This window comes from Ursus maritimus, unplaced genomic scaffold (genome assembly GCF_017311325.1).
Source record: "Ursus maritimus isolate PB19 unplaced genomic scaffold, ASM1731132v1 scaffold_6, whole genome shotgun sequence".
NCBI lineage: Eukaryota > Metazoa > Chordata > Mammalia > Carnivora > Ursidae > Ursus > Ursus maritimus.
In genome coordinates this window covers 16746105-16818193 of record NW_024426774.1, presented here as the reverse complement: position 1 = coordinate 16818193, position 72089 = coordinate 16746105, and the positions used below count along the sequence as shown (strand labels likewise).

Genomic DNA, 72089 nt, shown 5'->3' with positions numbered 1-72089 from the left:
TGACAGACTTAATGTGTTAGGAAAATGGAGACAAGAATTGAATTTATTTCATGCCATTCTGTTTCGGCTCTGAAGAGAGTCAAAGCTAAGATGTCAGTGTTGGCAGTAAGAAAGAGGAGGCTGGTGAGCCGGCATGTAAAATCAAGGAAAAGGAAGAGAAATTTACAACTCTAAAGGGTTCAATGGAGCTCCATCCCCTGGGCAATTGATGAAGTTTCCACACAAACATGCATTGGCAGATGGGTGGCTCTGAACCCAGCCTTTCCTGAGACTGATCAATAATTTTAGAAACTTCAGCTGATCTGGGAGTAGCGGCCCCTGGGAAGAGTAACTGAATAGAAAGTGTGGATTTCTGAGACATAATTTCAGAACAGATTCAGCAGTTTAAAATGCACAGTTCAAAAGAGTCTCAGAGAAAATGGCCTTTCACTAATGGGAGATTGTGGAAAGCAAGTAAGTAGAGCTGAGGTTTTGAAATATTTACCTTGAGGATAAGACCGGAATAGTCCCTCTGACTACAGGGAGTTTGGGGCTGAACTTTAAAGCTTCCTGGGCAGCTTTAAGCTTGCCCTAAGGCAGAGGCAGTCTCCCCAGTATACCATAAAATATCTCTTTGGTTTTACTAATAAAAAATAATGAGCTTCCAAATTTTCCTTTTCAGTCTCTGTTTAATTGTCTGGAAACACACTGTACTTCAGGGCTCCGCCCACCTGGGGGTAAGGTCTTATTTTAATACAATCATAAAAAATCTGTTTAATTTTCCATTACGCTCATAGAATTTTTCAAGAAATTTTAATTATCTTAACAGACTCCTCAAGTACTGCATTATCTAAAAAACACAATTTTGGTTTATAAACAATCAAAATAAATTTCGACCAGCTATACTCGTTAACTTTTCTTAAAAGAGAACCTTCCGGTTGGGTGTTTGCATCTGTCCAGAAATCTCACCATGCATTTCCCCAGTCCTCACACGTACGTACGGACTGGGAGGATTGATCATCCCCTAACTGTACTCAGCTAGGTGCTGAGAGCTTGGTGGGCAATTAAGTTTGTATTAAGTAAATGAATGAATGAAGCAAGAGCCCATTTAATCTAAGATTTTCAAAGATACGGCTTTCTGGAAGGCTTTGAAATCTGCTAATGCATTCAGGACACCAAGCACTACACCGTCAGGAGAAATCAGGTCTTTGATTTTCATACGGCATCATATCATTGAGAAATTTATGGTGTTTAAGGTCCTAATCAGGCACACGGAGTAGATACTCACAAATTTCGAAATGATTCTGAAAATCAGATGGCATTAGCCTCATGTTGCTGACAGGAACCTTAAGCCCAGAGAGGGCAAGAGGATTCCCCAGGTTCCTCCAGCCAGAAGGTAGCTGAGCCTGCATGGGGGTCCACTTCTCCGCTCCATGACCCTGCAAAGCCTTGTTTTTGTTTTTGTTTTTTGTTTTGTTTTTTCCAGTAGCCAGGGCTCGCTCTCCCTCAATTACCATTTTATGAGGCTTGGAGAAATGTCTTGTAGTTTGTTTCTATATTTTGGATTCTAGGATAAACGTTTTACCACATCAAAGCCCAATTCCCACTGGTGTTATTTCCTGGAGCCTCTTCACGAAACAATGAGCCAGACGTGCTATGCTAGGCCCTTTCTCTCACTTTTGTGTTCTAGCAGCTGGAAGAATCTGTGTGCAGCCTCCTTGTAAACATAAGAAAACCCTGCCCTTTCATTTGGACGGTGCCTCAGAACAAGTGATTTTTTTGCGACAGAGTTTATGATTTTGGTCTGGTGAATGAATAAAATTGAAGACTGAGAGGATTTGGCTGTTCTTACGTCTTCAATGTAAAATGTTTCTAAAGCCAGTGTTCCTGCCTCACAAACGAGCGTCGAAGTGTGCAGCACTGTGATACCAACGCTTAATGTGGCCAGACCTTGAACTTTCTGTCTCCATCTGACTCGCTAACATTTAGCGGCTGGAATACAAAACGGTCTGCCGAGGCTCTGCCTCCCGGGTGTCGGCAAGAGCAAATGCTGAAGGACTTTCAACTCAGTGGGCTTCACACAAACCATACCCCAGAGAGAAAATCTAAGCAGTGCTTCCGGCAGGTGCATGATGTGGTTCAGAAGCAGAAAACATTCGATTCATGAACAGGAGGCACTAACATAGAGGTTGGGGAAGAAAGGAGGGATCAAGCGGAGATGGAAGCCGTCGTCTGCCTGAGTTCCAACGCTTGCACCGCTCCACCCGCCATGTCTTCCCCGAGCTTGGAGGCTCGGAACAGATCAGAGGGAGCGGGCGAGGCAGAGGGTGCAGCGTGGAGCAGACCGATCCCAAGGCGTCCTGGAGAGGGAAGGAGGCACGGCTCCTTCCAAGGGGGGGAGAAGGAGACTTGCCTTTGGTTTTACTAAGAAAGAGCTTTCCCGCACCTTGTGATTAGCTCAAAGGGCAAAAGGCATTAAGTGGGTATTTTCTAATTTCCTTGCAGAACAGAAGAAATTGGTGATGTAGGTGTTGCTGCTGTGAGGCTCCCCCTCCCCCTCCCCCTCCTCCATCTTCAGCATCATCTTTTCCCTTCTTAGAACACACACAAACTTTGTTGTTCTGAAATAGGCTTGGCAGAATTTGTAACAAAGTGTTTATTTTTTGTTTTGTTTTGTTTTGTTTTGTTTTTAACACACTGTGCAAGTAAAACTTAGTTTGTGTGTTGCTCTCTAACAAACCAATGTTGTTAAGTGACTGCTAGCCGCTGGGACTGGGGCTGTTTTCAGGTTTGGGGCGGGGGTGGATTTTCACAGATTTAGGGACAGCCTGGTGGTTTGCGTTTGCTCAGGAGAGGACCTTCTTGGACATCCTTTTTGGGACAAAATCCTTGTATGTGAATACTCTGTGATCAGACACTTTTCATGATCTCCCGGTTTCATCCTCCCATAAGGAAGACTATGGCTGGAATCTAGGAATCTGAATGGCAGGCAGCACAGGACCCGTGGCAATGAAAACGGAACTCCCTAAAGTCAAGAAACCTTCGGCTCTACCAAGCGCTCTGCTTAGCCCTCAGGGAGTAGTTGGGAATACAAAAATGGATTTAGCCTGGTGTTTACTCTTGTTGGTGACCTCATTTTATTTCATTTGTTTATATGGTGAAATTAGTCCCAAAACAGAACTCCTTTAAGAAAAAGTCAGATTGGGCAGGATAAACTGTGAAGCAACGCGAATGTTGTTTTGATCCTTGTTAATACAGAGCTCCCCAAAGGTGGCGTATCAGATGCTTTAAAGCTGCTAGCCGTATTGATCCTTTCAGCTCCTATGGAGGCCGGGACAAGCCTTGAGGCAGCCATAGCCCCTGGGCTTGTCACCTCTGGCTTCAAACAGTCTCATCAAATTACTACAGTGTGCTGTACAAATATTATTATATTCTGAGTATACTGATGTCACGAAGGCCCATGCCACCTTCTAAACTCTAGACATTTGATGTCAACAGACATGCAAAAGAATAAACAAAATAGCGGAAGCCCTTCCTTTCTAGTCCCGTAAGACTGTATTCATACTGCTCACGAGGTGAGTTTTGTCAAAAAGTGTCCTGAAACTTTATCTAGATTATTGTTCCATGTTGGAAGCGATAGTAGCAGCCCTTTGCAACTTAATTTTCCCCATAAAAGATTATCCGCTTGACAATTATTCTTCTTGATCATCTGTATGTAGATGACTCATCCATTTGAATTGCTGCAAGTTATACAGCCGGCTGTGTCTCTCCATTTTATTTCGCTGTGATGGTCATTTAGGCTCGAATTTGTCACTGTAAATGACAACACTGCCATGAATATCTGCATGTATGCAAATATGCTGGAACTACTTCAGGGAAATGGTTCACACGTGGAGGGATATACTCCTCCTGGGGTGTGTTTGGAGATGCGCGTGTGTGGCTTGCTCATGGTGATGTCTGGAGGACACTACTGGCAATTGATTCTAGGGGCCCAAGGATGCTTCACGTTCTATGATAAATATCTGGCATAATAAACAGCCATCCGAAACACCAATATCTCCCCTCTGGAAAAACCGCGTGCTAGGGTGTGTGCTTAAAAGTGAAATTGCTGGATGTGATCGATGTCGTAGATTCAGGCTCAATGGGCATGTGAAACTTCTCCTTGTTTCCCTGACCTATAGCAGAGCTTGGAACGTTAGAAGCTCCCTTCTGTTGCGGTTGCTGATTTGTGGTAGCTTTCCCCATCAGATGTTCAAACGGAGACTTGGAAGGGAAACAGCAGGGTGAAGGTGGGCTGCTCTGCTGACAAACAGGCACAGAAAGAGGCCATTTAGTGATTTATCTTTCCGGCAGCAGATGCTGTCTCACTGTCAAGAGCCAGCATACAGGCAACATTTTTCTCCCTGTGAGCCAGCAGATGTGTTGTGGCCCTGGAGCTGACAGTTGTGGGGACAGCTTCCTGACCCTGGGGTAACAGCTATGTGGTGGTACGTTCCATCCCCGCTCCCAGGATCCTTGCTGTGGCAGGGACATAGCAGCATCCCAGGTGGGCCAGAGAGAGAGCTGCTGCGGAGTCATTCCCAAAGGCCCTGCATGGGGCCCTTCCTTCAGCCTTTCTGAGAATTTTATATGCCCCTACACTCCTGTTCCAGATAGCTTTCTGCTTCAGACATCTAGATTTGTTTTCATTATATTCCACCGAACCATGGCTGAAGCATTAGGTTTTAGGAATTAGATATCTTTGTTTTTACTAGATTCTGCCATATTGCTCTTTCAAAATATTGGATCAATTTACACCACCACATATATGAGTTCCTGTTTCTTCACACCCTCAACATTTGAGATTGTCAGTTGTCAGATTATTACTACTTCTCCTCCTCTTTCTCATTATCTTTATTATTTGTCCGTCTGATAATGGTAAAATAGCAAACTGGTGTCTCTTTTAAGTGCCCTAATTATTCGTAAACTGAACAGTTTTTTCACGTTTATTGTTTGCTTTCCTTTTTAAAATAATGCCTGATGATCTCTCAAATCTATTGTGCTATTGATTTGTTTATACTTTTTAAAAAAATGTTTATTTATTTATTTTAGACAGTGAGCAAGCAGGGGGAGGGGCAGGGGGAGAGGGAGAGAGACACTTAAGCAGATTCCATGCTGGCTCAGAGCCCAATGTGAAGCTCAATTTCATGACCCTGAGATCAGGACCTGAGCCGAAACCAAGAGTCAGATACTTAACTGACTAAGCCACCCAGGTGCCCCATGATTTGTTTATAATTTTCTATGTCAATGTGTAGAAGTTCATAGTATCCCTGCCATTTCCAGTCATTGGCTGGAAGCAGCTCAGGGGAGCATGATCTTGGGAAAACTCAGCAGTCAATTCCACAGCTCAGTAGCGGAGGCCCTGGTCAGCCCTGTGTGGTAAGAGGTTGGTGAGGCCCATTCTTACAGCTACCTCACTCCTCCCTGCACTGTTCAGATCGGCTTCTTCATACAGGTTTGAGGAACAGCTCCTCTGTGTGTCCCCTGTCCTTCTTTCCTGGGGGGGGGGGTTGGGGGAATGAGAAGAACAGGGTTAATGGGATAAACTAGAGGCCCCCTTGCTGCAGATGATCCCAAACTGTAACTGATGCTCTAGTCTCCATTCTGAAACTCCTTGGCCGTCAGCTACCCGACTCATCAGGTCTTGGTGGCTCACCTCGTGGTGTGATCCCAACCTTCACTTCTGAAGGTCCAAAGTTTTGATAGTCCTTCTCTTTTCGGTTGTGGAGTACTGCACATAGCCAAATACACTTAATTGTAGGCAGGAAATACCAGGAAGTGTCCTAGGTTTTGCAGGTGTTTCTCCTTGCCCCCACATTGTGTAAAAGGAGCCTTATCTCATCCTGATAATCAAGGCCAATTACTCCTGCTAATATTGTGACCCCTTTAGTGCCTGCTTTTCCCTGGGCGCAGAGTCCAAAGTTCCCTGGTAGCTGGTATAACTTATAGTTCAGTAGGATTCTTAGCTGTGTACCGTAGCAAGAATGTCTACCTTTGTGGACCAGGATCTCTAACCCAGAAGAGCCTAGAGTTATAGGAACAGAAATCATAAGGTCCCCCAGTGAATCATTGGGAGCGATGGTAAGTGGCGCCACCCATACCTCTACCCCTTGGTTTCTGAGCACATGTATCCTTCCTTTTGGGGGCAGACCACCATACAGAGAGACATTTAATAAATGCATTGCACTGTGAAGAGTCATACTTGCTTCTTTCAGACTATTCACTCAGAGCTGGCATTTTATTTCACCTTTAGGAGGTCATTCTTGTATTCTATAAAAGGCCAGAAGCCTCCCGATGGCATAGTATATAATATAACCAATGAATCTCATAGTCATGGGCCACTCCAGCACCTTCTTCCCATCCATCACTCAACACCAGTCTCCTGATCTGATAAGATGTGTAGAGAAGTTCATGCCAATGGATCAGGCATTCTGTTAGCCCTCAGATAGTGGTGTTGGCTATGACTGTTGCTGTCTGGGCAGGAGAGGAATGCCCATATTCACAACTTATTTATTATCCCTGTGAAGTTGAACAGATGATCTTTTCAGGATAGAGGAAACTCAATGTCATCAGCTTGTCAAAGAGTAGCCAGTTCCTGTCCTCGAGGAATGGTGCCATATTGGATATGCAAGTGTTGGTCTCTGTTACTGATAAATTAGGAATTCAGAGTTATCAATAGATCTGCCTTGGTAAGTGGGATTCTGTGCTGTTGGGCCCGTTTATAGCCTCTGGCTCTGTTACCATGACCACTCCACTGATGTCCTCATTATACCAGTTGTGGATGGCTGATGACAAAGGATGGCTAAAGATAACTGGCTCAGTCACATTGTCTACTTGGTTGTTCAGACAAGTGCCTCTCCTGTGCTTTATGTTCTCCTATGGGAGTTAACAAAATAATTACATTTTGTGCCCACTTCTGTACGACCTCCACAGGCCTCGACCTGGAAGATGTCTCCAGTATTCCAGTTCTTTTCCTCCAAGGCCCTTCACTGTCACTTTGGGTCATTTCTCCTCCCACAAAAAAAAGACAAGTAGATTAACTGTTCATAGTTTAGCCCATTTTGGAAATTATCACTCTTGACCATCTTTTAGGACCACCCCTGAAGATGGATCTGCAGTCATTGCTCATTTTCAGTTTGTACCCACATACCGACCTGAACTATTCATAAACCAAGACTAGTTCCTTCCTTCCTCCTTCAGCTGGTTGCGTAGAAACCCCATCTGGTCATTGGTACAAGTTGATGGAGGGACACTGGTGTAACTCTTCAGGTGACGCAAGGTCTGGACTTGATGTTCATGGATGTGACTTGTACCCCCTGGCCCTGCTCAGATTCATTCCCAGATGCACATTTTCATTATATAATAGCTGCTGCTAGGCCTACCAGCGGTGGTGGGCCTGGTGGAACCTAGCTCATAATGGGAAATTCCGAGGGCACTGTCACTTCATGTCCCATGTTTAAGTGCTCCATCAGTAAGATGTCAAAGGTATTTATTTCTTAAGGGACTTATCATTCTCTTGTAGTTCACACTGCCCCAGAATCCCAGGGGTCTACATTGTGATTCTGCACTAGAGCTTGCCATAAGGTCCCCGCTGCATCCTTTCCCACTGCTGACACTTCCAACACCACAGTGTTTGCTGGATTGTGTGGTCCAGGTGGCAGCTATGGTTTGGACCCACTGCAGCGTCTTTTCCTACACCATGAAACCCAACAGTCTTTCATGTTTCCTGATAATTATTCTTAGGAGTGAATGTGTTGCCTGTAGATCCACAGGCAATGTGTTTCCTTCTTCATGATGCAAGCTGCACCAAATTTCGTTTTACTTTGAAAGGCATACCCTAGTACTCTCCTGACACTAGAATCTCCCACATGCCATGGAGGTATCCAGCCCCTGAATCTTTGCAGGGTTTATTTTCCCTTCTCTGGGTTGCACATACCTTACCGAGGCCTGTAGAAGACTAGCCACTTCTTTCTCACCTTGCCAGCTCCACATGATGTTGTTGGTGTCGTGAAACACTGCAGCATTCTTTGAGATGTCCAAGTGGCCCAGATCTTTTAGGATTCCTGACAGAGGACGAGAGACTTAACATAGTCCTGAGACATAATCATGAGTAAATATTGTTGTCTGTCCTATGTGAATGCGAACGATATCTGATCTTGTTTTCTAATTTGAATGGAAAAGAACCTGTTTGCCAAACCAATGGCACATCCCATGTACCTGAGACGTTGTTAATCGGTTATAGCAACAATAGCACATTGAGTGCTGCAGCTGTAGCGGGGCTTAGTGTTTGATTAAGTCTGGCATAGAATACAGTCGTCCTCCAGGATCCTGGAGTCATCCTCCAGGTCCATTCAGTTTCTGAAGGAGTCAAATTGTTAAAGATATGAGAGGGACCACCACACGACTCTTAGGTATTTAGAGATTGGACTCATCTCTACCATCCCCTGAAGAATATATTATTTAAAAAAATAATTTATTGATGTGAAATTCACAAAACACAAAATGTATTGTTTATAAATGAGCAAGTAAGTGGCATTTGGTACAATATTTTACTGAATGTTAGTTACAGCGTTATGCAACCATTACCCTTATGTAGTTCCAAAACATTTCCATCACTCCAAAGTAAAAACCCCTACATATCAAGAGTTTTTCCCTGTATCCGCCTCCTCCAGCTTGTGTCAAGCAATAATCTGTGTTCTTTCTCCATGGTTTTATCTATAATGAATATTTAATACAATGAGAATCAATAAGTATGTGACCTTACATGTTGAAGTTTCATCCATTCTGCTGTATGTGTTAGTACTTCATTTCTTTTTATGGCTGAATAATATTCCATTATGTATATATAACAAAATTTCTTTATCCGTTCCTTCATTGGTGAACCTTGGGATTGTTTTCACCTTTTAGCTTCACTATTGGGAATAGTACTACTATGAAGACACATGTATGTATTTTTGTATGTGTTTGAGCACCTGTTTTCAATTATTTTGGGTATGCACCTAGGAGTAGAATTGTAGGGGTCATATGGTAATTCTATCTTCAACTTTTTGAGGAACCAACAAATGTTTTTCAGCAGTAGTCAAGCCATTTTGCATTGGACCAGCATGTACAAGGGTTTCATTTTCTCTACTTCCTCCAATTGCCAATACTTATTTTCCGTTTTTCTGATTCCAGTGATCCTAGTGGGTATAAAATGGTATCCCATTATGGTTTTGCTTTACATTTTCATAATGACTAGAAATGTTGAGTATCTTTTCATGTGTTTACCGAGACTTTGTGTATCTTCTTTGGAGAAGTGTTAATTCTAGTCCTCAGCCCATTTTTTAATTTTATTGTCTCTGTTGTTGAGTTGTCAGAGTGTTTTATATATCCTGGATACTAGACCTTTAAGAGCTATATGATTTGCCAATATTTTCTCCCATTCTAAAAGATGTCTTTTCACTTTCTGGATGTTTTTTGATGCTCAAACAAAAATTTTTTTTTTTTTAATTTTAATGAGGTCTGACTTATCTATTTATTTTTTTGTGCATGTCTTTAGTGTCATATCTAACCAGGTCATTATTATTTTTGTGTTAGCTTCAGCACTCACCAAATGACTTTCACATAACTGGCCTGTCCTGCGTTTTTACAAACTTATTTTAAAACTGGGTTTTGTTCTGTCCTAATATGGCATGGGCTCAATCTAGTGATCATTGTGACTTTTGAGTGTCCTTTAAATAGCTTTCTTCATTCTTTAATATTAAAAGTGATATGAGTACTTTCAAAGGGATAAGTGTAAGTTTCCAAGGTGTCCAGTTTACTGAGAAGTTTAATATCTTGGGGCTAGAAATGTATTTAAGGTCTCACATCTCAGCTTCTACCAATGCAGGATTCCCTTTGATTCTGTTCCTCTTGGGCGACTGTCACACTTGAATTCTTCCAGTAACAAGGAGACTAGTGCTTCAGAAGGGTTTAGTTATGTCATTGAACAGCATTAATTATTACAAAAAATTTTTTTTTGAAAAGATATAAACTCAGGGGCATCTGGGTGGTACGGTTGGTTAAGCGTCTGACTCTTGATTTCTGCTCAGGTCATGACCTCAGGGTCATGAGATCACGCTGAGCACAGAGCCTGCTTAAGACTTTCTCTCCCTCTCCCTCTCCCTCTGCCCCTCCCCCCTCAAATAAATATATAAATAAATCCTTTTTAAAAAACGATATAAACTCTAACGTATTTCGACTTTATTCCATTTGACCTACTTTTGTTATCTAAAGCTACACAATATGAAGCTATTTTTTTTCCTTTTTTTATGGTAGTGCCTCAGATGTGTACAACTGTACAGTCTTTCCTATGTATTCAAGCTAAGCAATTACCGTACGAATAGCTCTTCCTCATTTCTAATTTGGATTCTCGATATTTCATCCTCCAGATCATCCTCTTCTAACAAAACTTCATTTTGTCAATGTTCTTCAAGTGTAGGAGTCAGAATAAAACAAAATGCTCAACTATGATCAAAGGCAAGAAACGTAATTATTTGTACATCATGATTTTATTAATGAAACTCTGGTCGCTAACTTCCTTATTAGTAAGCCTCACGTAGATCAAGCCCATTTTATGTACTGTCATTTATTTTTGCCCTAGTGACAATAGCAACCCTTATGGAGAGCTCTGTGTCTCCGCATGTGAATTAAAGTGCTATTCCCTCATTCTGAAGTATATTATCAGGGCTTCCAGGACCACACAGGAAGGCTCAGAATACCTTACAAGGAAAATGTACCATTTTAACATCAGACTGCATGAAACATATTGTATCTTGGCCATGAAATGGATCCTATTTGTGTGTCAGTTTCTGATTTATTCTTTTAGAATATATTGGCTTATCCCTGCTCTGCATCTAAGAGAATACTGGAATCATACTGCAGTTGGGGTGTGTGTGTGTGTGTGTGTGTGTGTGTGTGTGTGTGTGTGTGTGAGAGAGAGAGAGAGACAGAGACAGAGACTGGCTTATTTTACTTAGCATAATGTTCTTAAAGTTCATTCAATGTCTCTACTCGTAATCTTATATCTTCCTCTATCCAGACTTTCTTTGTAGTAGTATGGTTTGTGTGTGTGTGTGTGTGTGTGTGTGTGAGAGAGAGAGAGAGAGAGAGAGAGAGAGAGAGAGAGAGAGAATGCATTAATATGTGGAGAAGAATTTTTACATGTAGTCACCAACACCAATAAAATGAGATTACATGGAGTTTCATCCAGATATTCGTCAAAAAATTTTTTTGGTTCCTATCTAATTATATTTCTTTTAAAAACTAAGTGATTATGTTTTTGCCCATTTTTAAAAATATGGCAAAATATAAAACATAAAATTTATCATCTTAACCATTTCTTTAAAAGATTTTATTTATTTATTTGACAGAGAGAGAGAGCACAAGCAGGGGGAGTGGGAGAGGGAGAAGCAGGCTCCCTGCTCAGCAGGGAGCCCAATGTGGGACTTGATCCCAGGACCCTGAGATCATGACCTGAGCTGAAGGCAGATGCTTAACCGACTGAGCCACCCAGGCGCTCTGTCTTAACCATTTTTAAGTGTGTGGTTCAGTGGTATTAAATACGTGCATAGTGTGTTACCATTGCCACCATCCATCTCTAGAATTCTCTTCATCTTGTAAAGCTGCAATTCTGTTCCCATTAAACAATAGACTCCCTCCTCCTTTCTCCCCAGACCCTGAGAAACATCATTCTGCATTTTGTCTCCATGATATTACTGCTCTAATTACCTCATATAAGTGGAATCATACTGTAGTTGTCGTGTGTGTGTGTGTGCGCGCGCGCACGTGTATGAGAGAGAGAAAGAGGGAGAGAGAGAGAGAGACTGGCTTATTTCACTTAGCATAATGTTCTTAAAGTTCATCCACGTTGTAGCATATGTCAGAGTTCCCTTCCTTTTTAAGGCTAAATAATATTCCCTTATATGTATATGCTACATTTTGCTTATCTATTCATCTGTCAATAAAACTTTGGTTGTTTTCCTGTTGTAGCTATTACAAATAATGCTGCTATAAATATGGGTGTAGAAATCCTATTTTCAATTTTTTGGAGTATATGTTTGGAAATGGAATTGCTGGATCATATGTTAATTATATATTTAATGTTGACGAACTGTCATACTGTATTTTCCATAGCGACTGCACAATTTTGCATTCCCATCAACAGCATACAAGGGTCTTAATTTCTCTCCACATTTTCACTGCCACTTGTTTTTTTCTGTATTATTATTTTTTAATAGTAGACATCCTAATGGGGGTGAGGTGGTATCTCATTATAACTTTGATTTGCATTTGCCTAATGATTAGTGATGTAAGTGTTTTTTAAGCTTATTTTGGATGAGGCTTGAGGCTTAACAGGTATGATTTTTATCAAAAACATAGCTGGTAGTGTTAGAATGTGAATTCATATGTAGTAACGTAAAAGTTGGCAGTCACTGCAATGATCCATTGGTCAGCTTTGGTGGATTAATATTCCAGTAATTCTCAGTTGCAGGAACAATTGCTTCTGGTTTCTGTCCTTATCTACAAAAGACTTGAAGGGACTTACTCCAATCTCTGGTGAGAATATTCAGAATGAATCAGCATTTGAGTAATGTATATCATTGTCAGTATAAAATAATAAAGACTAGACAGAAAATCAGCTTAGGGCAGTGTAAAGCTAATTTTCTGTGTGGGTGTGATAAGAAGCAGAGGGAGTTCTTCCTGTGTGATATATCCAGGTGATAATGTGCCCCATTAGGACAATTTGTTTTATATTTCTTAAAATAGATATGACTGAGAAAATGACAGATGGAGGTCAGGAAAAAATTCATGAAGTCCTTCACCTTATATTCATAAATCAATGACTTGGTCCCAGAGAGGTGGCTAAAAATATATTTCTCTTTCAGATGAAGGAGATTAGGTTGTGAAAAGAAGAATGTGTTGACTGAAATGACTGAGAACATCACCTCTGTCATTCACACCGTACTATAGCATTATGCAGAACACAAGGAACGTGAATTTTTTTCTTTCACTTGTACCTTTCCAGTAACACACAAATCTCTCCCCTCTCTCCCACCGTCTCCCCCTCTTTCCCTGTCTCTCCCTCTCTTCCCCCGCCCCCCCTTCCCCTGCCCCCCCCCCACCCGCCAGTCTCTCTGTCTCTCTCTGTCTCTCACACACACAGGTACAGATTTCCATTTTATAGATGAAACCACATGAGTTTATAGTCAGAAAAATAATTGGGTTCAGCTAAATGTTTGGTCCCTGGCAGGGAAATAGTTAAGGAAGAAATAATTTAATGAAATTGCACCAAAAATTTCCATGGGGGAAGAATTAGAAAAAAATACCCAGAAGAGATTATGTTGAAACAATACTAATGCCTGAAAAAATAAGACTTTAGATGTTTTTCACTCTTAGAAGGCAATACCAGCATCAACTCCCAAAAGAGATCAGTATGTGAAATGACAATCTTGGGTTGAGAATGAAATCTTTAAAGTTCAATGTGAAATACTGATTTTTTAAAAAAATAATTCCTTTTTGAAATATCTGTAATCTTTTAAACTTATAATCAGGTACAACCTAAACTATAATGAAGGTACTTAACATGTCAGGAAACAAGGAGAAAGAGTCAAATGGCAAGGTAGCATTATGAATTTCTAGTGAGATTTGCACTCTTGCTTCTGTTTTTTATTGCATTCCATAAGCGTCACAGAAAAAAAAATCCCTTAAAGAAATACATTCTACAGCTTATCACTCATGTCGGAGATAACTCGTTTAATGCTTTTGTTGGCCATGATACTGAAAATAAGTCTTGATTGAAGCAAGCACAGTCATATATTGAAGTACACAAATAGACGCATTTACTTGGTTTATTCTACCACCTTGCTGCAAGAATGCAAATGAGCTTTTCCAAGCCCAGTTTCAAGCTGTCAAGTGACAAAGGGGGGGAGGGATGAGGGGCAAGGAAAAAAAAAATCAATTGAGTTAACCTAGCACAGAAGTCTACAGATTAATTATGTTTTAAAAAACTGAAAACAATGTGTTTTTTGTTGGCAACTTGAAAGATTGGTGCCTGAAATACTCCTTAATATTATGTAAACAAATGGAGCTTAATCAATTGCAGCGACAGCAGTCACCATACCTGTAAAGGGTATAGAGTAAGGTGTTACTTTCCTTTCAAATAAATGAACAGGGCAGAGAAGACAGGAGTTCTCTTGCAGCTGCAGATAGAATTTATATATTGCTTACAGGATGGTGACAGATTGGCACTGTGACTTCAAATGCCAAGTAGGTATCAGTGTGCTTACTCTTTCTGTTGGGACTCCAGAATCTGACGGATTTGAGGGCAGTTAAGCAGACAGTCTCATTTTATCCCTAGCATTTCATAGTAGAGACATGACTTCTGAGGCTTATAAAGGTGTGGAACCTCCGGATGACTGTTTTTGGTTCACTTGGGTGGACTAAGCCCACTTTAGTAGGATTGTTATTCAGCCATCAATTCCGTAAATCAAAAGCATACATTACTTTGGTTCTTGACCCAACCCTAACTTAAATATTGGGAAATTTACTTATTGATTAACTACTTGATGTTGATTGAGAATCCAAGGATGGTTAGCTCTGTGGGCTAGAATAGCAGAGAGGTCAAGTTGAGCTCTGACTCTACAGCACTTTGGGAAGGGAAAACTGACTCCAGGCAAAGTAGCAAAGGCTGTCCTTTAGAAAATAGCGGGACCCTGAAAATAACAGATGCCTTTGAGGTTTACCTAGAGCATTCAAGCATTCAAGGCTTTTTAGTAATTAAAAAGTACTTGACTATGAATGGTAGAAAGATCCAGAGGACAGTAAAATGATTTGGTATGGTTTCGAATGGCAGATGTTCACCAATTGGCAGCAAGAAGTTAAGGCAACTAGAGGAGATGGGGATAAAAGGAGACAAGTTAATTTGTTTGAAATGCAAGGAAGATAACTTTAGTCTTCACAATTTTAAATGAGATCAGGGATGTTGCAGAGATAAGATACAGGTTTTGTGGAGAAGCACTAAAGATAACTTTCCGAGATTATTTTTACTTTTATGAAATGAAAAATTAGAGAATTTGGCAATGCACTGAAAGTAGAGGATACTTTGAAGACATTTTCCTGCTTTCAGTTGGAAGTTAAATGAGTGTGGTTAGATTACAGCTGAATATAGAACATTGGCTAAAATCTGCAACAGGAAATAGCAAAGAGCAAATTATTAATTAGGACTCTTGTTTTTACCCAGTGTTTTCAGTAGTTTTCCATTTATTTCATTAAAAATATATCCATTACCTTAAACCCCCTACTGATAAGGAATAAGCAAAATTATATATTTTGTTGCATTAACTCATAATTACCTAGCACGTCATGCTGTATAATCTCAGGCTTCACTGTATTAGTAAATATGTTTTATAATTGTGCAGCCCACACAGCCTCATTTGAATGGTTTGAATGTGTTTTCCCTCCTGCATTTATTATATTGACGTTGGTTAATAGCCATTTTGCATTTGTTGAATAGGGTCTTAATGCAGATTTTTTTTTTATTCTTTTCTGTTAGATTCATCTTCTCGTCCCTATCCTATAAGGAATAAACATATCACAAAGAAAATTCAATGCAAAGTATGTGCCCATTAAATTCTGTTGATGAATACACAAAATGCCTGAGTAACTAAACGGTATACAGATATGAAAAATCCCTGTATAGTCTTATAATGCATGCACACGCACACACACACATATATGTATGCACACACGTATACAGACAGACAGACAGACAGACATTTAGATGTGAAGGTTGACATCCTAAAAATAAATTTTCTTTCTCACAGTAAGCCAAGTTACAGTACTTTGTTAAGCAAAAGCATTAAATTATTCTCATTTTATGCATTGCCATCTGGCATACTTGTACTTTTTTTGTGAATCACAGAAAAAGCAATTCAAAACCAGACATTAAATACACTCATAAGTAATTATCGACATATTAAGTAGTTTCTGAAGACAGGTTTGAACACATACATTCCAACAGGATTTTCTTAGGTTGATAGCCATAAGCGTTTTCATTGAGAAAAAATATTTTATAATATTATTGTAAAATAATTTGGCAAACTGTTTCTATGTGCATCTGCTTGAGTCTTCTTAAAACATGCCACATTACAAAAGTAATTCTGTTCTATGATTCACGCTTATCCCCTTTTCTGTGACATTTTTCCACGTTTTATTAATGGGGAAGGAATCCTCATAATGAAAAAAGTGTCTTCGTCCTGAAAACACCCAGATTGTTCCGCCATATACATCTCAGGATCCTGCACATTTGGGAGGAGAATGGGTGGAGTTAATTTACATTCTTTGTGGAACAGGGCTCATACCATAGGGACCACTCAGATGCTCTCCCAATTGCTTGTGAAAGTAACATAATGATGTCACAGGAAAACTGGTTCCATTTTTTTTATAGTCCTGATCGTAAGAAATATGCCTTTATATTTAACCAAAACAGATGCCTCTGCTAACAAGGGAGGAGTTTGTGATGCCACATGGCAGCCATTTGTAATTTTGGTCACACTAGTTTATAGGTCGTTGAGCCTCTTGAAATGTGGTCCTTGGAACCAAGCACAATGGTCCAAACACTGGGGTCCAAGAACAGAGGGGTTCTCAATTTCAGTTTTCCTGATAAAAATATTAGTCATTCACAGACTACATTCATCTTGTCAGGAGACACAGCAAACTGTTGCCTAAAACTGATCTTGACTCATTAAGATCATGAATATTTATTAAATGTTTTTGTCTTCTCTCTGTATACCTAAACTGTGTATACCTAACATAGACATTTGTAATAAACCATATTAGATCCCATTCTATTAGTTGTTTCTGATTTTAAAGATTAGGAAATCCTTTAACAACCATAAAAATAAAATACTTTTTAGGACAGAAAAAGTGAAAACAATAGGACAAAATAGATAAATATTAGACATAAGTAGGATAAAAAATGTATATAAAATGCCTAAGACACCACCATCACCATTATATGTGTAAGAATTTTATATGCCACTTTTTTTCCCACTTAGAATTACTTTATGAATATTTTATTGTATTATTTAATATTCTTTTGAAATCTGATTTCCAGGAAGAACTGAATAATATTTGACAAAATGGGTATATTTCGTTAAATAGTAGATTGTTATTAAGGGTGTGTTTGTCAATTTTTTTCTATTGAAAATAATACTTCTAAAAACATTCTTATACTTAAAATTTTGCATACATTTCTCAATAACTTTAGAATAAATTACTGGATACAGACTCCTTGGATTAAAATTGTGAATATTTAGAGGAAATCTTAATGCATATTGCCAAACTGAAATTCACTCTCAAGGTGAATTTTATTTTCCAATATGTAAATCCATAAAATAAATATGTATGTGTATATATAATTATAACATATATGTATATACAACATATAAATTTATATGTATATATACATGTGTATATAAGTTTATGTATATTTACATATATATGCACATGTATATGTGTATGCATAAATATAGATATCTGGAGTGGGTAGAAAGAAGGAGAGAACCTGGAAAGAGTCTACCAGGTATTATTATGACCAATCTTATAGCTGACTCTTAACCGTGGAGTTGAATTTGTTATGTCAGGGTAAGTGTTACATTATGCAATCAGACTAGTCCAAAAATTTATACCCTGGGTGTATGGGATACAGAGGTACTATGATGGACCCGACCTGCTTTTACCTTTCCTGTTTCTTTGACAAACATTTTGGTAACAAATGGAGCAATGAAAGCCTAAAATTTTAGTAGGATATTACAATTGCATGAAAAGATTCATGTGTGAAATTCATCCAGAGGTAACAATAAAACTACAAGCTTTAATGGGGTATGGTAAAAATTGTTGCTGTTATTTTCTGAAAAGACAAATACTCCGTTGAAGCTTCCTTGGTGCTTGCAAAGTTTTATTTACGAGCATCGATGGACTATGCTGGGTTAGGCACTACCATTCATTCAGACTAATAAAAGTATGTTCCTTTTATTCTGAAGATCTTACTCTCTAAATGGGGATACTGAAAAGTAAACAGTGATCTATGCAGTGATACAGATATGTGCGGAGGTCTGAGAGTCTCTGGGACATGCAGTTCTGTCTTTAATCCTCCACTTTGGCATTCTCTTTCTTCCCTAGTCACCTATCTCTATTCTGTAGTGACCAAAATAGTATAATGGGACATGAAAGGATAATGGGTAGGCTAACAATGGACAAAAAAATCTAACTAAACAGAAGTACACCCTAACCTAGACCCTGTCTTCAAAGAAAATTAAATTACCTTTAGGCAAGACCAGTCCAAGAACTTGGCAGCAAATTTTGCTAATGACACATCCTGGCACGTGCTTGCAACTGTATGTATACCTGTTCTCTGCTTGCCGCTAAGCAGAGAAGGAGGGATATGCTGGGTGCCAGCCCAGGTCTGGTCCCTAAATAAATTGATGTATCTCTGCATGAGCACCACTCATTTCTGATTTACTGGTGAGAGTGTCTTTGTTGCATTTGCACACCTAGCCTGTGTAAGAGGGGAGCCTGGGTGGCTCAGTTGGTTAAGCGTCTGCCTTAGGCTCAGGTCATGATCCCAGAGTCCTGGCTCCAGTCCCATATCAGGCTCCCTGCTCAGCAGGGTGTCTGCTTCTCCCTCTGTCCCTCTCCCCGCTCATGCTTGTGTGCGTGCTCTCTCTCTGAAATAAATAAATAAAATAAAATCTTAAAAAAAAAAAAAACTGTGTAAGAGCTAAGAATGCAAACAAAAGACCAGAATGTCCAGCTATGCAAGTTAGGAGCCACAGGCTTCAGTCTTCTGCCAGAAAACTCCTAAGATTGTTATTTACAAGTCCCACCTTATTATTTCTATAAAATTGGGAACTATCATTCCTTCTCTGCAATCCACAGATTAGTAACTCAGATTGAGAACTCAAACTATTATCTGGACACCCGTAAAGGACTAAATGCAGAAAAAGGGTGCAGACGACACTACTGTCAACCTCTGTACCCGTAACAGGGAGACGATGAGGTAAAACAGATGGGAATAAAGGATCTGTTTATCAGGCTGCATCAGGAGTGGGCGCAAGAAGAAAACCCAGTTACACGATGAAGAACCGAAGGACCGTGGCAACCCAAATATTTCCTTAGCTACGTCGTCAATTACTAGTTCACTGTGAAGTTCCCACCGCACCTCGGGGTTGTGAAGAGAAAAGAACTCTAAAGCTATAGGTACATATGAGAAGGTAGAGGTGACAGTGGTGAATAGGGTTCCAAAAGAACTTCCTAGCAACTTCTGGGAAGCATCAGCAGATAGGTCCTCACCCAAGTCCTCATGATAGATGAGGTGACCAAGAACTGAATCCTCTGATAAGCAGTAAGTGAAAACCATTTAAGGAAAGAGCAGTACGTGAAGGAAAGCAACGCAAAGAGCAAGCTGAGAGGGAGAAAGAAACCTAGAGCTCAGGGAAAGACCATTTACAAAAACAGAGTGATTTAAAATAGCAAATATCAAGAAGACTCAGAGAAGTAGTCGGAGCAACAAAGGGCTGATAAATGATCACAGGAAAATGAGGTGTCAAGGGACAGAGAAGGCGAGGCCAGAGTGTTGGGAGTTGAACAAATGGGAGATGTGAAAATAAGAGACAGTAAGAGTAGACAGTTATTCCAGGATTATTTCATGGAATTTGATTTAGGATGAGAGAGACCTGAGGATGTTGAAGTGATTATGTGATGCATCAATATACGATAGCAAATAATTCCTCTCTCTCTGGTGTCACACATTTCAACCTTAATTCTAGCCCTTCCATTCTCAAGCAGCATGATTTTGGACATTTCTTTAGGTCAACTCTCTTCATCTGTGAATGTGGGTCCACATCCTCTCAACCAATGTTAGCTAATTGTTTTCTTTGAATTCACTGCAGAAGAGGGAAAAATCAATGCAGCCAGGTCTCCTGGGAGGCAGCAGGCTATAGATTTGAGAACTCTGGCGAATGAATTAATCTTTCAAAGGGAGAAGGTCTCTCTTACACTGTGGTACGTGTAAAAGACAAAAATAAGAGTTCAGGTACATTTACCTTTATGGGTTTGACATGAACAGATTTCCAATTGTAATGGCATTTGTTTGTTCTGAAATTAGCGATAGAATTATTAGCTCCAAGTAGGTTACAGGGCTAGTGATTTGAAGGCTGCAGGAAGACGAAGATTTAAAATAGCTAGCAGAGTGATGGTGAGAGCTTACTGAGACAGCAGAGTTGTCAGACAGTCTTGGTGCCCAGTCGATGCTAGAGAAAATGCACTTAAAGGAACAGACTTTGTGGGGTTCTGGTTTTTCTCTGAACAGTGTCCCTACTCTGGTGTTTGGTTAGGGAAATACCACTGAAATCTACATGGAGTGAAATATGATAGAAATAGATAACAGAAAAGTAGAATAGAAGGATGGAGATCTTGGTCAGATGAAAGGCAAGTTGGAATAAAACTAGAGAGCTAGGAGGGTAGAAAAATGTGTGAAAGCGAACAAACAAAAAAACTAGGGTGTTTATAAGGAAAAGTTTTCTAGATTTTACAGACCAGGCATGTATCTGTGTGATTGATTATTTCAGGCGGTTAAAGTCAAAGGTGAGGTCATTCATCTTACCCTTGTTGTCCTTAAATCATCATTAATGGTTCCTCTTTCATTTTTGTCCTAATCAAATATTTAATAAATTATTTGTGAATCAATAAATACACTAAATCTGAAAATGTGAAAACTGAAGACTATATTCCTGGTCCATAGGCACGCAGGAAACTCCAACTGCACATAGATATGAATGTTTCATAGATTGCATAATCACTGCAGGCATGTACCCCAGATGCACATTGTTGATAATCTCATTTATGCCACCAACTCTCCTCAAAAAGGATGAGTTCTGCTTAGTTCTAGTTGATGTGATCTAAATCCCAAACTAATGAAGTTTTACCATATCTGAGGACCACTCTTTGGCTGATGTGCTGACCCCTTCAGTCATTTGTTTCTTGCTTACGTATGCATACATGGGTAAGCGTTTGTGTGGGGGGGTTCTGAAGTTTATAACAACAATATACTGTTAGTGACTGGCACAGAAAGTTGTTTGAAATGACTCTGCAGCCCTTTTCTAAACTTGTAGTTCCGTTGATTTTACAGTCCTCACTCAAGTCTAGACAACTCTCACACACAGGAGAAAAACACCGGGACCCTAAATCAGCGTAGTTATTCACAATATTTTGCTTCAAATAAGATTCATATTTAAACATGAGTCAAGAAATTAATCCACGTGGTTTGAGAGATTTTAGAATCCTATGTTTTGACCCTGTCTTTTTGAAGAAAGGTGACACATAATTTCTGGATAATTTAGATAAAAGTGATGACCTTTCCAGCTAGTTTTAAAATGAACACATTTTTTCTGTCAGATTTCTAAATTTATCTTTCTGAATTCACTGGTTTCTGGAAGTTGCCGTAAATGAAGTTCTTAAACCTAGGAAAGTACCAGGCACTATGTAACCCAGCCCAAGAATGGACAAATCTAAGAGTCTTAGATTTGTGTATCAATTTGGGGAAAACAATTGATTCCCCCAAATCCTAAAATCCTGTGTGGGGAAGAGCCCAATATCCCAGGCTGTACCCTCACCCCCAGCCTACTTCATGTTCCATTATGAAGCCTTAAAAAGTTCTGTCTTATGGATAACTGTGGCCTAGTCCCAAAGACTTCTCAAGAGACAACATCTTTACCACTAATCCCTTATATACCAAAGTGGCTGGAGAAGAAGTACACTTTAATTACACAGCACCAAATATAACTACCAATTTATTTTTTATCTGGAAAAAGTATTTTAAGAGGCTCTGAAAGAGGAGAGAAACTACGAATCGCAAGATTAAAGGGTATTTAAAATTTTAATATTAAATCTTTCACACAAACTTTTTCTCCTTACATGAAAAGTACTAAATAAGTTACATTTAAATGCCCTACTTATATAAAAATAAAATCAGGTACTTCTCATTTAAGAGAAAGTGGATAAGATTTAAAATATAAGGAATAGGAGTAAAGGATGAGCAGTATATCCAATCTAAATTATATCAAAAATCAAATATAAAATATAGATAGAACTTACATTTTCCTAAAAGGAAGTAAATATTCACTACCAACTCCAATAGGGAAATTACACTGATGAGAAGAAAGATACATGAACTAAGATACTTTCTTGCTCTGACATTTTTTAAAAAATGATACATTTCATGTTCGTCTAAATGTTTAGGTTTATACTGTTAGAAATATATGATTCTGCTTTTATGGACAGGTCAACTAGGGGAAATATCACAATTATTTGAATTAGTTGCCTTCATACTGGGTAGGGCTTGCTTCTCTCTCTCAGCTTTATCAAGGTATAACTGATATAAATTACAAACAAATTACATGTGTTAATGTATACATTTTGGTAAGTTTGGACATAAGCATACACCCGTGCTATTACCACCACAATCAAGGTCCTAAACATATCCATCAGCTCTAACAATTTCCTTGTGTGTTTGTGTGTGTGTGTGTGTGTGTGTGTGTGTGTGTGTGTATTTTGTGTGGAGGGGTGTAAGAATACTTAACATGAGATCTTGGGGATGTACTGTATGGTGACTAGTATAACAAAATAAAAATTTTTTAAAAAAAGAATACTTAACATGAGATCCACTTTCAATGATACATGTTAACAGTATGCACTATGTTTTACAGCAGATCTCTAGGACTGATCTTGCATACTTCTTTTTAAGCCTCTTTGCACGTATAAAACATACCATAAGATGTCCTATATTCAGTGGACAGTGCATCTATTTTTAGGTCGACCTTGGCAAATCCCATGAGAATCAATGGCATTAAGGAGAAAACGAGATTCCATACTTTATTCTTTGTCTCACGGTTTTTCACAAACTCCTTGACATCTTGGCTGCTGTAAGTGATGCAATTAGAAGTCCATGGCTGAGAATAGTGTTTACTTTGTTAGAATTGGCAGGTTTGTGTGATCATCATTTTCTTCAACAGTATGACTCTTTGGAACCATCCACTGTAGTTTTTTTGTTTATTATTATTATTATTATTGTTGTTGTTGTTGTTGTTATTATTACTACTTACAATCAGGAACATCAAAGCCCTCTTCTACTTGTGTTGGCTTTCCTAGATTGTTTTTTACATTTTCTCTCTTCATGAAGCTACTTCTCACCAATTGCCCAACATCTGTTGCAGTGGGGCGCAAGGGGAAGATTCATTTTATTTCATAAATTATGCTTCTGGCAGTCTGCTGAGGAAATTTAAGGATCTTCTCCTAGTGAATCCATATCATTCTGTCCTGCCTGATTTACCTCGATATATCTCATCATCTTCCTCTGAGAGTTATTCTCCTTCACTAAGGCTATAATCTTCTGAATCAAGACTCAACTTCAAATTCTACAACGAAGTCATCTGAAACTGAATCTTGATCCAACCATCCGAATGTTCACTTACACCAGCATCAAGATCGGGATTTGCTGGAGTCTCTGGATTCCCCTGCTACTGCTTCTTCACAGTGTATCTCCCTTATTACACATAAAGTGAGGCTTTCATCAAAGAAAGGGAAATACTGTCAGATTTCTGGTGCTTTCTTTTTCATTCACCAGGTAATTCATCCGAATTTTCATCTAGTCAGAAGTCATCTCTTCTTTTTCTGAATTCCCCAAATACTCTTCTATCCCAGGCCTGTATGTGTGTGAACACACTAGGTCCAGAGGACGAGGCCCCTGGCAGTGAAAGCAGCCAGACCTCAGTCAGAGGGGCTAGGGCTGCCCGCCAGCTGGCCTTCTCGCTCTGTCTTCCTCCCCCTCACTAAGGCGCTGAGGTTCCCTAGTGCACCTCTAGGGTGTTTGTGCGTGTGCACTCAGGCCAGGGTGCACTAGCCTCACTAGGTTCTCCTTTCATTTTCAAAAGTGCCCAGATTTGATCACAAAATCTGTTTCCATACTATGTAAAGATCATCGGAAAGTAGAAGCCAGAGAAAGACAAGGGCTGGGTACTTGAAGGATCACCGTAATGGGTGCAGAATTCATGGCCCAGCCGCGAGGGAAAAATAGAGGGCTTGAGTAAGAATACTCATAAACGAGTACATATTTATAAAACATTTTTATTTTTTTCGTATTAATAAAACATAATTGGATGAAAGCTAAAAACTGAAGTTGGAGTCCTCACACACTATAGACAGCAGTCCAGTGGAACATCTGGGCACCTAATATGAAGCACGCATCTAATATTCACAGTGGTGAATGAGTCCATAGGATGCTTCTCTGATTTAATTACCTTCAGAAGTCCAAGTTTGATTCCTTCCAAAAGTTAGCATCTATTGCAAGCCTAACGAGTTAAAAGTTTGAGCTGGAGAATAGAGCCATTACAAAATAAAAGTAATCAAACAACTCTTACAGATCTCCTAAAGCAATGATTCACACAGGATTTCACACAAAACTCCCATTAATGCTAATGAAATTGGGGAAGTTACAGGCTGAAACTCTCCCATACACTGATAGGTGAATAGTTCCCTGAGGTACTTACTTAGATGAGGGAACTTAATTTTCTCTCCACTAATCCTCTCTGGATGAAAAATAAGAAATAATGCTTCACAAGTTCGGTTTCTTTTTAAAGTAGATGGCACAAATTTGGAATCATTGGCGTGAATTAATCAAAAGCCACATTAGGACATCGACTAGCTCATTTTCAACCAATCAAACCATCTTCCACTCAGATAGATACCAGTCGGCCAGAGTCTTGAGAAGTCAGTCTTATTTGTGGCTCTGAAAGTAACCCATTAAATCCATTCCATCTTGCTTCTTCAAGATTCTAGAAAAAGGAACTGTGCAATTATGTGAGGGAACTAGTTGAAAAGAAATAGAAATTCCTGATTGCCTGAGTATGAATTGAAGAGTTCAGCTGCTGATTTAATTAGCTGCCTAGGGAAGGAAAGATCATGAAATGTTGAGTTAGAAATAATATAAGATCATTCAAAGACATACAAGTGATAGTACAGGTATAATTAAGCTTCTGGGGCAGAAGTGGTGTGTGTGTATGTGTGGTTCAGAAGTAGCAACTTTCACTAGCATGTGAGTGTTTTTGCTTGATAATAATCATTAGGATGATATCAATTCAGTTGTGTACAACTCTTGACATAGTCATCTGCTCATTTATTACAACTTCCCAAAATATAGGCAGGGTTGTGGTCACTATGTTATTTTACAACTGACAGAATGAGGCTCAATTTAGTAAGTTACTTCATAGAATAAAAGTGGTAGGCTCCCGAAAATGCGTATGAAGTCAAACAAATGTAAATGAAATAAATTTGCTGATTTTGATGAGAATGATGTCACAGAAAGTAAAGATTCTTAAAATCTCATTTAATCTCCCCTTCTCTCTTCTACAACTGATGCACTTGAGCCTTAAAATGGGAATTTTCTAGAAACCATCACCTAGGATCTTAATGTCAGAAGAAACTTTGGGGCACCTGGGTGGCTCAGTCAGTTGAGTCCCTGGCTTTTGACTTCGGCTCAGGTCATGATCTCAGAGTCATGAGATCAAGCCCCATGTGGGGCTCTGCACTCGGTGGGCAGTCTGCTTGAAATTCTCTCTCTCCCTCTCCTGCTACTCCTGCTAGCACTTATGCTCTCTTTCAAATAAATCTTAAAAAAAAAAAAAACCTAGTGTGTTGCCTTTTGATTAGTGATATCTAGAAAGTTTGTTGAATAGAGATAGATCCCCAAATACCAAAATATGTGTTTGATTTAATTACACATGGAATGCATAAATAGTTGTTACCATGTGCTGCTTGATGAAAAGTATCTGGTGCTTCTTATTTCGACTAAGACCCAAATTACATTGAATTCAAGCATCAGCAGACACATTTGGTGAATTATATGGCTTTAAATAAGTAAAAGAAAATTTGCCAATTTATTAGACATTAAGAATCGATGCCACTACACATGGCATTTTAAAAATGACTAGTCTAGGGGCGCCTGGGTGGCGCAGTTGTTAAGTGTCTGCCTTCGGCTCAGGGCGTGATCCCGGCGTTCTGGGATGGAGCCCCACATCAGGCTCCTCCTCTGGGAGCCTGCTTCTTCCTCTCCCACTCCCCTTGCTTGTGTTCCCTCTCTCACTGGCTGTTTCTCTCTGTCAAATAAATAAATAAAATCTTTAAAAAAAATGACTAGTCTACAATCCACAATTATAGTTGGAGGTGTTTTAGTAATTGATAAAACAAGTAAAGTGAAAATCAGTAAGCAAATAAGACCTGATAAACACTATCAACTAATTTGACCTAATTGACCTTCACAGGACAAAAGGAGAAACCCAACAGAACACACTTTTTTTTTCTTTTTGAAGTGCATACACACTAGTGACCAAGATAGACCACTTCTGTGTTACAAAAATTCTAGAATGAAATTGCCCAATATGTATCCTCAGACCACAACAGGAGGAAACTAGAAATCAGTAGAAAATAATTGAAAAATACTCAAATATTTGGAAGTTTAAAAACACACTTCTGAATAAACCCTATGTCAAAGAAGAAAACAAAAATGGAATTAGGAAATATTCTGAATTAAATTAAAATGAATATACATCAACTTTTATGTGTTGCAGCTTAAGTAGTGCTTAAAAAATATAGGATTAGGTAAGTCTGGCTAGGGGTTTATCAACCTTGTTAATTCTTTTGAAGAATCAGCTCCTAGTTTTGTTGATCTGTTCTACTGGGTTTTTGTTTTGTTTTGGTTTGATTTTTGTTTTGTTGTTGTTGTTGTTTTTTGTATAGCATTGATTTCTGCTCTAGTCTTTATTATTTCTCTCCTCTTGCTGGATTTAGGCTTTATTTGCTGTTCTTTTTCCAGCTTCTTTAGGTGTAAGGTTAGCTTGTATATTTGAGACTTTTCTTGCTTCTTGAGGAAGGCCTGTATTGCTATATGTTTCCCTCTTAGGACTGGCTTTGCTGCATCCTAAAGGTTTTGAACTGTCTTGTTTTCATTTTCATTTGCTTCCATGTATTTTTTTTAATTCGTATTTAATTTCCTGGTTGACCCATTCATTCTTTAGTAGGATGTTCTTTAATTGGAATGTATTTGTGGTCCTGCCAAATTTTTTCTTGTGGTTGACCTCAATCTCATAGCACTGCAGTGTGAAAATATGCATGGTATTATCTCAGTCTTTTTGTACCAATTGAGACTTGATCTGTGACCCAGGATGTGATCTATTCTGGAGAATGTTTCATGTGCACTTGAAAAGAATGTGTATTCTGTTGCTTTAGGATGAAATGTTCTGAATATATCTGTTAAGTCCGTCTGGTCTAGTGTGTCATTCGAAGCCCTAGTTTCTTTGTTATCTTCTGCTTAGATGATCTTTCCATTGCTGTGAATGGTGGGGTATTAAAGTTTCCTACTATTATTGTATTATTATCAATGAGCTTCTTTAAGTTTGTTATTAATTGATGTATATATTTGGCTGTTCCCAAGTTAGGGGCATAAATATTTGTAAGTGTTAGATCTTCTTGTTGGATAGACCCCTTTATTATGATAAAGTGTCTTCCTTTATCTCTTATTACAGTCTTCAGTTTAAAATCTAGTTTGTCCTGGGATCAAGCCCTGTGTTAAGCCTCCCTGCTCAGTGGGGAGTCTGCTTCTCCCTCTCCCTCTGCCCCTCTCGCTCATGCCCTCTCTCTCTTGCTGTGCTCTCTTTCTCTCTCAAGCAAATAAGTAAAATATTTAAAAAATAAAATAAAAATCTAGTTTGTTCCATGTAAGGATGGCTACTGTATGTACAGTGGAATATTACTCAGCAATCAAAAAGAATGAAATGTTGTCATTTGCAATGATGTGGATGGAACCAGAGGGTATTATGCTAAGTGAAGTCAGTCAGAGAAAGACAAATACCATATGATCTCATCATACGTGGAATTTAAGAAACAAAACAGATGAACATAGGAGAAGGGAAGGAAAAATAAGATAAAAACAGAGAGGGAGGCAAACCATAAGATCTCTCAACTATAGGAAACAAACAGGGTTGCTGGAGGGGAGGTGGATGGGGGATGGGGTAATTGGGTGATGGGCATTAAGGAGGGCACTTGATGTAATAAGCATGAGGTGTTTCATGCAACTGATGAATCACTAAATTCTACCCCTGAAACTAATATTATACTATATGTTAACTAAATTGAATTTAAATTTAAAAAAAATTTAAAAATCACTTTCCCACAAATGAAAAAAAAAAGGAGCAAATTGGATGCAAATGAAAAAGAAAAAAAGGAAATAAGATAACAAAAATCAGTGAAATTGAAAATATAAAAGAGAGAAAATTAAAAAAAAAAAAAAAACCAAACTGGTCCTTTGAAAAGATCAATAATAAAATTGATAAAACTCTGGCCAAACTGGGGCAGCTGGGTGGCTCTTCGTTAAGGATCCACCTTTGGCTCATGTCATGATCTCTGGGTCCTAGGATGAAGCCCTGCTTGGGGCTGCCTGCTCAGCAAGGAGTCTGCTTCTCCCTCTCCCTCACCCCCCCCCCCATGAGCTTGCTCTCTCTCTCTCTCAAATAAATTAAAATTAAAACAAAAACTCTGGCCAAACTGATTAAGAAAAAAAGAGCAAAGACATCAATTACCAATATTAAGAACAGAAAAGGGAAGATCACCTCAGGTCCTACAGATATTCAAAGTATAAAGGAACCTCATAAACAACATTATGACTATAAATTTGATAAGTCTGGTTAAATGGATCAATTCTTTGAGAGAAACAGCTAAAACAGGTGAATTTTATTAATAATTAAACTTTTATAGCCTTGACTAAAAATATAGATTGGCTGAAGAAAAGAAATAAAATGTACCACTGGTATGACTAACACCAGTGTGTTTTATTTCATGGTTTTGATGCCTCTGCCTGACATCTTTTGGCAACATGAAGATCTACAGGGGTACTCAAAGTTCAATCTCTTATTATCTGAGATGAGCATGTTTGTTTCCACACTCTCTCCTCCCCCATTCTTCTGCTTTAATAGATCTTGTATCTAAGACAATGCACTTCCACTTTTGAATGGTTTCTGGTACAAGACAATCTCTTGGATATAAGAAATAGAGCTAATAGTCATTTTCCTGCCTAGAATGTGGCAAGTCCATTGGGCTACCTTACTTAAGGTTTTTCTTAATTTGAACCTTAGGAATTTTACTAAATTGTATTAAACAAGAGTCTACATGGACTGATGTTTTTTGGGAAGATTTGAAATTATCACACTACTTTTTGTACCTCATCCTAGTTGTGGGCTTTTTGTGCTGGTAGTCAATCGCTAGTATAAAATAAAAATGCTTTCTAACATGAGCATTAAGTATTCATTAAGTTATTAATTCTCTAATAGATCCAGGAAGAGAAAAAAATAGATCAAGATAGTTTTTATTAGTCAGAGAGATAATCACACGATAGCTATAATTTATCGAACGCTTGTATGTGCCAGTGCGTTCTGCAATTTTCATTCATTACTTAAATTAATCCTCATAACATCATTAAAACATGAGAATAATTTTTATTGTATCACAAGGATCTGATACTAAAGACTAAGAAATAATCTGCCAAATAAATTAGCAAAACTTAAGGGGGGAAAAGATCCCCAGTTTTGGAAGTGGCTATTGGGAAATGTATACATTCGTACTTGCATATCAGTGAGAGGGAGCTTAATTTAGTAAAAACAATCTTATTAAGGGGCGCCTGGGTGGCACAGCGGTTAAGAGTCTGCCTTCGGCTCAGAGCGTGATCCTGGCGTTATGGGATCGAGTCCCACATCAGGCTCCTCTGCTATGAGCCTGCTTCTTCCTCTCCCACTCCCCCTGCTTGTGTTCCCTATCTCACTGGCTGTCTCTATCTCTGTCAAATAAATAAATAAAATCTAAAAAAAACAAACAAAAAAAAACAACAAAACAATCTTAAGTGATTTTTTTCCTATAGAAAAAAAAAAAACACCTGAATTAATTATATTAATTTGAGCAACAGCCATATTTTATTTATTTAGCAATATTTAACAATATTTATTTAGAAATTTATAGTATTTAACAATATGTAATATTTAATAATGAGTAAAATATAGTTACCTGATTTTATGTTAAATGCAACGTGGAATAAACATACACACATGTATGCATACACACGTATGTGTATAAAAATGAATACATAACAGTTCTGTATCTACATGTTCCTTGATTAAAACTATGTTCAAAGCATGATGCACAGACTAGCCCACAATTGGCTAAGAATTTTATTTCTAACATTTCTCACCACTTATGTTCTATTTCTGCAACAGTAAATTGCTTATAACACCCCAAATGAAACTGTGGCATATGCCTTGACTTACGGCATTTCTTTTTCCTAGAATGACCTTCCTATCCTTCCTGTCTTGAGTTAGCCCAGTTTATCCCTTTAGATAAAACTCGGGAATCCCCTTTCCTCAGAATCTTTCTCTGCCTCTTTTCATGAACCCCTAAGTTTCCCCTAATCATTCTATCCCAGAGTCTCAGGCATTACTCTCAAAAGTAATCACTTCGGAGGCTTTGTAGGAGACTGCCATCTCCCCTGGGATCCCTTGTGAACTCAGACACTATTCCAGTTCTTCTATATATTCCCAGGGTCTAGCAAGTCTTCGGTGTGCAGGGGCACCATGAGCTTCTCAAAAACAGAAACGGGAGGATCCAAAATGAAAGCCGTGTTTCTATTAAGATAGTATGATTATATTAAGAGAGTATGGTTCTCTTTTTTTCAATTTCTCATAATTTTCTACTGTGGTTATACTGTTTTTTAATGGCCAAAATAGATGCATTTAAACATGAAGCCAATACATGTAATATTTACAAATATCTATATTTGTAGCAGTACCAGCCTTCATCCAGCATATATATTTGATATATATTAAATATATCAAATATTTAGCATAATCATGCAGTCTGTGTGTATCCTGCTCCCACCATAGATACACAACACTACTTGAAATCCCTGCAGTTGTGATTTCTGGGAAGTAAGGGAGCAATAACAGTTAGGAAATTATTTTAAATTTCTTGCAGACACTTATTAATACAAGCTTCTTAGGTTTACTGCCCATCACCAGGGACAGATGAGGAGCTGTTTTTTGGCTTGAGTGGAGATCTGATTTAGGGAATATATACCGACTAATTGATTGTTGGGCATTAAAACAAGAACAAAACATCAAAACATGCGCAGGAATATTGAGCTTCTCTGAGGTGGTATTTCTCTTTCAAAACACCAACAATAGGGTACCATCTGACACATTAAAGGTTCTGGAGGCCAAAAAGTTTTTTTCAAGCAACACTGTTGTGACACCCTACGTAAAGGAATCTCTAAGAAGAGAGCACTGAAAAAAATGAGCACCCACCCCCCCAAAAAATCACAGAACAAAGGGAAATAACCAAATAAAGCACTAAGCCTAGAACAGAACATCTTTGATCCTAAACACATATCCAGAAACCATCAAAAGCAAATGTTACAGGTAAAAGCAATAAAAAGGATTACCTCAAGAGGGAAGAAAAAGGCACATATTTAGATGCACTGTTAGAAGAGAAAACGAAACCAGGCAAGCAGTGAAAGATCTGAAAATTGAAAGGGAAAATCAAATCAGTGGCTTTTCTGCCTCATCCATCTGCAGGCGTCCAGACAGCACACTTTGGAGTCCAATAGAGTGAAAACAAGATCGGGCAACTTCAGCAGAAACACATCCTCTCCATTTTTAAAATAATGAAAACGGTAACAGAGGCATGACCAGGAACCAAATGGAAGAAACGCCTGGGAAATTGCACAGGGGACAGTCAGAGAGGCAGTGAAAGGGAGTTTATTCACTGGAAGGAAAATTCAGCATGGCTAGACCAGGCCACATGGATCAATGGCCTGGAAGAAATGGGTTGAGAAAAATGTGAATTGGCTAATGATCACATTTGGTCAAGCAAGAAAAAGGTTCTGGGGCTGGTTGGGAAGAAGTGGATCGGGTTTTTGAAGTGATGTAATGAGACTGTTTAAATTCCCAGTCATGGCACTCAGAGTCCTTACCATCTACCCACAGGATTTTCCCCACAGCACCTCTGAATTCTTGGCATGGCCCCTCTGTCATTGTCACAGCTGCCTCTGAGAACAAACGCAGACCCTCTACTGCAGTTTAAAAGAACCTATGTCGTCTGGACCATGCCTTCATGCCAGCCTCTGTCATTCTCCCTGGTGTTTCCTATACTCAAGCCAGTCTAGTTCCACCAGAACTTGAAGCTCATTCATCAAATCCATGTCTCTACACATGTTAGTCCCACCGAAAAATGTTGTCTCCAGTTCCACTCATCTGGATATCACCGTACCAGAGAGGTCCCCTGACAACACTCTCCCCCCTTCACTATCACATCACACTTTTAATCACTCCATAAAATGTATCAACATTTGAAATAAGCATGGATAATTGGTTAGTTGGGAGTTTTTTTCTTTGTCTTAATGGAACTCCCACAAGAGTATAAACTCCAGGAAAGTAGAAAATCTGGTTTGTTTACTTCTCAATCCTAAGCAACCAGAACAGTGACTACTGCAGAGTAAGAATTCAATCAATGCTTCCTTTTTTATTATTATTAAAAATTTTATTTATTTGACACAGAAGTCATAGAAGCAGAGGGGAGGGGCAGGCAGAGGGGCAGGGAGAAGCTGGCTGTCTCTGAGGAGGAGTGGGGAGCCTGACATGGGGCTCGATCTCAGGACACTGGGATCATAACCTGAGCTGAAGGCAGACACTTAACTGACTGAGCCACCCGGGCATCCCATCCTGTTCTAATCAATTAGACTTTTAGAAAAAGAAAAAAAAAATCAACTCAAGATGCTGGCTATCACTTTTATGTATCTATTCTGTTTCTCTAAGGAATAAAGGCTTTTAGGGCAATATTCTTAGCTATTTCTTTTTTGCCTGCCCTGTGTCACCTCTGGCTCTACTATACCCTCTGCCCCTTGACCACTATGCCCCGCCCCCAAGCCCCTGGCCTCTCTTATCAACTACCCTCCTCTACCCCCCTGTGTCCTTATATCTCTTGCCCTAACTCGGAGCAAAGTTCTCTACACATCAAGAGACATAAACTCAATAATAAATCTGCATAAAAATAGGAGAAATTATAGTAAATAAACTTTCTTATTCCAGATACATGTCCATCATTTGTATGATAATGGCTGGAAGAATGAATAGGGCTACAGGAGTATTGAGAGTGAGTGGCATTCTCAATCGCTTCATTTGTCCTCGCCGGGTGACACAGCCTTATTCACAGTTCTGAGGTCACCTGCCTTTGAGAAACAATTTGCCTTGTAGTAACAAGCATGTGTCTCAGAGCAACACAGACCAGGGTTCACGTTCTGACTCTTCCTAATTTACTCTCAATTTTACCTGTTTACCTGTTCAATGTTAGACTCTTTGGCTCTAAAACGGAATTATTAAAATGCCCATTTCAAAAGATTCTTGTAAGGAATAATAGGACATATGGAGATTTCTTACCAAGAGGTCAGGCCCATAAAAAGCATTCAATAGCTACACTGTTCAAAACGGGTAGATGTTCCAACCCCTACCCCTCTGGAGGGTTTATACCATCAGGCTGTGGAGAAATTCCCTTTCCTCTTGGAAAACTGTATCAGAGTTCTCCAAAGGACCTCAACAGAATGAACATGTTTCCTTGCTTTTATCATGAGATATTACCTCCCAACTTCTGGCAAAAAGACACTATTCCTTTTCAGAAGGGTTGATACTGATATGAGTGAACACATGAAAATGCTCTCATTTCAAGAGAAGCCTTTTGTTACCACTAGTTCCCTTGGTTGGCTTTTTTTTTTTTTTTTTAACTTCTCAGTAATTAAAAATATGATTTTCCTGGTTATAACTATGTATAACCTCTCTGTCATTCATAGCTTTAATATCCACAATATTGATAATTTGTAAATATGATGGATGCCACTAGTTCTCACTGATAACTGGATCTCCATTCCTTTGTCAAACAAGAAAGGACTGAGACTGTAAAGCAAACCAAAAGCTTATTTGGGGTATTGAGGAATTCAAATCCAGGAGACAAAGATTCAGGAGGAAACTGAAATGTGCTCCAAGGAGGGAAGAGAAACAGGTTGATAAAGGCAAAAACTGCAGGTTATATAAGTTGTTTTGAAAGAATTATGATTGGCATAGGCAAAAATAATGAACGGTTTATATAGGATAGGTTGCTATGCCAGATACTAGGTTGGAGTTCAGTGAAGTAAGCCTCATTCTGAGAATTGCACCAGGATGTGGTAGTTGGTTTATGGTTGGCATAGTCTAAAAGCTCACATTTCACCAGGTGTGGACATGTAGGAGGCTAACCCCCCATTGGCCTCCTAGCTCCATTTTAGGGCCCCTTGATGTTCCTGAGTTCCTGACTTTATTTCAGATGTTTCTGTTCACACCTTTTTTCAGGGAGTCTGAAATCCCTGCTCCTTGCAGCTGGGTGGGGCCCTGTGAGAACCAATGAAATGTGAGCAGAAATAACATGTGTTACTGGCCGATGCTGTGAAGGGTTCTTCAGATTTTCTGTAAACTTCGCATAAATAGGGTTGGCAGGTTGTGGTGGTGAAATACTTGTGTTGTATTAAGTCAGTGAAATTAGGGTTTTTCATAGTTGTTTTCACAGTAGATTCTAACATGCATGTACAAGAAAAATTAATTCATCAGGTCTAAATTCCTTAAAACATGCACATTTCCAGAAGAGCCTATTTTCTTGAATGGCCCTCGGGGGGCTATTGGGAATTGAATGTTTGGAATGTCCTACTGATAAGAGTGTGTTGCATGCTTGGAGTTTTGAAGGAAATAATATGCAGTTTGTTTAGTTTATGCAAACAATGTGATTTATGATGGACACCTGCTTTCTTTTTGGAATTCTGCAGTTTTGGTAACTACAGTCAGTCATGAAGGTATTGTATGCTTTATGTGTGACCCTCATTAAAAACTCTTAGGTTCAAGCAAGCTTTCCTGGTAGACAGCACTTCATACATGTAGCTACAGTTCATAGCAGAAAGAATTAAGTGTCTCTTGGTTGACTCCACCAAGAGAAAACTCTTGGAATTTTGCTCCTAATTTCCTCCAAACTTGGCCTGATGTACCTGTTTTTGCTGATTGTGCTTTGTATCTTTTCATGGTAATAAACCGTAACCATGAGTATAATGACTTCAGAGTTCAATGAGTCCTTTTAGTACAACACTAAACCTGGGGATGATCCTGGGAACCACCAAGACACTCCCCCATAATACAGAAAATTAGTACTGCAGGTGAGATGCTCTCATAGCAAAAACCTCAAATGTGACATTGCTGTTAAAGGTGCCTGGAAATATGGTGATTCATAATAAGAAGTGGTAGAATATTTGTCATATATGATAGAGTGGTAAAATTCTTGCCTGGGGTAATTTTGTGAGTTAGACAATGAACTTATCTTCTTAACTTGAATGTCTAGAGAAAAAGGCTGGGAAATAGTATTTTAGTAGTGTATTTTGGATGAAGTTGGCCACATTTTATAGGACATTTCAAGAAACTGATGAGTTCAGGAAAGAATTGGCTATTGAATGGTGGAATTACAAACATTCCACGTTTTCCAATATTGGTGAGATGACTGCTTTTGATTTCAAACTATAAGTGATGAACATTGCAGAGACTTTGAAAGTCAAAAACCTATAAAAACCCAGCTATGCAACAGTGATTAAATTAAAAGCCTCCCCACCTTTTGGTAAAATTTCTCAAAAGACTGAAGTGCTTTAAAAAAATCAGATTAAGGGTCAAAGCCCAATAAGTTACTATCAATTTTTAAAATATCTACAGGTAAATATCAGATTTATGATATTTCATCTACCATTCAAAACAGACTCAATAAGTTGATAAAGAAAAATAAGGGGACAAAAAAATCAAAACCAGAGGAAAAAACCTGGACCTGGACATTTGTAAATGATATCTTTAAAACAACTGTGGTTTTGGTTCCTAGTACATGGATCTGAATAGATCCCAATATATAAAAGCCCTGGCATGTGTGTGTGTGTGTGTGTGTGTGTGTGTGTGTAGTATTGTGTTGCTAAAGAAACTGGTAGCCTAAATGGAAAAGCCCGTGGTTCTCTGAGACGTAAAAATGACCTTTCCATTTGTCAAAAACAGTGATTATGTTCAGCTACTCTAGGAATCACTTCTAACAATTCCTGAAACAATCCCTTTAACTCTGGTGTATAAAGACAAAAGAAATAAATGAAACATTACAGATTGGTATCAGACAGAGCAGGGTTTGAATCCAAGTTCCATTATGGACTAGCCATGGAACACTGGGCAATTTAAACAGGAATAATTATAATGCCATTTCAAAAGGCTATTGTGAGGATTAAATGCATGCAATTGCTTAGTATAATTTCTATCACATAGAAAGCATCCAATAAATGTTAACATTCATTGTTGAAATGATCCTTGGGCCCCCATGCTTCCACAGGCAGGTAGTGGATTGAGAAACTGTTATAGTCTCTATAAAGAGCTTAGTCCCTCAAGTCCACTTCAGATACAGACATGGAGGATAATGAGAGAGAGGGAAAAATGCTTTTAGAAGATGGAACTAGAAGGCTGCTAAGGACACTGGAAAGGGAACTTCTGGGACAACAGGATAAAAACCTCATCAAGGAATATTCTCTACCTTCAAGCTCTACCTTCAAGATAGGTGTTTCACTCAATGTTTGCCCACTGGGATTTCAGAATTTCTAAGGACCGATGACTATTATGTGTCTTTCATTCTTTCCTTTCAGAATGAGAATGTTTATTACAATTATTCTAGCCACATTCTACCATTATATACTAAGTGTGTATGGGAAGGATTGTAGGTAGAGTTCTAAGAGGAGCCACATCCAGATCTGATGGATAGAATATTATTGCACAACACCTAAACTTTAGAACTGTTTTTGGACAAGATCAGGATGGTCTTCCTTGGCAAGTGGGTGTATTTTTTGCAGAAAGATTAAACTTAATATATTAGAACTGAAAGAACAAACTGTAGCAGAATTTACCAGTGCTTATCAGTTTCTGGTTCTCCTTCCTTGCCTTGACTTACAGGAACTCCACTTCCCAACATCCATTTAGTGAAGTGAGGCCACATGAAGTCAGTTCTGGCTAATAAAATGAATCTCGAAAGAGATTTCTTCAGTGAAAACATATGCTATTTATTGTCAATTTGTCCTCCAAAGGCCAGGGTAGCTACAGCATATTAAACATTAAAAGCGTGGTACAAGAGAAGTTCTAATTTAGGATGTTAAGATTATAAAGTATTTTTTCAGTTATGGAAATGAGTGTGGATATTTTTTAAAGCAATGGAAAGACATTGAAAAATATTAAGCAGAGGAGTGACATAATATACGGTTTATAAATATTCTGGGCCATATGAAGTTTAAAAATAAATAGGGGTAGCAGTTTTAGTGGCTATTATGGTTCTTCAAGAAAAAAAAAGTATGGTTTGAATTGGAGTGGTCACAGCACAGTTTGTGAGCTAGACGACTCCACATGTATTTTGTAGTTAGAAGTAATAAGACTTGCTGATCTTGAAAAGAAATGCACTAAAAACTTATTCCTCTTGAAGGAAATATAATTTTTAGAGAAGTCAAGAGGCTATACAAACTTTTCTGTATTTGCAAAGCTAGAAATTTGCTAAGATCTTGGGATTTATCCCTTGTAAATGTCAAGGGTCTTATGATATCTGCTTATTGAAGAAACTTGGAAAATACAGATGTACCCAAATGTCATTGAGAAGTGGGTATGAATTACATCTATGTCACAATTCCACTTTTTTCTCGCACTTCCAATTTCATCTTCTACTACATTTTCTTCCTCAGCACAGAAAGAAATATAGACCTCCTTGTAGCCCCCAATCCAGTGCCCATTATCTCTAGGAACATCCAGATGGGTGCTTCCTACCTGTCTCCAGAGATTTTTATAGTTCTTCATCATCTCTTAATTTGCCCCCAATCTTCAAATTACAGCCCCCACCACCACTACACACACACACACACGCACACGCACACGCACGCACGAACTCTTCAGGGAGTCTCATGGCTGATGCTTCTATAAACTGTCAAGTAAACACTAATATCTATAACAAGATATTTTTAAATGATAATTTATTTTTTTCATAGGAAAAATCTGTTTTTCACCTTCTGCCACTTACATCTCATCTAAACTCTCTCAAGAAAGCAATCCATTTATAACTGGGCCCTCAGCACTCTATTTATGTAATTGCATCCAAAGTCTATGGATTATAATTTTTCCTTTATCTCTGTTTTTACTATGATAATCAAGCCCACCATCATCTCTTTCTGGAACTACTGAAACAGGCTCCTAACAGGTATTCCTCCATCCAATCTTATTTACAACCAATCAGCACTCCAGAATAAACTGTCTGAAATGCTGACCTCTACCCCACAACTAGCCCCATTAAAATCTTCCTACCCTGTGGATAGATCCCAAGTTTCTGTATATGCTTCTAGGAACATTTAGGACTTGCCACTGCCTACTTCTAAAGGCTCATCTTTTTATTCTTTCCCCCAAAACATGCACCTGACAATCCAATTGAACACCGTTCAATTCCTCAATTGTGGCAGGGGTCTCTCATCTCAGGGCTTTTGTGCCTTGATCTTTCTTTTTGGACATATATTGCTCACATTTCTTTAGGATCTGAGTCTTAATAGCTCTTTCTCTATAAGTCTTTTGACTTTTTCCTTAGCCAGATCCTGTGTTTTTAATATGTAGTTTCCAAATACCTCACATTGTCCATTTTACCATTTATCACATTTGCATTGTTACTGCATTTTTTTAAATCATCTATAGACAGTACTTGACTCCATGAGGACAGGGCATCTCCATTGCCTAGCACATAGTAGGCACTTATGACAAGTGCTTACCGAAATTATTGTGTTGCTAGCTTCTTGTGTCCTGACTCCTCACTTGCCATGTGTATACAAGCCAAAATATACCTAAGTAACTAAACGTGTGCATTTTATGGAGAAGGCAAAATTATCTACCTTAGATACTAGTGGAGTATGTGTCCCCTCACCAAATTTCTCTGCTATACTGGGAAGCATATGAAAAAAAACAAAAACAGAAAATGGGTGGAGGGGTCCCTGTGTGATTCAGTCAGTTAAGTGTCTAACTTTGGCTCAGGTCATGATATCAGGGTCCTGGGATGGAGCCCTGCATCAGGCTCCCTGCTCAGCAGGGAGTCTGCTTATCCCTATGCTCCTCCCCCTATTCTGCTCTCTCTGTCTCTTTCTCTCAAATAAATAAAATCTTAAAAAAAGAAATAAAAAAGGAAAAAAAACCCTAATATCTGATTAGTTTCCTTGAAGTCTCCTATACCTGTCTGGTAGATAGACAGATTGAAAGCATAATTAGTTGGAGAGATCAATAGATGATACATATCTAGATGACTGGATAAATGATAATTATATTTGAAAACATGACTGCATGTAGAGTTTTTGGTTTTTGATTTTTGTTTTTTGAACTTATTTTACATGGTTTTTTTTCTTAACATCCGATGAAACTTTTTCATTTAATTAACAACTGTTCTTAATGCCCAGATGATATTCAAATATATATGATGCATGGCATTTATTTAGACTTCACATTCAGTAAAATATATTAATATCATTTTTTCTCATTATAAATAATCCCCTAGCAAACATTTCTGTCAAAATCTTTCCCTAAATCTGGATATAATATTAATCTTTCATACTTCTATGGTTCTTTTATCTGGTCCCTCATCTTCCTATGGGAACTTAGAAATCTTTTGGTGCACCTACACTGAGACCCATTTTCAGAAGCTAATGCTCCCCTTAGCTAATTCTTTTTAGCAACCTTCTCTAGAGTGGTGTAGTAGCATCCAAGCTCTTGAGTTTGAAGACCTCAATCCAATGGAATTGTGTGAACTTGAAAATCACTTAGATGCCTTGAATCTTGGTTTTCTCATTCATACAATGCAAATCATCCTACTACCTGTCCTGCTGCATAGCTATTATGTTTTAATTATCTGCCTCTATGTTTTATTGACCAATAAGGGAAGAAATATAAGTAAATTCATTTTAACTAGTGATATTGTGTGTTGGTGATAAGTTTTACTTTATTTTAAATGATTTTCATGCCCTTTGTATCACTTGGATTAAGTTCAGATGCTTGATTCATATACCGTGTGTTTGGATTACATCCAAGGTCTGAGGCTTGGCATGTAAGGCTCTTCTCAGCTTAACTCCAAGTTACAGCTACGAACTCATTCTGTGTTTATTTTGCTGTGCCAGATGTACTTTCCTTCCCATGTTTTACAAAATCTCAAGGTCCTTACAGCACATGGTGTCTTTCTACAAGCTCATTCCTCTACTTGGAATGTCATCTACCATGTAATCTCCCCCACTGGCAAATTGACACAAATCAAAGATGGAAAGAGATTGGCAAAAATCATTTTCAAACAAGTTGATGAAGATGTTGTGTGTATTGAGTGTACCACGTATATGTGATTTTTCAGAGTGTGAGTGAGTGTGCATGCAAATGTATATCAAATGTATGTGTGCGTGCATGTATGCATTTATGAATGTGTGGCGGAATATATATTTAGGATTAAAATAAAGTATGCTTTTCCCCCAGAGTTTCTAGGTATAAAACCTTTCAGCCAGTGAATTTCTAGTTAATGCAAAAATAAGGATAGGCTTGTGGTTCTCCTTAGGCTTTTACTTAGAAGGCAAATGGGTGATGGGTTACCTGAAGGCTACTTCACCTGCACTGCCTATTGCTATGTAAAGCTACTGTCATACATTCTATCAGGAGATGACCTCACACAGCAAGGTGTAGATGCTTCACTGTATTAGTTATAACAGTACATCAGAGAGGGAGAACAGACATGCATTATTGTAAGGAAAATTAACAACCAGCGTCTGAGAGAGAAAGAATTGAAAATGACAGGCCAGTTTGAAGAGGCCTTTTGTTTGGGCTTACATATTTCACCTAGAAATGGACACAATTACTGAAAATTAGAAGTGAAGCTGGGCTTTATACAATGAAATGAGATAATTTCACAGCCAAAACAAGTGGGCTTACGTTGAAAGGAAAGCCATTAAAATATACCTAAGCAGTAAGTTAATGGGGGAGAAATTCAATTTGAAAATGAGAGAACATTTTCAGATAGAAAGGGCAGGCAGTGGAACAGTGTGCTTAATGAGGTACAGTGGATATATTCAAGTTTAATCTAGATAATTTTAGATAATTACAGAAAAAGCTTAGGCTAGGATTTTTTTTTTCTTACTTTTTGCCCCACTGTTTGATGCCAAGTATTGGACTGGACCAGGAAAAAAAAATACACTATCATCCTATTATCATTGTCTTGTATAAGTTCTATTTTCAAAAACTGAAAGTTCAAAGAATTTTTCCCCAGGTGACTAGATGTCAGTCCCATGAAAGAACTTTAGTGCTCAGACAGGACCTTCAGTATTTTCATTGCTTCTGATCTTACACTTCTGTCCAGAGAGCAAGTTCCCCTTGGTGGTACTCCTCTCTTCACATCACAGATTATAAATCTGTACTAGGAAATAATGCGCCGGTGAGTGGCCACTCTCTGATAGTCAAAGGCTGCTTCTAGGGTGGAGATGGGATTTCCCAAAGATTAAAAACTTCTCAAAGTTAGCTCTTCCTTTATTGTGGTGTTTGCACTCGTTGTAACATCCTCCTCCTAATTTTCTTCAAATCTTTATTCAGGTTTTGTATTTTGCTGCAGGTATTTGGTGAACATTCATTAGCTCCTTAACAGCTTGTAAGATTATTTTTCTCCTCAGTACCAGGACTGTAATGCTTTATCATGGTGAGGGGGCATACCATGACATAGCCATAGGATCAAAGACAGAAAAGAGTGTTGTACAGGCGGGAGACAGTCTCAATCAACTTCCTTGTCTGCTGAGGCTTCAAACCTGTTGGGAAATACTTGCTGTCATCAGGCAGGCTCTGGTGGGCATCTCAGGTTCCATGACTTACACTTATTATTATTATTATTATTATTATTATTATTATTATTGTTATTTTTGCTCAGTTCTGCTAATATTTCTGATGAAGGGCTATATGAACTAGATTACCTGGGTCCTACTAAGAAGCACCTATCAGCTTGTATGCTAGGGTATTCTACTCCATAGGGAACATATAGTGAAATGGTTAAGGATGCAGATGTAGGAGAGATAATAAACCTGGCTTCAAGTTCCTATTTAGCCATTTATTACTGAATGTTCAGGGACTAGTTGCCTTATTTCTCCATAGCACTTCGTTTTCTTATCTTTTAAAACAGATGTAATAATTTTAACCAATTCTCAGGTTGTTAGGAGGAATAAATGCAAGAGTATATGAATTGCTTTTAAGTGTAGACCATCACCCAGTTTAATTTTAACTGATAACTAGTAGATAAATTTTAACTGGGCCTATGGTAATGAATAAAGTGATACACTTACTACTACTACTATTATTATTTCAGGTCAGAAATACTTAGGGAAGCTACTATCATACATTCAAGTTTAGTCCAGCTCCAAAAATATGTCTGTGGTATATATCAACTTACCTAAGGAGATAACAGCTTATTGCTATTATCTCAGCATAAATATTACCTTTTTTGAAGCATAGAATCAATTCCTGAGTGTGGCTACTGAAATGATAAGTCCCATATCTGGCACTTAAGTTAAGGCCCACAATCTAGAACAACCCAGAAACCACAACCAATTGGAAATGACCTTCAAGGCGCTAAAACTAAGCCATAAACCCAGTGAAGACCACTAGGTAGACCATGTGAATGTATTGATTCCCCTAATAGTTTCTTACATGAAAACAATTGTGCTGGCTTTATTTGTTATAACACAAAGGGGTAATTAGCAATACCAAACCAATTCTCATATATGTTACTAATTAAGACTATGCTGTTCCTTCAGGGTGATGTTATTCTAGTTCTTCATCATTAGGGATATAGGTCTACAATAATTTTTCTTTTAATTCATAGCTCTTATTTCTGGAAAGTCAGTATAAATGCTGCTGGGATCTCAGAAATTATCTGCTGGTCAAAATACAGGAAATTGCTACTAAGTTCAGCTTATCTAAATCCCATACCACACCTTTTATCCAAAAAAAAAAAAATCCACATGTTTAATGTTATTGCTCTCTTGATTGCTTGCTTGTTTGCAAATGGAGCTATTACCCAATAATGGGCAAGATAAAGTAGGTTTAAGTTCTTTTTGCCTACCATCACTCCATAGGCAACTTCAGGAGCAGCAGAGATCTGCAATTGGTTCCAGCAGGTAAAAAGTATGACTTTGTCTCTTAATGGATCAAGGAAATTCAGAAAAGCATCTACACAGGCAAGAAGACCATGCTCTGGATCAAATTAACAGGATAGTAGGATCAGATGACCACAGATCTTCCTGTTACATTTGGATTTTCTGGTCTTATGTTTTTGTAAATGAGGACCCAAGGGAATTTTCTTTGATACAGAAATCTTGAGGACACAGTGGAACTTAATGTGAAAATGCTTTCTATTGGTCAAATGCCTTTCTTTGAAGAACATGGCAGAGTATGCTTATAAGTTCTAGAAGTGGAGCAGTTCTACTCCACTCCATTCCCATCCTGGTATTTCCATCAATATAAAGGAAGCTCTACCACCATACTTAGGGCCATTCTATGGCCCTTCCATAACTCAGACCCCCATGAGGGGAAAGGGGCTTATACTGCTAGTGAATTTGAAAGACGGAATACAATGGGGTACGTGGGTGGCTCAGTAGATTAAGCGTTCAATTCTTAGATTTGGCTCAGGTCATAATCTTGGGGTTTTGGGATTAAGCCCTGTGTCAGGCTCTGCCCTCACTGGGAAGTCTGCTTGGGATTCGCTCTCCCTCTGCTCCTCCCCCAGCTCATGCTTGTGCTCTCTCTCTCTCTCTGTAAAATAAAAAAAATAAAAATAAAAAAAAGATGGAATACAGCATGTATGGCCCACCTCCCTTCTGTCTCCTACCTGTGGGAAGTTGGCAATTGCTCGACTCTGTCTTAAGGTTTACAGTCATGGATTCTGCTCCCTTCAGTGTTAAGTCTGTGAGTTTATTGCACTCTCAGATCCTCACATCAGATTTGAGAGTTACAAGTGGAGAAATTCTGAAGAAACCAAGGCACACGGTATCTTATCTCTATGGTTTCCTTTAAGACTTATTAATACTGAGTTTAAAATAACTTCTTTATTTTTATTTTTATTCTTTTTGATGTGAAGTTCGATGATTCATTAGTTGCGTATAACACCCAGTGCACCATGCAATACGTGCCCTCCTTACTACCCATCACCAGCCTATCCCATTCCCCCACCCCCCTCCCCTCTGAAGCCCTCAGTTTGTATGCTTAGTAGCCTCTGTTTTATTTCTTAGTCGTATCTATAGGTCACTAAGAGATTTTTTAAAGCTTTGAGAATGTAACTACTATCTTTCACCAGAACTGAGACAAGACCAATTAAAATTTGTCTTCTTTAAAAATATTGACGTACTCTTAAAATTATAGTCCTTATTAGTTGATAGCTATGCTTGTGAATATTGGAAATTCAGATGGTAGTCCTATGAACTAAAATATGATAAACTTGATTAATGAGCAGACAAATAGAAATGGAGGCCCCAGCCAGGTCGAATATATAACCTTCCTTGGATAGAAGTAGAAAAGAGCTAATCAGAGATACTTGAACTACCTCTTCAATTATTATTATTCAAGAAAACTTATACCTTAGATGACCTAATCTTCAGAATTAGCATGTTATGGAAAAAGTGCTGGGGCATAGGGAACTGGTAGAGAAACTGAAAAATGCTTTATATGAATAGGAGATGGAATTTCAAGAAAAATCTCTTTGAAAATGACTGAGGAGGATCTAGGAGAACAAGCTAAAAGAGAAAAGGTATATACTTCAAAGAAATTCAAGGTTTCAGAGACTGTGATTCAAATGAAAGGAAAGAAATGTACTTAGGACACAATATACCAAGATTTAACTACTTTTATGGTTTTGGCTGGTTGAAGGAGAAATATTTTGATTGATGACCAGGCCAGAAAAAGTGATCAGGGCTTAAGAAACCTAACAGAAGCGGTGCTTGGGTGGCTCAGTCATTAAGCATCTGCCTTTGGCTCAGGGCATGATCCCCGGGTCCTGGGATGGAGCCCTGTATCAGGCTTCCTGCTCTGCTGGGAGCCTGCTTCTTCCTCTCCCACTCCCCCCATTTGTGTTCTGACTCTCGCTGGCTGTCTCCCTCTCTCTGTCAAATAAATAAATAAAATCATAAAAAAAAAAAAAAAAAGAACCTAACAGAAGAATATAATGGAGATCAGAGACCAGACAGCCATAATTCCCCTGGGATGGAGCTAGGCCTCAGAAACTATGGAGAAATGCCATCTCAAGGCTACAGACAGAGGGCATAGTAAAAGCTAATGGAAAACTGTGTTACTGAAGATTGTGGTGATTATAACAACAGCTTATAAACTATTTCCACAAATGTAATAGGCTATAACTAGCAGTATTGGTATAAAATGCTCAAATTATTGAATGAGTTTCAGGATAAATTGATTATGATAAGTAGAGACACAGGTATTAACTATTCTTTCAAGGAATATATTGTGGAAATTATGTAAAATAAGAAATCTAAGGCAAGAAAAATGATGGACAATATAAACTAGGGGAAGTCAGGCAGATCTCAAAGGTAGAATCAACACCTGGATTAGATTTGAGGTGGAAAGAAGAATAACTCTTAGGTATGAACACCCTACTCAGGAGAATGAAGGCAGAAATGTTTTGACAGGACCAGAAATGAAAAGCAACGTATTTCTTACTATAGGGGATCCCAGCAGGGTCTGAGGCATGTATTATTTAAAAAAATGTAAAAGACCATTCCATAGAGAAAATTAAGTGCAACTGTTTTCCCCCAAATCTAAACAATTAACACATTTATACATCAAGAGGGCTCCAAGGAATATTGTGAGGGCAACATCCAAGTTGGAAGAACAGACAGAATTAGGTTATAGATGTTTAGGGATATCAGGAAATTGAAGACACCCATATATGACTGAATGAGGTCAAGCACTATTTGGAGAGCAAATAACTGGAGTTGCCCAAATTATAAATCAATGTATTTTGCCAGGAGGATTGCCTGTCATCAGTATAAACACCCCTACTGTCAGGAGAAAGCGGCATCGGTAGAAAAGTTTTAGACTCAGAGTACAGAAAGAAAACTTGAAACTAGAAAAAACAGGCACTCCGATGCTTCAGATAATAGCAGGGCCAATCATAGGGAGGATCATTACTTCACATCCTGGTACTTGGTTAGGGCCAGAGTGTGGGCCACTGAGAGAATCCTCAGAAATTAACTTTTGATGTTGTGTCCTCATCCAGTAGGATTACATCTTCTCTTCTGGAGGAGAACTTGGGGACATGCTCTTCTTTTTCTTTTTTTCCTCCTCCTCTCCCTGGTCGTCGTCCTTCCTTTTCTCTCTTTTTAAAGGAACACAGAAATGTGTGACTTCTTACTTTCAGGAAAAAATGTAATAATGTAAGAAATGGTGACTGGATTTGTTTAATTTCAACATTTTCTTTTTTAGATTGACTAGAAAAATCACATATTTTAATTTATTTTCTTTGGCTTTGTATGTAACTTTATTCTGAAAAATCTGATAATGGAAAGTGATTTGTATTCAAATTGAGCCATAACTTTATTGAAATTTACATCAATCATGATATTGTCATTTGGTTCCATTATGGAATCTCTGGTAGACTGTTTGGGACAAAGTGGCTTGCAATAATTTGGGATGGAAAATTGGAAAATTCTGGCCGCAGATGCAGTATGGATCCAGGGCAGATTTGGTAAATGTGCTTTTATTATATATTTTAGATTTTGGGGTGGCAGAATCTCTATTATCTAGTAGTATTCCCAGGAAGATAATCAAGGAGAGTAGTTGGTTTTATTGGGGAAGTGGCCTTGATGAATAGAGCAGTAATGTTGATCCCCTCCATGATGGAAGAATAATCGTACTTTGGTTGACCATAAGCTTAGTGGCTAGGCCCAGAGATAGAAACACATGGAATATTTGGAGGACGCTTCCTCCCAAGCTGAGATTTTCTTACATGGGTTTAAAAACCTGTTATTGTAGCAATTCTTGCCCTTTACTATCTCCAAACACAGATGGAATAAGTCATTATATTCGTGAGTTTGAAAGAGAAACTAGGTTCAGGTAGCCAGCCGCCTTTATCCTCTTACTGAGGGACATGCTGACTAGAGAAGATACTTGCATTTCATTGCTTTTGATGGTGCATACAACACAGAGAAAGCTAACTCTTTTTCATGAAGGTAGGACTGGGGATATACTTCTCGGGAATAAATTCAATTCAGGGAATTGTCAATAGCAAGAAGTTATAGAAAGAGCAAGTTCTTCTTGAAGAGCCTCTCTGCTCATGTTCGAACATCATGATGCACTCTGCCTCATCAACAAAATGATGATGTAATGGGAAAGCAGTGGAGACTGACTGATGCAGGTACAAAACTGTGCTACTAACTCTAGCTACTAAAGTCAGGAGCTAATTCAAACAGAAGCACAGATGACATCCCGATGCTGGGGCAGGCATTCAAAATCTTTAAAATGATCCAATAAATGAGGACTGAGGCTGTTATTTATAAGTTATTTATAAGTGCTGAGTGTAATGGTGGGCATGTTAAATATATAGCCACGTAATTTCAAGCATTCTATCTTAGAAACAGTCTGTCCTTAAGGAGTCCCACTTATAGAAAATAGACTAAGCAAGAAGACCAGGGTCCCTTCAGCTGCATGTTCTATGAAAGTCAGGCAAGTGAGGCTGCCATCATAACTCATTCTTGAAACTTATGAGTCTCTAGTCATAGTCGATGGATGAGTAGCAATAACTTATTGAAATGACCACTGTTTTCAGAGGAATATGATTTTAACGTACTGACCAGTTGTCTTTTCATCATATCAAGAAGAGGTACCACCTATAGAGAACTGTGCACTTATTATTTATAATCCAAGTATTATCTGGGTCAGAGCTAAGGCAAAGCAAATTATATATGCATGATTTTAAGCTACTAAGTAATCAATAAGACAGAATTAGTCATGGGGTGTCTGTCCAGCTCAGGTCATGAACTCAGGGTCCTAGGCTAGAGCCCTGGCATAGGGCTCCCTGCTTAGTGGGGAGTCTGCTTATCCCTCTCCCTCTGCCCCTCCCCGTACTTGTGCATTTGCTCTCTTTCTCTCTCTCTCTCAAATAAATAAAATCTTTTAAAAAAAGAAAAGAATTAGTCATGATTACAAATTTTTTAAAAGCCATTAGACAATGCAGTTATATAGGAGTTTGACTTTTGATAGTATAAAAATTATCTACTTTGTTTAATTCAGTAAAAACTATACATATTTTGCAGATATCTTCCTATTTAAAAATGCATTAGCTTGTATTTAATAAATTACTGCAACAGCTTGTATTTTTATAATAAATAAATAATAAATTCACATTGAAGACAATATGAGAAACTTAAAATAATTGATTCCATAGCTAGCCAGTTTACCAGCTTTCTTTAGTAAGTTATTCAAAAAGTGACAACAAAAAGATTAATTTGCAAGCTGTTTTTCTTTCCAGTCTCTAAATGATTCCTAAGTTTATAATTAATGAGCCTAAAGAAATAACCCTTTTTTCAGTATCAGTAGATGTGTAAAGCATTAAAACATCAATCATTTAATTTATCATGTTTTCACACTATGTTTTGTAGATCACTGATGAGATCCTCTAACTTAATTTTTAGCAAATATGTACTGAATGATACCCAGAATAAATCTCAGAATTTATAGAAGAATATGTGTCAATGTCATAACTTCCTCATCCATATCTGATTGTTCTTCATCCTTAATAATATTCAATTTATTTTTCCTAAAGAAACTCATTCCCAGGAGAGGTCAGAACTTGACTTCATTCGGCAAACTTGATAGTTGGGTGTGTTTCTTTCACATTATTAACAACCAATTCATTTCTACACCTATGCTTCACAGATTAGTAAGTGAAAAGGCTTTCATTAATAATTAATGACATTTTCTTTATTTGCTGAAGACTAAAATTCAGTGAGATGAGAACTTAATCTTTTTAACAATATCTAGCAAAATTCTCTAAGTTCCATTATATTGTACTCCTATGACATTCTAGGGCTACTATACGTCTTATAGTCAAAATATTTTGAATAAGTTAATCAAATTTATCTAGTTTTTATTAAGCCTCCACTTGACAAAACAGTGTAGGATATAGAAATGGAAACTATGTGGGATTCTTTTTTTTCCCCCTCAGGTATTTCTTCAAGTGTAGTATTTCCGGATTTACTATATTCCTTCCATTAATTTATACATTCAAGAAATAGTTACTGAGCTCTTACTGTGTGTCAGCATCACTTCAGGATCTGAAGATTGAGCGGTGTTGAAAATACTGTTTTTGTCCTCTGCCCTTCAAATCCAGAAGACAGACAGGAAATAAGCAATAGATAGATAATTTAGTTTGAAATAACATAAGAATAATGTTCTTTAAAATGAAATATATCTGAAGTTACATTTATTTGTATAGTTTTTGTATTTGTAAGTTCTGAACGCTTGTCTAAAGTACAAATCAACGGGGCGCCTGGGTGGCACAGCGGTTAAGCGTCTGCCTTCCGCTCAGGGCATGATCCCTGCGTTATGGGATCGAGCCCCACATCAGGCTTCTCTGCTATGAGCCTGCTTCTTCCTCTCCCACTCCCCCTGCTTTGTTCCCTCTCTCTCTGGCTGTCTCTCTCTCTCTCTCTCTGTCAAATAAATAAATAAATCTTTTAAAAAAAATAAAGAAAGTACGAATCAAAACCTGTTTTTCTCAGTAGGAAAGCAATGGAAATAATTATTTAGCTTTCCAGGAGAACTACCCCAGAGGAGGAAGACTTTTATAAGCTTCCTAAAGACAGTGACCACATTTGTGTGGTTCATCAGGTATTCTGTGAACACAATAAAAGATTTTAGTATAAGAAGTAAAAATTAAATACTCTTTTGTGATTTAAAAAGTCACATTGTTGCATGTTTAAATGAAGTCTGTGCAGATTAGTATTTTAATTCTTGCTGACATTCTTATTGCGATCTCCTTGCTCATTACTTCCCAGATCATCGGGAAGGTAATATCATATCATAGTTTGTCCCCCAAAACCCCTCAAAACTTCTTTTCTTCCTCCATTTATAGCTGTTTCTTTATTTCCTAGTTTACTGAGAAAATAAAAGTGATTAAAATAGACATTTCTTGAGTTTCTATTTTTACATCTGGCCACCTATCTATAGTCCTGTTCTAATGATCTTTCTTTTCTGTTGTTATCGTAGAGGAATTCTTTCTGCTCCAAACAAAAGTTCATCAACTTCCACATGAGATTTCATGACTTTTGCCCATTCTAGGATACTGCTTCTCTCTTCTTCTCTCTCATACCATTAAACTTTCTCTTTACTGCACGTCTCCCGTCAGCATACACACATCCTATTCTCTTTATCCTACTTCTCTCTTGCTTTGTCTTTTTCTTTCCGTTTGAGCAAAACTCTTCACAAGTGTTGCCGTCACTACTACTTGTTTCTCCCCTCTCTTCATTCAGGATTTCACCCCCATCAGGCTTCTGAAAATGTTCTTTTCAAGGTCACCAATGGCCTCAACATTTCTAAATCAGTAATCAATTCTTGGGTCTTGTCTTACCTGGCCTATCAACAACATTTAACAACTGATTACTGTTTCCCCCTAGAAACATGCTTTTCTTTGATCAATTTCCAGGTTACTACATCTTTTGTTCTCCCTCCCACCTCACTACCACTCCTTGGTTTCCTTAGCTTGTTCTTCGCACCTCCACAAACATTTAAACTTCAGTGGTCAGTTGTCTTACCATCTTTCTTTATTCTATATATTTACTGCCTTGGTAATCATTTCCAGTTACATAATTTTGTATACTTTTTCTTCACCGATGATCCCCAACTATATTTCACCAGTCTGGACCTTATCACTGAACTCCAGACTTGTAGATGCAACTCGCTACTTGACCTCACCACTTGGATTTATAACTGGCGTTTCAAAGTAACATGGCAAGAAATTGAATTACTGAGCCATCCATCTCCTCCTCCATGAAAGTAAAAGCTCTTATACAGTCCTTCTATGCTTATTTGGTGATAAACCTATTTATTCATTTTTTCAGACCAAACCTTGGAATGATTCTTCACTCTACCCTTCTCTACTCCATACCTTCATTCCACCCTCTTCCTCACTGCATATGTTCTAACAGCAAATCTATTATCTCTCCTCTCAAAATATATCCAGAATTTAACTCTTTCTTGCTACCCTAAGTGCCCACCTTAACAAGCTCCCATCCTCTTTCCTTTGAAATGCCAAGCTGCCAGTGTAGTACAATTCCACGAGCAATGTGTTCTACATTCCCACCACATTTGGTATTGTCAGTCTTTTGTAGTAGATATGCAGTGACATTTTATTTTGATTTAATTTGCATTTCCCTGATTACTAATGAGTCTTCACACATTTTCCTATTAGCCATTTGGATATCTTTCGTGGAGTATCATTTTAAACTTTTTGCTAATACTGATTTGAAGACTTTTTTAAAATAGATCCTGGACACAAAACTTTGTTGATTATGTGAGTTGTAAATATCTCCTACTCAGTAGCTTGATTCTTTTGTTCTCTTTATTGTAGCTTTTGGTGAAGGTGTATTTTTGCTTTTGGTAGGCAAATTAATTGGTCTTTCTTTTATAGTTAGTGGTTTTCACTTTATTTTATTTTCCTACCCCAAGGTTATGATGATATTCTCCTATACAATCTTCTGAAAGTTGTGACTTTCACATAGAGATATATAATCTCCCAGAATTTGATTTTGTGTATACTGTGACAAAGGGACCACACAACAGTTGTTGTTGTTGTTCTTCCCATATGGATATCCAGTCTCCCTTTCAAGTAACTTTCCCCTTGGGCTCTCAGTTCATTCTACTGAAATAGGTGAAAAATCCAAAAGTCATAAGTGAAAATATTGATAAATTTGAGTATATATTATTAAAATAGATATGGCTTTAAAATTTCGTCCTGACATCGATATAAAAATCAAAGTCAAAAGATAAGCAACAAACTGAGGGAAATATGCTTGCCATATATATTATTGACCACAGGTTAGGCTTATTACTATACAGAACACTTCTTTGAATCAGTATGAAAATGATGAGCAACACAATGGTAAAAGAGGGAGAGGAAAAGAGGAGTAGAAAGTTTACCAGGAAATAAATGCAAAACAGTACATGAACATATAAAAACTTTTATTTTCTCCCTAGTTAAAAAATAAAACTTAGAACAACAATGAAATGCAATTTTATTGCTATCAGAATGGCAAAGGTTATTTATATGTTAGAGTATTCTGCTACCGAGGATGAATGAAAACTGGTACTTTCATATTTTATTGGTGGGAATGGAAATATGTGATAATTTCTAAGATGTACATCTATACTGACTTATATATTCTGCTTGTACATGTACTCATCAACTCATTTTATCCTCACAAAGCCCTATGAAGCCAGTACAATTATAATTTCATTTTACTCATGAGGAAACTAAAACAAAGGTAAAGTAACGACCCCACACCAAAGCTAGTTAAAAAAAAAAAAAGAAGAAAGAAAGAGAAGAAGAGAAGAGAAGAGAAGAGAAGAGAAGAGAAGAGAAGAGAAGAGAAGAGAAAAGAGAAGGAGGGTGCCTGGGTGGCTCAATCATTAAGCATCTGCCTTTGGCTCAGGTCGTGATCCCAGGGTCCTGAATCGGGATTGGGATCGAGCACTGAGTGGGGCTCCCTGCTCAGCGGGGAGCCTGCTTCTCCCTCTCCTTCTGCTGTTCCCCCTACTTGGTTCTCTCTCTCTCTCTCTGTCAAATAAATTAAAAAAATAAATTTAAAAAAAAATGTCCAATTTGATTCTAGATAGTCTGACTCTGGACTCCAGGCTCTTAAACAAATTTTATTAACTTCCATGGATGTGTAAAAATTTTCATTGTGGTAGCGTTATCAACACAGGATTAGATATAGCATAAATACCACACAATGTAGAAATTTACTTAAAAGTACCTTCATGCAGTGTAATACAAAGCGGTCATTAAGAAAAGAAATGGTATAAACCTTTAAGCACCGATTAAAAGGTTCATAAGAATCCTATATCAATGGTTAACTTTTTGGTATGTCCTGGAAACCTGGAGTTAAAGGCAGATTTATTTTTCATTATACTATATTCTTGTTTGGTTTTAACATTTTTTACTATAGGCATATGATGCAATTATGTATGTATTTTTCAAGAAATAAGCAGTGAAGTAATTCAAAACCTGTCTCAGTAATGAGAAATGTGATAAAAACAGATGATCAACTCTGTCTGGATCATGTCCACCCTAAGGCCTCAACTAGATATGCATGCTTTGTAAAGAAAGCTTTTCACTGATCTTTGCCCATGATCAATGTGGAATCCTAGGAACTGTGCCGAGAGCAGATTTGATATTGGAAACAGGCGGTGATTTAGCCCTTCAGTTAGTTATTAAGAGAAAAATATAAATGTAATTGTATCCATGACGTTCGGGAGGCAATTTGCGGAAGTGGTCCAAAGCTGTGGGGCTTCCTGCTGGGCTCTATCATGCCTTCCAAGAACCCTAATAGTTCATTCCTCAGAAGAAATGTCAAGCTGCTTGTGCTGTCAGCAGAGCAGATGCTCTGCTGACGTCTTTGGGGAACAGTGTCAAGTGACTGGAAAATGGATGCCAAAGATGAAATAAAAATTCTTACCCTCATCACTAAATTTCATGTGCCCCATGACCTAGTGTCTGGTTATCTACCCCAGGCCTCAGGGTTAGTAGCGTCTCCAGCTGGGGAGACTCAACCATGTTACTACTGGAACACTAGAGGACTTAGCTTTCTCTCTTGCACTTTCACAAGATGTTCTCTTAAAGAAGAGAATGTGTCTATTTAATTTGCTTTGTGAAAGTTTTTCCTCTTACCTGACAACTTCTATTTGGGAGATATCTTCTTTCCTTCAACATATGCCTTAAAATTTTTCTGTCCTTATATCTGTTGTCTTTTTTTTTTCTTCAGAAGGCTTTTATTAGGATCCAAAGTATACAATAAAAATATAGAAATTTTAAGTTTTTCCCCTGTGTTTTCTCATACATTACTTTATTTGAAATTTAAAAAAAAATCATAAGGCTCTTCGCCTTATAGAAAAAGAAAGTGAAATCCATGAATTCAAATAACTAGTCCAGAGTGACACAATGAATTAGAGATGAAGATGGGCTGAGAGCTCTAGTTGTCTGTATTTTCCCATATGCTAAAAACTCTGCTAGGTTCTCTACGATTGGTGTCTTCATCCTCATTAGAAAGTGTAGCTTAGGTTTAAAAATTCAAAAAACTGAAGTTGTGAATATAGTACAATCATACTGCAGAAAATTTGTAGAATTCTGGACAACAGAAGGATATGAAAGGGGAAGAGGAGGGAAGAGAATCATGAAGCAGAAAGGGAAGGAGAGGAACAGGAGGAAGAGGACCAGGAAGGAAAGAGGAAGCAAGAAAATTTAAAAAACATAATTGACCAAAGGCAAACACTATGAACATTTTCATTCTCTTTTAGGCATGCATTCGGTTTTATTTTGTAAATTATTATGGTCATATCATCTACATCTTGATGTTGTCACTTAATGTGGTAAAATCAGTTTTATAAGTTGATAGGTAACTCTTAAATTTTCATTTTCCACCTATATTCTTTTAAATAGATTTCCCCCATTTCCCTGTACAGGGAATTTATGATTAGCTTTACCTTTGCTATTATAATTCATATAGTGATTAAGTAATACATGGTATTTTGGCCAATGATATAGAAGGAGAACCAAGAGTATGATTCCTCAAAGTCAATTGAAGAAAGTGTATCAAGAAGAGAAAAAAAAATTAGTAGTGAAAATACTGCTGATAGGTGCTGACAGATAGTGACATTGTTTGCTTTGTCTTTATCATGAACACAAATCACGAAAAGTCTCCCTTATATTTGTAGGAGGAAAAGACACAGACCTATGATAAAATGTCATAGTCACCATCACACAGATTACATGTTTCTAATACCAGAAAATATGACTAGTGTCTCCTTTTCATATCAAAAGTTCATAATTCCCAAAACATTTATTTCACATAAATTTTTATTGGGGCACTGGGACAAAAAGGACAGAATTGAAAATCATTTGCATTTCTGTTTGAACAGCATGATTGATATGTCATCATTCATTGACCTGTAATTCAATATAATTTTCTGATAATCTTTTTGAATTGACATATAATTCACAGGCCATAAAATTTACCATTTCAAAAGCATGCTCTAGAGATTTTTAAGTTGTGCAGTCATCACAATTGATTTCAGAACATTTTTATCATTCCCCAAAGTAAAGCGTACCCATTAGCAGTCACTCTCTAACTTTATTTTTCCCATTTTCTCCCCACCCCACCAACCCCTGGCAGCCACTAATTCCCTTTCTGTCCCTATGGATTTGCCTATTATAAACATTTCATAAAAATGGAATCAGACAATATGTGGCCTTTTATGTCTGGCTTTGTTGACCTAGCATATTTTCAAGGTTCGTCCATGTTGTAGCATGTATCAATACTTCATTCCCTTTTAATGGCTGAATAATATTCCATTCTGTTTATCCACTCACCGGTTGATAGGCTTTTGAGTTGTTTCCACTTTTTTGCTGTTATAAATAGTGTTGTAATAAATATATGTGTAATTTTTCGTGTGTGAGTGTGTTTTTATTTTTCTTGGGTGTAGAATTAGGATTGGAAATGATGGATCATACGGTGACTCTATGTTTGACTTCTGGAAGAACAGTATGGGGAATATTGACTTCTAATCTATGAACACAGATGTCTTTCCATTTACTTAGGATCTTGATTTCTTTCAACATGTTTTGTAGTTTTCAGTGTGGCAGCCTTGTACTTGTTCAATGTATTCCTACATAAGCTAGGTTTTTGATGATATTGTAAATGAACTTATTTTCTTAATTTCATCTTGTTCTTTGCTACTGTATAGAAATACAATTGGCTCTTACAACAGTAGTTAATTACCAGAAACTAAGCAAAAAGTTCCCCTTTTTCCTTAATTTTTAGTTAAAAGTTACACTTGCTTGAACATGTGTATGTCTTTGCTTAATTTCCTTCTAAAATGAGGGAGAAATTCCTAATATTATCAAATATTTGGCTCAATTCCTCACTAGAAAGATGTTTCTTTTACCCCACCTTCTGAATAATGGCAGAAAGATTAATCCTGTATTATGGAAGAAACCTTCCATTTCAGGTAAGGATTTTCTATCTTCTCTTGGCCTGCTTATTTCTCTTTTGAAGCCTACCCATACTCTGATTCCTGCAGCTGCTGGAAATACTGACAGAGATGGAGATGAGAGATGGTTTAGAGTGGTGTGTGTGTGTGTGTGTGTGTGTGTGTGTGTGTGTATGTGCACATGTGTGCACACTCATGAGTAGGCAAATCTTTGATAATCTTCTATTTGAATATTAATAACAATGTCAACCTGAAATCCTAGAAGAATTTTTTTAATAACTACTAGGAATATGGCTGACTTTGAGAAAAGAGACATTTCCGGTATCAATTTTGTTGAGAAGGAAAGTTTATTTAAGCAGTGCCAAGATAGATAAATGAAGAATGCATCTGTTTTAACTTTAATACCAGCAAGAAACTCATTAATTTTTATGGAATACAGAGGAAGTTAAAACAAAAAAAATTGTTTTCCTCTTCTAAGAAGCTACTGGAATTTTTCTCTCTCAGCCTGCTTTTCTTATTCATGTGTGTGGAGCGTGATGGACTATTGACTCCTGACAACCTGTTGGATGAGATCCAACAATAACCAGTCAGATCAATGCAACCCAGATTGCCCTCATGGGACATGACAAGAAATTCAGCTGTTGTTTAGGATGCAATTACCCTGCTGGTTGCTGTAGAGAGTGACCTCCTTTACTCTGGTATTTATTGAATCCAGACCTAATGTCTGGTCTCATTTCAGAGTCCCTGTCTACAATGCCTATCCCAAGGCCAAGTACAGTAGACAGTGAACCACCATAGCTGCCAAGATTCAGTACTTTGAAAAGTGTCTTTGCCAGGAGATTATCATGCCTGTTCCCGTTAGAATCAACATTGCTTTTTCTGGCTCATTTAATGTAAAATGCAATTCAGCTTCAAAGATAAGTACTTAAATTCACAAATGGTTGACAGCAGTAGGATTATAGTGTAGGCTCTGAACTTAAAAATAGTTTGGGTCTGATTACAAGTATTTCTGTCCTGAGAAATATTTAACAGCATAGGAACTGAATAGAGGATATTAGTATTTGGCTTTATCAGCTCAAGAATAAAGACACATTGAAAGTATGACAATTGAGTAATGGGATTTGGAACTAAAGCCACGATCTTCTATTTCAGATTAAGAAACATTTTGAAGAAGTAATGTATAGGTTTCATTAAAATTTATGCTATGATTTATTTTATTAAACTTCTACAGTGATTTATTAGATGTAATTGCAAAGAAGAGGTAGTTCAGTTTTTCCCTATTTGGCTAGAAGTTAAGTACTCTTGAGTTTAAACTTGGGGGACATGTCCTTATTAAAATGGAACTCATAATTAACATTTCTGTGCATTTTCTATAATCCAAACATGCAAGAGGGAACATTTAAATGCCTAGCAATTAAAATGAAAACATTTTACTTTTACTGGCAGCCTTTTAACTTTTCAGTTCATCATATTTATAGTTATCATTATTAGACATCTGGAAAAATATAGTTATGCTTGCTATTTATATTACCAACTAAAAGACTTTGAATCACTTTGTAGACATGATCTCATTAACGCTCTCTACATCTCTGTGAGGTAAGTGCAATTATCTTCATTTTATTGAGTTTAAATTACTTTCTAAGGTGTCAAAGAAAATTGTGGCAGGATATGGAAAAAAAACCCAAGGTCTCTTAGTGTCCACTCTAACGGTAAATCCTGTTCAATAAAATCAGAAAGAAATGAATCCAGTTTTAAGTGCATGAGGCTTAATTTTCTACAAATACTCATTTGATGTAGCTATATGAGACATAACATTTTGTAGTTTTGCCATTTCCAGTATAATTTATCAGCCTGACCCATATTCTAATGCATTTGACAAACCAATGTTTTATGCAATGACACTTCCTTAAGTTTTCTGGAAGAAAGTTTTATAAAGAGGTGGAACTGAAACTTTCTCTGTGAATGTTGATTTTACTTTTTAAAGAGATTGTCATTTCCTTCCTAATTGTTTCTACTTTTTAAAATCTCCACCATCCACAGACACACTTGCAGTCTAGGCTTGGCTTTTAGGGGGTTGTTTAAAATGCATTCCTCTTTACATTTTGGGGAAAGGGCAAGAGCTTGCCTGTGTTCATTTTATGGGTTTACTGAATTGTTATAGAATTGATTGCCCTTACTCTAAATGCTTCCTATTTCTAGACTTGATCAGTGCTAAATATGTAGGCTAGCATTTTCTGCTCCAGTGTTGCTTCCTGATATAGTAACAGATGTTATAACCAATTATGTTTTAATTTCTTTTTTACTGTAAACATTAGCCCTCACATATATGGTCAGTTGACTTTCAACAAGGGCACTGAGACCATTCAATGTGACAAGAATAGTCTCTTCAACAAATGATGCTGGCCAAACTGGATATTCATATGCAGAAGAATGAAGTTAGATCCTTACCTGGCACTACATAAGAAAAGTAACTCAAAATGGATGGAAGACTTAAGAGCTTCATTAGAAAACTTATAGAGGAAAATTTCATGATCTTATTCCTGGCAATGGTTTCTTAAATAAGACACCAAAAACTTAGGCAACAAAGGAAAAATTATAAATAAATTGATCTTCATCAAAATTAAACCTGTTCATCCATTAAAAGGCATTATCAACATATTGGAAAGACAAACTGCAGAATGGAAGAAAATAAATTGTATTTGGTAAGAGTTTAATATCCGTATTATATAAAGAACACCTACAACTCAAAAATAAAAAGACAAACAACCCAATTAAAAATGGGCTCTAAAGACTTAAATTGATATTTCTCCAAAGAAAGTATTCAAATGGCAGTAGCATTTAAAAAATAATGTTCAACATCATTAGTCATTAGGGAAAGGCAAATCCAAATCATGATGAAGTACCACTTTACATCTGCTAGGATAACAATAATAATAATAGCATTAATAATAACAATAAGTAAGTGTGGAGGTTGTGGAGAAACTGGAATTGTCCTGGGAATGTTTGTGGGAAAGTAAACTAGGATAGCCACTGGGGAAAAATCAGTTCCTTAAAAAACTAAACGTAGAGTCACCATATGACCAAGTGATTCCAATTCTAGGTTATATTCCCCAAAAAATTGGGAACAAGGACTCAAACAAAAGCTAGTACATGAATGTTTATAGAAACATTATTCACAGTAGTCAAAAGGTGGAAATAATCCCAATGTCCATCTTAGATAAATCAATAGAAAAATGGAGTATGCCACACCACCAATGTGGTATATGATATGACAGAATGGAATAGAATGTTATTCAGTCAAAAAATGAAGTTTTGATGCATGCTATAACATGGATGGACTTTGAAAACATGCTAAATGAAATAAGCCAGACATAAAAAGACAAATATTTTATAATTCCACTTATATAAAATATCTAAAATTAGCAAATTCAGAGAGACAGAAAGTAGATTACAGGTTATCCAGGGCCAAGGAGAGGGAAGAATGGGGAGTCCTTGATTAATGACTACAGAGTGGCTTTGGAAATGGTGTTTGGAGTGGTTTTAGAAATAGTGATATGATGGCTGCACAACGTTGTGAATGTAATCCCACTGAATTGCACACTTAAAAATGCTTAAAAGGGGAAATTTTATGTTATTCATATTTTACCCCCCACCAAAAAATAAATAAAACCTACCCTTAGCATTTCAACCTAAGCTGCACAAGGTCTATTCAAGTGAAAAGCACATACTTAGTTGTGTTTTCTAAAATGGAAAGCTCTTGATTTGCTTTTATAGTTAAAATAATACAGAAAGGGTTGAAAATTTCTCTCCCATTTCAACCCCTTTAAATAAACATTTAATAGTTGCAGAAAACAAGCATTCTGTTAGTATTTTTGGAATATCTTTAGCCAAATACATGTTGTATATAATAGAAATAGTTACATTTTGTTATATATGAGAACTTAAAGTTCTTCTAGGAATAACCTACATAGATTTTAATGTATGCATTTGTGGTAACTGTTTTGGTTGCTCAGAGAGCCTATTAAATTATTTGTTTACTCTATTCAGAATAGGTAGATATATTATGGCTATGTTATTATTATATGATATGCAGCCACAAAAGGCATACATTCCAGCCCGCCAGGCAAAAGGCTGCTTCACAAATACAAATTTAAGAAAATCTTCTACTAAAATATGAGGTTCATAGTAAAACATCTTCAAAGTGAAAAATAAAACAATTATAAAAATTCTCAATTTGATTATAAAAACAAGCATTTAGCTCTTGGTAGGGGGAAACCCTACATTTTTTTTTCCAAAAAATAATTAGCAAACACCTAGTGTAGTTTATTTTGAACATTTTTATTGCTAATTGAATTGGCATAAAAATAAATACAGTAATCCAAAACTCCCATATGTAAATGTTATATAGACACATACATACACACCAAGCCAAAGTTTTCAGAAAACTGTTATTAGTATATCTTTATATGAAGTGTTCACAGGGGTATATCTTTTATGATTTATTTCTCTCTGCTTTATTTTAAAAAAAAAGATGTCCCAGCCTTGAGCCATTAATGGGTCACGACTAACAGCTAGGAAACCCTGAAAAAGTGAATTTCTGTAAAGGATTCATGGCATGAAGGTCGATAGGAGGTGTATTTAATGGGTAGCTGTACTTTTTCATTCCCATTGTCAGATGACAGCCCAAATTGTAATGATCAACTGAGCTGTTCTTTGCATCTATACGATTTTGTGCCAAGGAGAGATGAGCCGGGATTCCTAGAAACATTTCCATTATCTGTGGAAAGTAAAAGTATTGTCCTAACTAGCACTTTAATTAAATAAAGGAAAATGTTTTTGAAAAAAAAAAATATCTTGAAACGTACTATGGTGAGGCCTGGATATTGTTAAGGGGCACTGAAGCTTCAGAGAAAAGATAAAACCTCCTTTTCCCTCCCTCTTTCTCTTTGCCTGTCTCTCCTTACTTCTTCCACAGAGATAAAATGTTAAAGCAATTACTTTCTCTTGCCTTGCTGACAGTGTCTAGGACTTCCAGTCAGTGTTAGAAGATGATGGGAGCAGACATCTTTGTCTATTTCCAATCTTGCCAAATATCCACAAGTAGGTTCTTTATCAGACTGAGAAGTTTTCTTCTAGTTACTGAGAGCTCTTACTTGAATGGGCATTAGGATCCCGTAAGTGCTTTTTTTGCTATATATTCATATCATTTTGTGATTTTTTTTGCTCCTATTTGTATGACAGATTATGTATTCTGATTTGTTTGAATGTCAGACCAATCTGCCATGCATGATATGAATCTATCTTGTTTGTGACTGTCTGTCTATCTACATTTTGCTGTATTATTTACTAAAATCTCATTAGAAGTTTCTATGTCTATGTTCATGAGAGATATTGGTCTCTAGTTTTCTGTTCTTTTATGGCCTTTGATATCACAGTACTGCCAGCCTCATAAAATGAATTGAGAAGTGTTTCCTTCTTTTCTATTTGCTGGAAGATTTTTTTTTTTTTTAAGAGTAGGTTATAGTTTTTCTTACATCTTTGGTAGAATTCACCAGTGAAGCAAACCAGACCTGAAATATTCTTCATTTGAAAGTTTCAAACTGTGAATTCAATTTATTTAACAGATGTCATTCTATTTAGTTTATTTCATATCGAATGAGCTTTGGTAGTTTGTGTCTTTCAAGGAATTAGTTCATTCTAACTAAATTGGAAATATTTACTGGGAAAATTGTTTATAATCTCTTATTCTTGTAAAACTTAAATAAATTTTCGAATGGCTTTATGTTTAAAGAAAAGTTGCAAAGACAGAACAGATGGTTCGTGTATATCATATACCATTTTTCCTATTAGTATTTTACATTCCTATTGCATATTTGTTACCACTAATGAACCAATTATGATACATTATTATTAACTGAAATCCATACTTCGAGTTCCACTAGTTTTGATACCAACAAGCTGGGTTTGAGGACCGAGAGGGGGTCCCACAAGACCAGCCAAAAGGGTCTCTGGCTGGGTGCAGGATAGAGATCAAATGCAAGCCAGCAGGAGGTGGAAACAGAGTTTGTTGAAGGTGTGGAGAGAGTTCAGGTACAGACAGAGTGTCTGGGAGGGAGACTCAGAAAGGAAAGGGGCCTGGAGGTTTTTATTGAGAATTGTGGTCTGGTGTAGTATCCTCTTAGGCATCCAGGAATGGTTTAGAACAAAGATGAGGGCCCAGGTATTACTCCTTGGAGCTAGGGGTCTTGGTGCTGAGAGGTCTAGTGGTCTCAGATGTACGTTTGATGGCTTTATTTGGTCATTTTCACCTGGTTTTTCCTTAGTCTCTATTCTAAAGAAATCATTAACTTCTTGTCCTTTACAAGTAGGGCATACGTTATTTACTTTATGAGGCATGTGTGAAGTAGGGACAGGTCCCAGCAAGAATGGAAGTAGGAAAAGGGGCAAAAAGCAGATTTGTATGGTGTCCTTTGGGTTCTCTGTCTCAGTTATACCCTAATACTCTTTTTCTGTTCCAGGATCCCATCTAGGATACCACATTACTTCTAGTTACTAGGCCTCTTCAGGTTTCTCTAGGCTGTGACAGTTATCAGACTTTGGTTTGGTTACCTTGACAGTTTTGAGCAGTAGCGTTCATGCATTTTGTAGAATGTTCCTCAATTTGGGTTTGTCTAATGTTTTTCTCATGGTTAAACTGTGGTTATTGAATTTTGGGAAGACAACAGAGATTAATCATCATTCTCAACATATTTTATCAAAGGTACATGCTCTCAGTACAATTTGTCACAGAAAATATAAAGCATGTTTACATTTATTTATGTATCTGATATCTTTAGCTCAATTACATCATATTCTTCTGTGTTATTTTTCTGTGCACGTAATATTGACTGTGTTTCTTTCTGTAGTCTTTCTGTCTCCATGTCCTTCTCTCTTGATTTTCTCCATCTCAGTCTTATGGGCTCATCCTCTTGCTTTCTTGCACTCTCTTTAAAACAAACAAAAAAACCCACAAAAACCAGAATTTCATATTTAGGGCATTTTGTGTATATGTGGTAGTTACCTTTACATTAAAATACTGTTTGGAATGAACTTAGCCCCCTCTTTCCTTCCTTATGCTTTTCCTATTTGATTTGTCTGCTTCAATTTTCGCCCTTTCATTTCTACCCGTTACCTGTGTGCAATCAAGAGCTTATTCTAATTTCTCCTATCTTGCTTGATTCTCTTCCTGTTTAAAAAAGTCTTGATTTCTGTTAACTGAGCTAAGGTGAATCTGCCCCTTGGTGAGTTACGGATAGAGACTAACCAGGAGGAGTTGTCACACCAAGGAAACTTTATTTAGAGCAGATAAGGGGATCATGGGGAATAACTTCCAAAGCTATGATTTGAGTGGGGGTGAATGGATTCTTTTTATTTAGGGTAAGGATGAATATTCAGAAAGGGGAGCTTTGTCATTGCATGCAAAGGTGGACATAGGTCGCTTAGAAAACATGCCTATACATGCATAACATAACTTGTTATCTCAGTGAAACTTGTGCTCTTACCAGGGCGGAAACTTTAAAATTATAATGAAGAGAGGTAACTGTCAGACAAAGGAGAAAGCAATGGGCATAAACTGGATGGGGTCTTGGGCTCTTTATCTCAGATAAGGAATGCAGGGCCTTACTTATTTTTCAAACAACACTGGGAGTTTTACCACTGATTCATTGTCTCTGATTTGGGTAGGCTATTTCCAGGCTTGGTAGAGAGGATTAATTTTTGCGTTCCCTTTGTTCCCTTAGAATTCTTAACTACTAAGATTTTTGCATTTCTTTGTAATTCTGATACCTCTTGGGAAGTTGTACAAGAAGGGCAAGTGGAGATGATAAAGCATAGATCGGGGGCCTAATGGCCTCTCTTTTTCTGGGGATCCTTGACTCTGCTACCTTTCTACTGTGTGAGAATGTATAATATTCTGTACTCTTCATCCACTCTTGTCCCCATTTTTATTTAATCTTATAGCCACAATTAAATACATTTGCGTACCGTTAGGTCTTCTGCAGGATCCAAAGTCCCCTCTCCATTGACTAAAGTTTATTCTCCAGTGGATTCCTAGAGAACTATTATGAGTTGAGTCATCTGAGTTCTGCATTTCTTTGTTTTGATATCTTGTTGACAACTTGTTTGAAAATCTTAGGTTAACACTTCGTGTTCTTAAAATTTTGTTTTTGTTTTGTTTTTTTAATTTTGCTCCATTCTCGTCTTTCTACGCGGTTGGCTAGAAGTTTGATGTCAACTTGATTGTCTTTTCTTTGTTAAGTGACTTGGTCTTTTTGTCTGGAGACTCCAATAACTTTTTCTCTCCTATCTTTACAGTCCAGTGATTTTACTAAGATATATTTTGGGGTTGAATGTTCTGTCAATTTTTTTTTTCTTCAGTAATGGACCCTTATAGTGTGTAGATTCAGACCTTAAAATTTTACAGATTTTTCTTGGATAATAATTTTAAATATTAAGTTTCGGTGTTCTATTTTTGTTCTACAAGAAATCTAGTTACACATATGTGACTTTTTTTTTTTTTTGCTTTTTTTCTGTATCTGTCACGTTCTATCTGATGCATTTACCTCTTTTATGATTTTATTTTTATTGGTTCTTTTCGTGCCATTTCTCAATGTCTCAGTATATTTTCCACTAAGTCTACTTTTCCTTAGTCACCTTGCAATTCATGCTTTTCTACTGAGTTGATTTCTTTTTCCTCTTTCTCCTTTCTTTCTGAGTGTCCAAAATTTTCATTTCACAACTTCCTGTTTTTTTTTCCATTTCCCTTCCTATTAATTAATTAATTATTTTTAAAATCTCTGATTTAGAACTCTTTCATATCTGCAAATGCTTGTTTTAAGTTACTTAATTTTCCTTGGGTATTGCTACAAGTTTTTGCTGTCGTTATTTTGTGTGCACTTGTTTGTTTGTTTGTTTTTCCACTTTATTGTTGCTTGGGAGGATATTTTCTTTAGCTGAACTGTTTTAATTCTCATTTTCTTTTTTCTTCTTAAAGTAGCTGTGTAGGGATGTTACTTTCCAGTTTTGTTCATTTTTAAATGTCTTCTATTTTTTGAAAGTATCAATAGAGAGTGTCTCTATGGCAACTGGATGAGGGACTTGGTAGTATTATGTGTTTTTTACATTGAGAGTAACCTTGTCGGGTAGTAAAGTGAAACAGTTTCTTGATTGCTTGGCACATTTTCTTGGAATGGGTGATGTTGATGTGCATTCTGATTTTTCTCATTTTTTTTCTCCTTAATTTCCACAATTTCCTTCCTTTTTTTTTTTTTTTTTTTTTTCTGTTTCCTTTCATACTCTGCCTCTAACTGGTATCCTCTGTTTGCAAGTTCCTTTACTTCTTCCTGGCAGGACTACTTCTCAAAACTGCCAACTTTTGATTCTTCATCAGTTAACATTCTGATCAACGCAGTAGTAATCATCAGCATTACAATATTTAGCCAATTTCCACAAACTGTATACTTCATCCAAATAAGTACATAGACTACACATATACCACAAATAATGTATTTTCTGTTACACTAGTCAGATTTCAAGATGATTGATTTATTTACTAAAGCAATATACTGTGGTAGTCTACCAGCACTAATAAGAGATAACAAGTAAAACGAATCCCCAGACTTACATTCTAAAAGATCCAAATAATAACCTGGTGGTTGTAGTGTCATAATATTTGTTTTGGAGGCCAGATTTATAGTTATTTGCCTTAGTTCACACATCAATTGTGGAGAAACAAAGATAAGTGTTTTGCTGTTAAGCTGAAAAGTAAGAGCTAGACAGAATGCCCCAGCCAAGAAAAAAACAATTGGTTCTTGCACTCAACAAAATTCAGAATGAATGTTAGTTTTCTATGTTATTTGTATTAGATTCTGTAATTGGACTACAATTGAAATAGTTTGAAGAACAAATTATTTTTCCCTAGTTGGTATCACAAAGAAGGGGCCATCTTCAAATGGATCTAGATAATAGTTTGAAGAAAGTCTTCTCCATAAAACCCAAGCTACGAATCAGCCATTCTTTGTATTGTTGTTCACAGACCTTTTCAAATGCTTATGCTTCTAACGTTCTTGACTTCCTTTATTACTATTATTATTATATTTTTTTTGGGCACCTTCTTACAGTGCCCTACAGATAAAGGTGCACAGGGCATATTTACCTTTATGTTTTGTTTCTGTTTTTGTAAGAAATGTGTGTCAAGTTGGCTCAGTCCTAACCTTAGAAACTTACTTCAATCTAAGGTAAATAGAGCAATCATAAAAATACCAAGTCAGTTATTAAATTAGTTTCCATAGTCTTCTGTTCTCCACTGAGTGCCTCCAGAGATGTACCTTAATATTTTGAGCCTGGATGAGTCACTTATCATATATTTCGGAAGTGTATTAAAAATAATGGTGAACCAAGCAAAGATTCTGAGAACTCCTCATTTGCAGCCATCTGTGAATTAATTCTTCACAACTCTTTGAAGAAATTTTAGTATGGTATTATTTTTTTTGTCTGTACTAAGACAGTATTCATCTTAAAGTACCTCAAGAAGTATGGACATTCTCATGCTCTTTCCACTCTTAGTAATGACGTTTCTGTTTTCTTCACCTTATCATTTTTTTTTAAAGATTTTATTTATTTATTCGACAGAGATAGAGACAGCCAGCGAGAGAGGGAACACAAACAGGGGGAGTGGGAGAGGAAGAAGCAGGCTCATAGCAGAGGAGCCCGATGTGGGGCTCGATCCCATAACGCCAGGATCACGCCCTGAGCCGAAGGCAGACGCTTAACCGCTGTGCCACCCAGGCGCCCCTTTCACCTTATCATTTTGTCGGGGTAAACTCTTATTCAGATTTAGTTTCAATTTCTTCTATATGCAAATGATGGTCCCATTCTCTGTGATTTAGCATCCGACATGTTGTTTGGCAAATAATAACCATTTGATAAATATTGAACTAAACTTGTAACACTTTATTTTATTCTCCTTCAAAACACAACCACAAAGAGATCAAAAGTACAGCTTGGGGGGGCGCCTGGGTGGCACAGCGGTTAAGCGTCTGCCTTCAGCTCAGGGTGTGATCCCGGCGTTATGGGATCGAGCCCCACATCAGGCTCCCCTGCTGTGAGCCTGCTTCCTCCTCTCCCACTCCCCCTGCTTGTGTTCCCTCTCTCACTGTCTGTCTCTATCTCTGTCAAATAAATAAATAAAATCTTAAAAAAAAAAAAGTACAGCTTGGGGAAGATAGTTAATGATATTGTAATAACGTTGTATGGTGACAGATGGGAGCTACACTTAGGTAGTGAGCAGAGTAATGTGTGGAACTCTCAAGTCAATGTGCTGTATACCTGAAACTCATATGGTATTGTATGTCAACTATACTTAATTTTTTTTAGGAAATAGAAAATAAGTTTATGAAATGTATATCACCCAGGTATCCTCATTAAGAACAAATATTAATATTGTGATATTGCTTCAGAATTTGGTTTCTTCTTAAAAAGAGAGTGAGCAGAGCACAGTTGGAATTAAAACCTGAGTTCTCACCCACAGGGATAACCTTTGATCTTTCTCAGATGTGACCGTTAATGTGAGTTTGATGAGTATTCTCCCTTCCATATTCTTAAGTTCTGCATATTTTTTTATAAATACTCTGTAGCATTGTTTACTATTTTTTAGATTAGCAAAATACTAAAGGCACATATAATGATAAATGAATTGTTCTATGACTTATTTTCATAACCTTATATTAAGATTATGTTAAGATTGATTAATCCTGATAACTATATAAAATGTATCTATTTTGTTGCTATAATAGTCTAACATAAAAATTTTTATGTACTTGTATATTGTTTGAATTTTGGTAGATTTTCTGTATTTTTCTTTATTACTAAAAATTGGGCCTCATTAAATACATCTTCGTGTACAAATGTACAACATTTTCTGTGGGGGACTTACCTACAAATTAAATTAGTTAAATCTCTAAAAAAGATGACAGGGTATGTGCATTTTCAGCTACAATTTTTTCAACTACAATATTTTTTTCCCATTTTGCATTCCAAACATTTTATAACATTGAACAGCACTAGTACCTGTATATGAGTTTTTCTCTACCTTTGTCACTGCCTACAAAAATTATTTTGGATTTTTTTTTTTTTTTTTTGGCCAAACATACATATTTGATATAGAATCTACTTCCTTACAATTTGATTTCTCTGGTTATTGTATATAATGCTATTAATTGCCTCTTTTGAAAATATCACCTATTTCATTACTGATTTGTAGAAATTTATTTATTCTTTCAAAAAAAATTTATTCTGTTAACACATTGAGTGCCTTCTACATTCAAGGCACCCTTTTAGGTTATAAGACTATAGCAGTAAACAGCATGAAGCCCTTGTCCTCACAGAGTTCACATTCTAATGGACAAACAGAAAATAATAGGATGATGAGGTGAAACTTGGAGTGAAGGTATAGAAATTTCTTGAAAGAACGTTCCAGAGAAAGGAAACATCAGGTGTAAAGGATTTGAAGTGGGGACATGCTTGGCCTCTCCAGGAGCAGCAAGGGCTAAGGCAGCTGCAGGGCAGTGATAATGAACAGTCATTGGAGGTGAAGTTGGGAGGACAGCGGGAGTTGGATCGTGTAGGGTTATGTTGGACATGGTAATGACATTGGACTTTAAATGTGTTGACAAATTATTGATGAATCACAAGAAGTATCACTTTGATCTGTTTGCATTTTAACAAAAGATCTAGATTCGTGGTTTTTAAAGGCAGTGATTTTTGCCCTCCAGGAGACATTTGGCGATGCCTGGATACTTTTCTTTCCTTAAACAACGAGATGGGTGCTAGTGTCCTCTAGTTGGTAGAGGTAAAGGATGCCACTAAGTATCCTAAAATGCACAGAGAAGCCAGTCCCCTCCTAACAAATAATTATCTGGCCCAAAATGTTAATAACGCTAGAAGTGATTGCTTTGGTCTAATCATCTATCAATACAAAATCAGTATATTTAGAGTATTATCTATTAGGGTAAGGTGATTAGTCATCTGCTAGTATTTTCTTTTTGGATTTTTCACTAGATCTCTAGATTTTTTTTCATACAAAGTTTAAATGCAACTTTTTTGGGGAAAAAATTACATGGCAATTTTAGAATAATTGACAATTTTGTGACATTACATCTTTCCATATACAATGTGGAGTACAAGTACCACATTTTTCTTTATTCTCATACATATGTGTGTATGCATAGATATGTATATATATTTGTGTATGTATAATTTTTATACAAATTCATTAGAATAATATACTTTTTTACACACCTCTATTATAGAACTTGACATGTTTTATGATACTTCTTTAGTTATACATTTGTTTCCCCTGCCCGACTGTAAACATAATGAAGTCAGGTGTTATATTATATTAATCTCAATGATGAGCATCAAGATATGTTTATTAAATATTTGTTAGGTATTTTGAGATCCTCAAGTAACAACAATATATGGGGTGTTTTCGGATTACTTTTTCTCCATAGCAGTTACGATGGTGTTTCAGAGAAGATAATATCAAATAGGTATAAGAACTGGGATAACAGGGTAGGATGTCTCAAGGGTGATTTGATTAAGATGAAGTGTATTGATGATCAAGTATAAGAAGTAGATGAGATGACCTATTGCCATATTCCTGACTCAAGGCATCTATAATTTACACCCTGCCTTGACAGTTTTTCAGTCTGTAGTATTAACTTTGGCAACTAGCCTTAGTGTCTATTTTAAGGTAATGCTCAAAATGCTTAAAACGTGCAGGTGTACCCATTGCTGCATAGTCTCCTGATTAAGCAGTGTTTGGAGTAGACAGTGACACGGCCCTTTTGTAATTATAGCATTAGTGGTTCATGATCTTCCTTGTCAGGTTCTCTTTGGTTATCTGTGAAGAAACAAAAGTATGGTCTTATTAATCCTTTCACAGTACTTTCCTCTTCTATCTACTTTTTAAATTTCATTTTCCATCATATTTTTCTCATTCATACTTTTTTTTTTTAGTATAATTGACACACAGTGTTACATTAGTTCCAGATGTACCACCACTCAGATTCCCACAGAGGATAACTTAGTTCAGAAGGACCAGGGCGTACTCACAACCACAAGAAATCCTGGAGATGGAGAGGTACCACCCATTCCACAACTGTGAAGATTCATTCATGAAAGTTACACCAAGCTTTTCTGTCATTGAACCTTTGGCCATGCCTTTATTTCCTTAAAAAAGGTGGGGGTGGGGGAAGAAGACTAGAGGCTCATAAACTATAAAAACAAGTGTATTTTGGCAATAAATATACAAAAAAGAATGGAGAAACATAGAAGTTATTATCTCAATAAAAACTCGTGTTAGAAAGGGGAATGATGGCAGGCTTCTAGAACTCACTAGTCCATAGAAATCCTAAAATCCCAGTGGGCAGATTTCCCAGGTACTATTACCTTGAAGGTAGGAAAGGTTCTTTGATTAAGCCCTGATTCTCCTCCTTCAGAGGAACTCCCCAGTGTATTTTTTCTATACGTCCTGACTCTGCTGTTTTGCAGCATTCTTCCTTTGCCTTCATGCTACTGGGCCACTGCTGAAAAGTCAGTAGAGAACATTTTCTTACTGATGGTTGAGCAGTTTTCTCAACCTGCTTCTTGTCTGTTAGAAGTTGAAGGACCAGAGGTATTTCATGACTTAAATGGTCTAGAACTCTTTAGATCAGGTTGGCAGTGCCTTTGCAAATACACCTCTCTTGGAAAAGTTTGTAAGTTTTGCATGATTTGATACTAATTAGCTCTATATACTAAAGCTGTACCTATAGCTCCTTTTGAGCTATGTTTCTCTCTTACGTTTAATTATGGCCTGAGTTCATTAAATGGGCTACCCATGCCATATTCCTGCCTTGGCAATACCCAAGTCCAAGAAAAGAAGCACATTTATGCAAGATTATTTTAAGCCCCTAAGCATGTTTAGATCATGTCTACTAGCATCATATTCGCCAAATCTAGTTACATGTCCATGCATAACATCAGACAAGCACAGAAATATATTCTTCCCATGAAGATCAAAGGGAGGTAGTGAATATTTGTTGAACAATAATTTAATATACCACACCTACCGTAAGAGTGGTATTTTCAGGGTTCCAGGGCTGAAAGAAAGAGCAAATATTTAGTCAATATAGTGATTAATTAAAGGCTGAACAGATCCTACATTCAATGATGTCACAGTTCGAGACAGAGACTAATTGCACTATGAAGTTCAGGAATTGGTCATTCTTATTGGCAGTATAGTAGATACAATGGAAAGAATGGAGTAAAACCAAATTTGAATCAAATAGACTATGTGGCTTTTTACAAGTTATGAACCAATCTGTACCTAGTTCTTGTTCAATTAAAAACGAATAATTATTGGGGTACCTGGGTGGCTTAGTTGGTTAAGTGTCTACCTTCAGCTCAGGTCATGATCCTAGAGTCCCAGGATCCCTGTTAGGCAGAGAGTCTGCTTCT

At 37.3% G+C, this 72089-nt stretch overlaps 1 pseudogene; it reads right to left on the bottom strand.

Moving 5' to 3' along the window:
* Positions 1–22780: 22780 nt before the first annotated feature.
* Positions 22781–38099, bottom strand: LOC103671939 (annotated as a pseudogene).
* Positions 38100–72089: the final 33990 nt, after the last annotated feature.